Source organism: Cuculus canorus, chromosome 10, assembly GCF_017976375.1.
Source record: "Cuculus canorus isolate bCucCan1 chromosome 10, bCucCan1.pri, whole genome shotgun sequence".
NCBI classification, from domain to species: Eukaryota; Metazoa; Chordata; class Aves; order Cuculiformes; family Cuculidae; genus Cuculus; species Cuculus canorus.
In genome coordinates this window covers 10,459,313-10,529,469 of record NC_071410.1, presented here as the reverse complement: position 1 = coordinate 10,529,469, position 70,157 = coordinate 10,459,313, and the positions used below count along the sequence as shown (strand labels likewise).

At 51.9% G+C, this 70,157-nt stretch overlaps 2 protein-coding genes across 2 annotated transcripts in view; both read left to right on the top strand.

The window, feature by feature from the left end:
* Positions 1-21,138: 21,138 nt before the first annotated feature.
* On the top strand, positions 21,139-56,668 carry FRMPD3 (FERM and PDZ domain containing 3). Its single transcript, XM_054075621.1, is given in 16 exon segments — positions 21,139-21,282; positions 27,100-27,257; positions 27,480-27,582; positions 27,962-28,007; positions 29,265-29,369; positions 30,451-30,558; positions 31,085-31,216; positions 31,720-31,839; positions 31,973-32,109; positions 32,917-33,040; positions 33,726-33,815; positions 35,348-35,527; positions 46,604-46,748; positions 51,057-51,878; positions 52,684-53,240; positions 53,242-56,668. Coding segments are annotated over 15 exon segments (5,127 nt in total). The 5' UTR covers positions 21,139-21,282; positions 27,100-27,106; the 3' UTR covers positions 55,549-56,668.
* Positions 56,669-67,283: 10,615 nt separating this feature from the next.
* The window catches only part of PRPS1 (phosphoribosyl pyrophosphate synthetase 1), a 12,770-nt gene continuing 9,896 nt past the window's right edge, over positions 67,284-70,157 (top strand). Inside the window, exons 1-2 of the mRNA XM_054075632.1 lie at positions 67,284-67,367; positions 67,932-68,141. Coding sequence (XP_053931607.1) covers positions 67,360-67,367; positions 67,932-68,141 — 218 coding nt within the window. The 5' untranslated portion in view covers positions 67,284-67,359. The remainder of the gene's footprint in view (positions 67,368-67,931; positions 68,142-70,157) is intronic.

Sequence of the window (70,157 nt, the reverse complement as noted above, 5' to 3'; positions counted from 1 at the left end):
TTGCACATATTCACAGATGGACTTTTTCTTCCCAAAGGGTGCGTGGGTCCTCAGCTGTGTAAAAATCAGCATGTCTCTGCCTAGCCGTACCTTGTGATCTTTGCTGAGATTAAAGAGACCTGTGGGCTCTGGTCTCATGTCACAGAGGTGTTTGGTACTGGAGTTGCATCCCTGTTAGAAGACGGGTCCCTGTACAACCCTGTCCTGTTGTAGCCCAACAGATGGCTCAATCCATCCCTGGCCCAATCCATTTCTGCCTGCACAGCCTGAGCACGCAGGACTGATGCCCAGTGACGCTGGGAACACTTCTGAGCTACCTCGCTGTTCTCTCTCTCTCTTTAAATGAATCAGTAGCTGGCCTCAGCAGCCAGTCAATAGTGAGATTTATCTCTTAAATAGCATTATTGATTGCCCAGGAAGCCTGGTTTTGTATTGATAGATATGTACACATGCAGACAAGCCCCATGCCAGGTCCTGGGGGCGAAAGGCACAGTGTACTGTGCGGAGATGACCTGTTGCAGGTGGGGGCATTCGTATGTGTCCACATGAGAGAGATGCAGCTCCCCATCGGAAACCAAGGTGAGGCACTCCCAGGGCATTTGTGTATGAACCCTTTCGCATCCATGCAGCATTATTGTGCTGTCTTGACCACTCTTAAGCTTCTCCCCTTTTCTTCCTAATACGTGACGTTGCGATGCAAACACCTTTGCCAGCTTGCATTGCCTCTTTTTTTTTTGCAGGCAGGATGCTGTATCCTTCCTTAGGAGATATGCAGATGTCTGCCCACTAATCGTGTGGTCTCCTCAAAGGTCACTGACCCTGCCAGCATCCTTCACATGGGACACTTGCGGTCAAAGCACGAAACAAAGTGTCTTATAGCATTGCCTGGAGGGGCTGGTTGGAGAGGAGGATAGATGAGATGGACTAGACCTGTCCTGCCAGAGAGGGTTTTTCTTTGTGCCACTCTCTGGGCTGGCAGTGCGGGCTGTGAGCTGACGCGTGCAGGAAGTGCGGTGGGACCTGGCTCAGCTCCGAGCAGGTGGAGCTGTGGGAGTGTGACTGGGGAGATGGCTCACTGCCACGGCTGCTTGGGGAAAGGCAAAGTGTGCAGCAGCTCTCAAGCCGTCTCGTTCCAGGTAACAGGGAGTGGGTGGGGGAGGGCTCCCACGGGCTGTGGCATCTTCTCCGAGTTTGTCTCCTTGGGGCTTAGGATGGCTCTTGTCCCTCAGAGGCGGCAGAGTGCTTGCAGCAGCTGGAGTTGTAGTACTCCGCTCAAGGTCCCAGTTGCCTGGCTGCCTGCACCACACATGCCTTTGTAGTGCAGGCAGCACAGTGTGGAGGCAGCCCCTAATGCGAGGGGAGTGGGTGCTGGTAGCACTGTAGGAGAGGAGCCAAGCACTGGAGCTAAGTGTGAACCAAGCTGTTATCGTTTTAGTTTTGGGCAGCACCGCTGGACTCTCCCTGAAGCAGCTTTGAGTGCTGGGAGCTGAGCTGCTCGGTCCTCCAGGGTCGTGGAGCACAGCCAAGGTGCAGTGATGCTCGTGAGAGGAATTGCAAAACCTCTTGCCGGGTTTGCTGTAGCAAAGTTCAGGCTGTGGCCATTTTGCGTTGGTGCTGCAGAGCCCTGCTCCCAAGTTTTGACCAAGGCTGGAAGTCCTGTGGCTGCCACAGCAGCAAGCCTTGCTCGCCTCACCACGTGTACTAACTCACGCGCGCTCCATGCAGCATGACAGATCGTGGCCCCGTGTCCCATACCTTGTGTCCAGCCTTGCTTCAGACTGTGTTGCTTGATGCTCTGCTCTCTCCTGCAATAAGTAATGGCTGAGGAAAGTGTCAGCTGTGTCGACACAAGCAGCCAAAATAGCACAGATGATCCATAGGGTCCAAAGCTTGGTGGAGAGGGGCTTAGAAGACCTCTCTTTGTGTGTCACTGTATAGCTAATCAACAGGCATGGGGAGTTCTTGGGTGCTGCCATGCCTGTGTGTCTGTGCCTATATGTGTGTGTGTATGTACGTAGCACTAGAGCATCTTGCTACCGTTGGACCCTGTAAGCGTTTTTCCTGACAATGCCTGCCTGCGGCGAGCACCCGGTCGCCTGATCTTAGCAAGCCAATCTATGCAGGGATCTCGGGAAAGAACAGTTGGGGTTTTATGAAGCTGGCATAATTTACAGCTAAAATAGCACACCAGAAATATGTCCAATCCTGTCTCCTTTGTAATCTTGTTTTCATTTAAGCCTCCAGGGTAGTGATGGGGAGAGTAAGGAAAGCAAACTGCAAAGGGAGTTTATTACCCGTGCCAGCGAGATTCACGTGATGCTCTGTACAAAATGACCTCAATTTGCAGAGGTTAAAACTGGCTGTGGTGCTCCCCAGCTTGAAGGGGTGTCTCCTGCCTGTGCTGGGGGCCTTGGTTGCAAATCCTTTTGCAGACGGCTGCATGGTGTGCTTGGGACCATCCACACCATGGAGCCGTCCCAGTGCCTGCTCCCACAACCGGGCAGAAAGAGTGATGGTGATGCATCAGTGACCGTTGTGTTTGTGTTGACCTGATCTGCTCACCAGGAAAAAGGAATGAAATTATCTTGCTGCTGCCGCCTTTGCGGGTTGCATTTCTCTTTAGTTTTCAAACCACATATTGTCCCAGATCTCCTGCCAATAGCAGGGAGCGAACTGATAATGCAGCTGCTATTAATAAAGCAGCGTTGTTACATATTCATATCAATCAGAGTCTAATTCCATAATTTCTTTTTTTTTTAATAAGAAAAAAAGGCAGTGCTTCACCAGAGCGATGGAGGAAAGTGTCAGGTGGGATGGTTTTGGGGATGCATTTCACCAGCATGAAATGCATCCCCATTTCTTCTTCTTAGGGCTTCCTGCACTACCCTGGCCTTAAGGTCCTCGCCCATCTCCCCCTTGGCCTTCCTTCTCCCCACCAGCACTGAACTAAAAAGTGGGATCCCCCAGGCAGGTGCAGGATCCCCAGAGCACTCTCACCATGGGGAAACGGGAGTGGTGCGAGACGGGGGAGCGCTGAATTCAAGCGGGTGGATTGGCAGGAACGGCTCATCGCTCTTCTCCATTTTATATAGAAAATTTCACATATTATGTAAATTAAAAAGCAAAGTATGAAAAATCTGGGTATAAATCTGGGATGTATACATGTGTGTACAGCCATTAGAGAGGAAAGTATACAACAGAATCCTGGCCAGTGGATAAATATGCTTATGCTGCCATTCCTGCAATAAAATATGCTTTTTGTCATTGGTACAGTATTTAAAAAAAAAAAAAAAGTACTATCTTCTAAACCGTAGCAGCATTTTAAAGGAAGCCGTAAATTGGAAGAGATACCTAATTGTTCGTGGAGTATTACAAAGGTGTTGGTAAATGACTTTGCCACTCAGGCTGCACCAAGACTTGCCCATAAAGCAAAACCCTTTCTCTCATTTCTTAATGATTGAATTTGATGTCCAGATTTGGCCAAATAAATCTTGCAAGACCAAGCACATTTTCTGTGAACGCTGGTATGGAAACTTGCCCTTACCCTCTAGCCAGGAAGAAAACCAATTTTGAAACTCAGCTGTGGGATCTCCAAGTCCTCTGACAAGCCCTGCGGTCCTCAAGCCTTTCCTGGCTCCCATCTCTTCTCTACCTTCTCTAGGTCCCAGCACATGCCAGAGCATGGTTGTTCCGCCAGCTTCTCAGTGCTGGCAGCCCCGGGAAGCAGACTGGCGTTGAGCCTCCCTGAAAGAGGCTTTCGGTCGCTGCAGCAAATGGTTTCCAAGCAACTTGGAGGCTGTTGGTCTAACAGGACTCTTAGTAAAGGCACGTAATATTAACTGGAATTATTAAAAGGAGCAACACTAAAAAGGATGCTGGAAGGGCAGCCAGTGTGATGGAGCCAACATCCTTCTGCCATCACTCGTATCACAAGTGCTTTAACAAATTTGTGGGCACGTCTCATCTGAGACATACGAGAGGCCAGCACGACTGCAGGCAGCTCTTGTTCCCAGGCTGCTCCTACGAGTTCTGCAGGCGGGCTGCGTGCAGGGCCCTGCTGTCCTACCAGCTCTGGGACAGAGCATGCAAAAGATTTGCTCCTTGCCCCAAAGAACTTGTGTCTTGTGTCTCCATCCAGCTTTGGGACCTTTTTTGAGCAGATCTGTTCCCCAGCATTGCCCAGCTATTACATGTCCTACAGTGAGTGCTCTGCTTCTCTGGGAACAGGTGGGAGAAGGCCACTGGGTGGGTCAGGTGGGTGCATCTCTCTGTGCGGATATCCAGCCTCGGTCCATGCCCTGCCGGGTGTTTCTGCTCTGGAGGCTTAACTGCTGCTTTCAGGTCATATTTCCTTACTCTGACTCTCTTTATTTCCACTGCTTTGATACTACCTTGCATGCTGCACCTGCTTCTGATGCTCTCTGCAGCTACCTTTGAGCATCCTTTCCCCTTTCTTCATCTTTATTGCTGCTTGCTCCCATTGACTTTGGGCTGTACGGGGACACTTTACCCATGCAAAGACTGCAGACTGGTCAGTACTGAGAATTCCCACATAGTGCCGCGTTTGAGTGAAGAGAGCAGTGGAAAGGCACTGTCCGCAGGCACTTGGAGCAATCTGTCCCTCCACAGGAAGCAGTTTGGAGGTTGTTGCCTGCATTCCCGTACAAGCACGAGCTGGAAAGGCTTCTCCTGCTGCTGCCCACAGTCCCAGTAGGCTGCCATGGTGCTGGTGGGAGGTGGGCTGGGAGGTCGGCAGTAACGAGCTGCCATCAGCATTTACAACCAACCTATCTTGGCTGTCACATTGCTTCTCCCAGCTGCTGGGGTTGGACCAAGGTCTCACTGGGGAAGACTTGAGATGGTGTCTAGGTGGTATCTACCAGGGCTGGCTGCTCTCCATCCCCATGCAAGTTTCTCCCATCCCAGGGGCAAGTAGAGATCCCAGTGCTGCGTGCTAGTCAGGGACTGGGTGTGATCATATGACACTCCTTGTCATATGAGTGATGGGTGTTTCTACGTGGGCGGGCAGCAAAAATCCCCATACAACTCCAGAGGACCGTGTTGGTGCCTGGAAAAGTTTAGGTATAACCTAGGGGGATCTTCCTGCCTGGATGCCTGAGCTGTTTTTCCTGAGGGCAGTGAAAGTAGAGGCTGCAGTTAGTTGGCCTGGGGAGATGGGTGGTGTGGGCGCAGCTGAGGGGTTTGGCTGCCTGAGGAAAGCTCCTGTGGATTTGCAGTATGTTCATAGGAGGAGGCACAGCAGGATCTCCACCTTCGTCCCCATCAGCAAAAGTATGGGGAGGAGTGCTGGACTGTTTCCTTGTGGCCAGCTGGTGTCGATGCGAGAGGGCAACAGCATCAGCAGGGCCCTTTCCAGGTCTTCTGAGCTTGCAGGAGCATGAGCTGAGGGAGGAGAGAACCCACAGTGGAGCTCAACAGAATGTGAGCTCTGGTCCCCAAAGCTAAGCCCTTTCTTTGGCAGAGTGTGGCCGGGAGGTGACAGGCATCCAGGAACAATTCTGCCTTTTCTGCGCCAGAGGCTGGAGCTCTGATCCCACCAGACAGACCTGCACCTTCCTCCATAAGCCATCTCTGGTGTGAAGCCACACCGTGCCAGCGTGCCAGAGCAGTGCTCTGCTCTCACAGCACCAGCAACGCTGTGAGCAGATCTGCCACCCTCACTGCCTCCAGCCACCCACAGTTAGTGCGTTGAGGCTCCGTGTTAAGATAAAGGCTTGGCAAATCCTCAAGCCCATCCTTCGGTTTGGATGCAGGGATGCCACAGCAGTGGGGCTGGAGTGCTGGGGGTGGCCTAGTAGGGTTTCTGAGGGGAAGGAAGGTGGTGGAGCAGCTTGTGGGATGCTGAAGCAGGCAGGAGTGGAGTGCTGGGGAGGAGGGAGGAGAGACCAGGCACTAGCACCCAGTCACTTGATCTCCAGCATCGCTTAGCAGCCAAGGCCAGGCTTCTTCCACCTTAAGTGGGCAGAAACTGAGGTTAGTCCCAGGCTGACACGTCCACCAAGCCCTTTGCTCCCCCAGCAGAGCACAGGATGCTTAATTTTGGGGAAGAGTGAGAGAGTTAGAGCTAACTGAGAGAAGTCAGGAGCTGTATGGGTAACAGGTGGGATTACTGGTGTCACAGGGGATCTGCGCTGTTTGCTGTGGTTATAGCAGGAGGTATCTGGCTTTTCTCACTTTGTCCACAAATTAAACTTTCTGTCTCTCCTGAGGTAGTGTCAGCTCAGGGCGGGGGGAGTTAAGGAGGTGGTTTTTTGCTGAACAAAAGCAAATCAAACACGTAGGTTGCTGTGAGCAAATGCTGGCATTGCAGGAGTTCCAAGAGGCCAAAAAACAGCTTTCTGTGGTAGAAGAGAACTGTCTGAGGGCAAGGCAGGCTTGGGAATGGAGTGGGCAGCTGGGAAGGTGCTTGCAGAGCAGCTCATGGAGTAGATCTGTCTCCCCTGGGTATGGGAAGAAACTCCTTGGATTCTGGAAATACCACTGGGGCACTCAAATCCAGATGGATTTGAAGAGGCGGCTACTGTCATGGTCCAAGTGAGCGAAGTCCTGGTCCTCAGGCAGGCATTTCACCCTGGGAATGGAAAAGGTTCAGCTGACTTTGAAGCTCTTCCCTCTGGTGGTTTGGTCTTGGCTCTGTCCTGCTGTCTGAGCCCCCAGAGCTACCCCTGCAACAGGGCAGCAGCCGGAGGAGTTACATATGTCCTGAGCAAGCGATGCCACCAGTCTACCTTTGGCAACAGCTATGTGTGCAAGGGCTGCACCATGCTGTTCACAGCCAGGCTGTGCTGGAAGGGTGCCCAAAGAGGGGTTGTGACACGAGGAGGGAGGGCAGGGTCTTCCTGCAGGACTGGGAGCACAAAGGGCTGCCTCGCGGTGCAGGGTCTCATGCTGGGACAACCAAGCCGTCAGGAGCACAACTGGAGGACTGGCCATCTGCTGCAGTCCAACATCTCTTCTGGTGCTTCAGGGTGGGTGGAGCACCTCCAAGCACCCTGCAGCACTGGAGAAGATGCTTCAGTTTCTCTGGCCAGACAGTGCTGGCAATAGGAAGGGGTCACCGGTGCTGCTCACAGAGACACTCACACTGGGGACTTGCTCCTGCCGCTGGCTGCAGGGGAGGATGCTGGATTGCCCAACCAGCACAGCAGTGCCTGCACTGCTGCCATAAATCTGCCTGGCACTGGTGCGTGTGGATGATGCAAAGAGCATTCCCGCTGACTTATGGCTTCTCTGCTCCATGGGGATAGGAAATTGCCGGCAGAGTCAGCCGCGCGAAACTTGTACTGCGTCATGAGTTGTCCTTCCTCCCCGTGCAACATCAGTGCACTGCCAGGCATGGGAACATGGGCAAGGAGGGAACAGCGTGCCAGGAGCTCAGACTTGTGTGAGGGTCTGGTAACATAGTGAGAAGCAATTTTTGCCACTCAGGGCTGCTGCGTGGTTATGGCACAGCAGTATTGTATCAGCTGTCCCTGTTAGACCCACCTTACACCAGGGAAAACTGTAGTGGCCAGGCGTGACACAGTGCCACCAATGCTGTGCTGCCTGATAGCCCTTGTCTCACGAGTGTCACCCTCCATCCTTCCAAATCAGCACTTGATCCTTCCAAAGCTGCCTTGCTTGCAAGGCTGAGATGGTTGTCAGGGTCCTCCACCACCACTGAGGGTGGCACCATGCTCGTGGCGTGCTCTGCTCTCAGCGGTGGGGCAGTCCTCCTCACCCTTGTGGCTCTGGTACCAAATACACAGCCCACTCGAGGGCTTGGGCTTGCAAAACTGACCCACCATGGTGGTGGATGAGGCTGGAAGAAACCCAGAGCAGAAGAGTACAGCCAGGGCTGTGTAGCAGCAGGTGGCACACTGATCCCTGTTCCTCTCAAGCCATAACAGCAGCCCTTGGAACATCCTTGCCTCCATGCCAGGGAGCTTGTGCTGAGGAATGGCAGTCCCTGGCTGTTGAATCAAGACTCGCAGGTCCTCCCTTAGGCCTCCCCTAACCAGCCTCCTGCCTGCCATGGTGGCTGCTGCCCACCCTGAGTAGCCCACATAGGTTTTTTTGCCAACCCCATGGTCTTACTGCCTCTCCCAACACTTCTGCTCCAGATGAAGCTGGCTCTGGCCAGTCTGACCCACCACACTGCAGCCAAGAACAGCAACTGCCCAGGAGAGTGGGAAGCAGTGAGGTACCCTGCTCCATGCCCAGCTTGGGGCATCTCAGGAGCAACACCTTAACCTCTGTCTCCACATACTGGGTCTTAGTGGCCAAGTGCCTTCTCCATCTGTGCCTTGCTTTCCTCATTCTTCTATGAGGAGCAGTAGTAACAGCTCTGAAGTGCTTTGAGTGTAAAGAGAAATGCCAAGAGCTATCTCTGTCCCTGGTGTGATGGTCAGTGGGCTGTAGTGGCCTCCTAAAGCCCCTCTGCCAAAGGAGCCCCTTCTCTGCATCTCAGTGCTTCAAAGAGACTTGATGCAGCTCTTGGCTAAACGAATTTTCATTTTTTTTCTCTATGTTTTTTTTTCTTTCCTACTCAGCATTCAGGGAGCATTGTTTTGGTAACCAAGGTATTTGCATAATCTGTATTTTGTGGTAATTGCTCCCTTTCAGAAGAGGTGCTTATCATCCCATCCGTTTTTGGGGAGCTTGTGCTATCTTTGAGGCCAAGTGAGGGGATGGTCCCCAAAGGGGAGTGGCTGGGCTGCTGCCCGGTGGCTTGGGCGATGCCTCCCCCAGGGCAAGGAGGCTCAGGGGAGCCCTTCACTCACAGGCTTCTGTACCATCAGTGATCTCCTGCTGCAAGTCCCTTCCTCACCCCATGCCTCAGTTTTCCCTTATCCTCAAAGCCTCCAGGCTCAGAGGATATTCTCCTGCGATTTGCCTCTGTGCAGCAGGACACTGTCTCTGCAGAAGCTGCCTTCTCAGGGCTGGTGTCTCTCTCTCTCTGATGCTGTGGTGTGGAAACACTGGGAAACACTTTGCAGTGCTTTGGCAGCTGCCGGAGAAGCAGGGCAGAAGCATGGGGCTGTCACCCAGCTGTGGGAGACACCGCTCTATGGGAACACCCTGGCTTTCGGCCCTGTGGCACCTGGGCGAACGGAGGGTTTCGGGGGGCAAGTGGTGGCTGGTGGCTGGCGAGCCCGCGCGCTGCCCTCACCCGCCCAGCAGCGTGACTCACTCCCTGAGCGGCAGCTCCCACGCAGCAGCGTTTCCAAGAGACTGGGGAGATGTCTCCAAACGGCAACAGCTGAACGGAGAGCCCAGGTCCTTGTCCCAGGAGCCTGGGTAAGGCACGTGTGCTCCCCACCAAGGAGAACTGGGAAGCAGCCAGCTGGGAGCCAGGACCCCATGCCTGGAGTGGGAAACCAGGCAGCCTGCATTGGAGTGGAAAGTAGCAAAGCCTGGTCTTGCCCAGCGTTAGCAAAGGTTGGAAAGGCTGTGAGCAGGAGGCTGCTTGCTGGCTGGGATGTGGCAGCCAGCAAGGGAAATGCCCAACTCTGAGGGCTCAACCATCCACAGCCCCGGAGAAGGAGAGGCAGGCAGCCAGCTCTCTGCAGGATTGCAAGCTGGCTCTCAGGTTTGCTGCCCATTAAGCACAGGGAAGCAGAACCTGTTCTGGTCTTGAATTATTTCTGTGTCCTGCTCTTGCAAAGCCTTTATGTGCTGTCTGCTGGTCCTGGAATGTCTGTGGGTCTGGGACAGGCAGCAATGCAGAAACCAACCTGGCCAGCTGTGCAGAGGTTAAACCATCCCTCTGCTGTCTGACTGCAAGGAAAAAACAGCGCGTCCTCTTCCAGGCGCCCAGGCAGCGTTGATGGTGCCTGACCTGACTGCTAAGCAGGGGCTGAGGTTTCTCGCAGCACTGATCTCGGTGCGTGCCGAGCTGCACCGTCCCCCATTCCTTCTCTGTGTCTGTGTCTGTCGCTGCTCCCCTGTGCCGGTATCACTCCCAGCAGGGCTCTGCCATGCAAACTCAGCTGCTCCTTATAATCTGCTCTATCCTCCAGACCTTGCTTCTGCTCTACCATCCGCCAGATAGTGGAGGCTGCTCCTGCTCAGACACCGATAGTCCCTGCAGCTGCAATAAGTCTTGGTTTATCTGTGTAAAATCTCATGTCATTTATCTTCCTAAAGGCTGGCAGGTAATTCAGTAATTACCATCCTTCCTACAGTGCTGGCCTTTCCTCACTCCCTGCTACTTTGATATCCTCTTCAGGTTTAATCCCTCAGGAGTTTACATTGTCATTGCAATCCACAAGGAACAGTGCTGCTAAATCCAGATCCCAGTGCCAGCCACTCTTGGAATTCCTTGACTTCCTTTCTCATTAGCAGGACACGCGGGTAACAACCCCTCATGGCTCCTCTCCTGGTCCTTCTCCCTGTGGAAGTGCTCCAGGTGCACAGCCTGGCTGAGCGGGGCAACGGGGATTGGCTGTGGAGGGGTCGGTGCCCTCTCCTCCTGGCAGCTCTCCCCTGGCCCCAGTGCCTGGCCCTGCCAGAGGGTCCCCCCCATCCACAGGAAGCCAAATCCGAGGCTGGGTGAGCCTGGGACGCTGCAGCAGTGTTTGTCCCACACCCTGCAGACCCTCCAGCTTTGATTCCTTCCAGTGCAAGGTGAGTACACCCAATACCTTGCCTCAGAGACCCCATGGGTCCCAGGGAGCCCATGGAGGTTCCTCTCTACAGCCCCCTGGGAGGCAGCTTGTTACCATCGCATGAGCAGGATAGGGGTTGGGACATGGGCAGCGAGAGGCTGTGCTGGCAGCATCTCCCAGGCTGTGGGCTCTTGCTGGCAGAGGATCTTTTCTTCAGGTTAGACAGGATGCTTTGAAGTAATTCGGTGCTCAGTTGGTTTTGTGCTTTGCTGCTTTTTTTTTTTTTTCCCCTCCCTTTAATGGGAATTGTATTCCGTGCGCAGAGCAGCTGGTAATTCTCCTCCTGGCTGCTACCGCGTCACCTCCGAGCAGCTCTCATGAGACTCCTCTTTTTGCTGGCTCTACAGAGAACTTGAGCAGAAGAGCCTTGGTTCCGCTCCTGCTGTAGCTCTACTGATTAGAAAGACTTTTCTGAGAAGGTGTTAGGTACCTGGTCCAGCCTAGGGTGGGGATACAGAGAAAAGAGCTTGCAAGCAGGATCCCCACCCCATTAGCTGCAGTCATCAACCTGGGGGGCTGTATGATTGCAGGCAGTGTAGCACAGCGTGTGCTTCACTGATGCTTAACAGGAATAAAATACTGATTTTTTTTTTAAGAAAAAAGTTTCTTTCCTCAGTCAAACTCCTCTGGTCCCACAGGGGACCTGGGCCTGAGCTGTGGAAGGGAAGAAATTATTCCCTGAAAAATTGGGGCTGTCCAGAGCTGTGGGTTCCTCCAGGCCAGGAGAAAGACCTCATGGCTATGGGAGAGAAGTTAGATGCTCTCAGCTGCCAACCCTTGGCCCTGTAAGGGCAGGATGCCGTGGTTTGCTTTGTCTCAGCTCTTCAAAGGAGATCTCCTTATGGAAGTGCCTTTCCTTGCTACCCGTTCATGCAGGTCAAGATCCAAGTTCAGTAGTGACACTGATACTAATAACTTGCCTGTGTTTACCTGCCCCCAGCAATGAGGTGTCAGCAGGGATGCTGGTGTGTGTGAGCTGCTGCATGGGGGGGGTACCGGACCAGTAAAACAAGGCTGGGTGGGTGGTCAGGAGGAATCATGCTGGCACCTATCCGGAGAGCTGGTGGCACGTGAGAAAGGTCCGTCTCCCAGGCTGTTTTGAGACGACAGCATGTCATCATTCGCTCCTTCGCCTGGCACTTGTTCAACAGAGGAGGGATGTGGAAATGCCTTGAACTTCACATGTGCTAACCACAGGTCCTGCAGGCTTCTGTGCTGAGAAGGTGGCAGTTTGTTACCCGGGCTTCAATGCAGGCTGCTTCCCCAGGAATCACTCTGCTTGGCATGAAGAGCAAAGACCAAGTATAACACCTGTGTGTCTCCCAGCCCCTGTGTGATCTGGCTGCAGAGCCCGGCTCCTGTCTGCCTGTGAAGGAGCTGGGCCAGATAACTCTCCAATCTCCCAGTCCTGCACAGGGTGTAAGTGATGTCCCCAGCCACAGCTCCAAGAAGACTTAGAAGCATCTTTCAGTCAATAACGCTGCATTTCTGCCTCAGTGGCCCTAGGTGTTATTTGGAAACTGTCCCAAGACCCAGAGCCTTTCATTGGCTGTAAGCTCCAACATACCTTGACCCCTGCGTCTGCAGCAGCAGGACTGGCAGGGCTGCAAGAAGGTGACCAAAGACTTAAGAGCATCTCATCTCTGTCCTGCAAATTCGTGGTACCACCTGCCACTACTGAAAGCCCTGCTGCGTAATCCATCTCCAGTGTGCAAACGAGCTGTCGGGGAACCATGCCTCGGGGAGATTTGCTCCTCTTTCCTCTGCCGTGAATGCTGGCTCCTGGATTTGCAGGTGCTCTAGGCCAGAGGGTTATGTCTCCTTTTTAATTGCAATGAGGATAATTGATTTTGTGGTAAAGCATAACCACAGGAAGCCTGTGAGCATCCTTCCTCCCATCCAGCAGTCAGGTGTGACCAGAGGCTCCTCCGTGGCTCAGAGGAGCTGGCTAGCTGAGTCTCCAGAGGGTGCCAGAGCACGCCAGTGTGTTCAGCTAGGAAAGAGGTCTGTGCTAGCCACCTTTCCCTGGAGCCAGACAGGCTGCCTGCTCCCCTCCAACCTTTCCCCTGCTTGCAGAGGGACTATTACTATGCCTGGCTGTTAGGCAGGGGGAGAAGTTGGTTTGTATGTATTTAGCACCAAAACAGTGGGCCTGGAGCCCAGCTCCTCTTTCCTGAGGTCTTGCATGCATCTCCTTCCCAGGGTGCCTCTGCAGATGGCTTTCTGAGTTGGAAGAGTCGGGAGGGCTGTGACTGGCCTTCTTCCACAATGCCTTTTGGGCTGGTGGCTTTTCTTTCACTCATCATAGTGGCCTTCCTTCCACCCATCCTGGTGGCCTCCCATCCTTCATGCTTCACTGCTTAGGGCTGTTATGAAAAACATTCCCTTCCCATGAGGGCTTGGCTGCTGCTGCCGTCATTGCTGAACCCCGGGGCTGGAGCTGAAACCCCAACTTATCTCTTGCCGCTCCTTGTCTTGGGAGACCCTTAGGCTTCCCACATGGATATTCATCCTAGCTCCAGGACAGAACTTGTAGTTCCTGTCTCCTTGTGACAGCGAGTGGCTGGCAGCCAGGAGGGTTTGAAGACCAACTGGCTCATCTGCTGAGAGCATTTGATTGTTGTTGTTATAATTTTGGTTACCTTTTTTATAGGCTAGCAGGATTTTAATTTGGACGGTGAAGTAGGAAGTGGCAGAAGCTGTGCCTGGAGTTCGCCAAGGAGGCAGCAGGGGCTGGTGGTTCCTTGTCCACATCTCTGAGAGGTTTGATGCTCTCATCCAAACAAGGAGTGTCAGGGAGAGGCGTTCCTGGCCTGGCCTTGTGGGACTGCAGCTTCTCCTTGTGTTATCCATAGCCCGGCTGGTGCCCAAACAGCCCATGATGCTTAACCCTGGCCTCACAGCTGCCCAGAGCTGGTCACTGCCCCAGAGCAGCAGGAGGAGGGAGAGGTGGCAGGCTCCCAAGGCCAGGCTTCAGCTCACCCTCCTGCTTCTTGTGACTCAGGACAAACAAAATTATACGATGTGTTCCCGCTAGCAGCTATGAATTGTCATTCACCAAAAGTGCCAAGGGGACAGCTGTGGAGACGACAGGCAGTGTTTTTCCTTGCAGATGAGGAGCAGCATAGGTCCCGGCTCTGTGAGGCTTTCCAGATGATAACGCAGCTGGTGTGAACGGGCATGGCAGTTTAGGGAGCTGCTGCTGCCAGGCCAGGCTGTGCTGCCTCTGCTTCGAGGCTTGACCACTGCCTGGCAGCGGGATCGACCTGTCACAAAACGAGTTTGTTTAAATCCACCTTTGGTGAAAGCAAAGTAGGAGTGCTGTAGGCAGATGTGTGTAATTCATGCTGCAGCAGTTTAGGGGTAAAGACAGGGGTAGAGAGCATGTGGCAAGAGAGGGGAGAGGTCTGGGAATCAGGGCTGCATCCCAGAGCACTCAGCCAAACTCATCAAGGTGTCTTGCCCCATCCTGAGATCTCAGTGCCAGCACCACCTTCCCCACTGAGGACATGCTTCTGGAGGACTGTTGCAGTGTGGGTGGCCCGGGGCCATCACACGGGACCTCCATCTCTCCACCTGCCCTACCCACAACCCCATCCCCCTGCTCCCCATGCCAGCCACGGCTCCTGGTGGCAGCGAGTTGGTTGTTTCAGCCTGGTCTGTCATGGTTTGCAAAGTCCATAGGCAGCAGACCATGGGTGTCCTGCTGCAGAAGAGAGGATGCAAGGGGCCAGGTGACAAAAGCAGTGGTCAGTGCCCCTTGGCTGGAGGTGTCACACGTACTGGGGACGCTGGGTGCTGCTGTGTATCAGGGGTGCCGCAGCCCTGTGGTGGTGGTGCGAGTTGCAAGGCGCCGTGTGGTAATGTGTTACAGCTAATGCTATGTGACAGTTTGACAGGTCCTCCCAGGACAGCCGTAGCTGACATGCCATCGTCAGAGCTGTCACTCTTTGGCTTCCGCACTACAGCACTTATTGTAAAAAGGCAGCGTGGGCAACTCTTTCCCCCAGTGTTTATGGAGTGAGAAAGACTGTGGCTTTATCTGCATGTCCTCAGGAGGATGCTCAGCCCTGTGTTAATTGGCACTGGGCTGTATCCGCGAGAGAAACGGAGCTGGCTGAGGGGAGAGCAGGGAGGAGGGGAGTCTAACATCTCACTGGTCTGATGAGCTGATGCTGAGCACCTCTCTTAGAAGATTCGGGGCACTGGCAGGAGCCAAGGATTGTCGTGCCCCGCTCTGAGGCTCAGCCCAGCCCCAGTAAGGGGCTTTGCAAACACACAGGTGGGGATGGCATCGGCTCTTTAGGGCTGGGGTAGCGACTGACCCCTGCCAGGCTCAGAGATTACTTTGAGGAAGGAAGGGGCTAGAGATGCTGACATGGGGCTCATCCAGAGAAGGTGCTTGAGGCAGCTTCTGCCCAGCCTCACAGTTAAACCTAGAGCTGGATGTAGAGTTTCAGGTGTAAAATGCAGGAGCAGAAGGACACATTGTTGCCTTCCCCAGCCCCCTGAAGTTGACCCAGGATATAAGCAGTGTCCTGTATGGACCACTGTCCCTTGGCATGAGCTCTGGAGCACAAGGTGCCATCACAGACCACCCAGAGGGGTGCTTGCAGTCCCATGCCTTCCACTTCTCTGCTCCACCAGGTGTTCTTGATGCTCTCCGAGAGCATTGAGTCTCCCAGTGCTCAAACCTTTTCGCTGTCAAAGAGAAACAAACTGGGAACATGCACGGCGAAGCAGAATTACCGGCATGTCTGGAGAGGCAGGGAGCTGGAACAAGGCAGGCTCTGACAGCTGCTTTCAGGTCTGCGAGAGACCGAGCAATGTGTCAGCCATGCTCGTCCTGCAGAGCATCAACCCCTGTTTTACGCAGCTGCTTTTCTGTCCACGTCTCGGGAGCTGCCTGGCTTTACCTGTCCTGGCTGTGAAATGCATGTGGAGTGGGCACAGGGACAGCAGGCGTGAGCTACTGCCTGTGGGACAGTAGCTGAGCGATGGGAACACGCTGGTCCCCGCAGCAGGGATGGGAAGCAGCATGCGTTTGGAGGCTGAGTCATGTTGAGGATTGTGTCTTTTTCATTGTTAAGAGTTCCAGATACAATATTCACTCAGCAGAAATTAGCTCGTCATTCACCTTTCCCCACTTGTCTGTCTGTCTATCCTCGCCTCCCAGCTCCTTCATACAGCAGCAGAGTAGCATCTGTAGGGGGGGAAAAAAGTCTCTGCCTGGAAGATTTGGGTTGCTCTGCAGGGCTGTAAGGTCAGAAAAGCAAAAGCAAAAGCTGGTGCTTGCTATGCAGAGCACGGAGCTCGTGTGCCAGGCAAGCAGGTACTTACTCAGCTGTAGCTGCGAGGGCTGGCTCTGCACTGGGGTGGGGGCTTGTATACATCGGAGAGGGAGAAAGGATGCTACCAGGACCAGAAGGGGATGGTAGGCAAGCAAGGGAGATCAAGACACGCTGAGCTCCTGGGTGGGACTTGCTGTCGCCCATGCTGGCCAGCCAGGTGGTCAGAGCTGTGGAGATGTACAGGGCACCCACACTGCTCTGTCCCCCCTCTCTGAGTTGTCTTTGCTCAGCTGCTCCGTGCCTAGGTTATTTTAGCTTCGATTCAGCTCCAAAATTGCCTTGGCTGAAACTCTGTCTCTATTGTTTTCAGTCTGCAGGAGCATCATTGAACGTGTCAAAAAGATAAATTGGAGAAAAGGATAGAGGGAAAAAAAAAAAAAAAAGAAGAAGAGAGCAGTGCGGTTGGTGGGGAGAGCTGTGCCGGTTGTGATCTCCCAGGGCAGCCGGCTGCTTCAAGAGCACACTCCTTTCCCAGAGCCACCTCCTTGCCCTGCTCCCTCCCCACAGCCATGTCCTTTTTTCTGCACAGCTGAAACTCCCTTGCGGACATCTCCCTTTCCTTCTGTCAGAGGGATTTTTCCCTCAGGAAAACTCATTTAGGCTTAGGATCTGCCCTGCGTGAGCCTAGGGTGGGAGCACCGGGAGCACAGCCTCCAAGACCTGCTCTGGCTGGGGCTGAGACACCGCATCCAGCCTGGTGGATAGTGAGGTGAAGCTCCTGCAAATCACCCGGGAGCACCATAGCAAGCTCTGGAGATGAACAGGGAAGCAGTAGAAGGGAGTGAGACAAACCCAAACAGGACAGACAATGAGAGGGGTCCTGGGCAGGGGCTTAGAACAGACCTGTGTGCCTTCCCAGGGTTTCCCTTGCTGGTGAGTTTGTGCACATCTTGGAGTACAACATACTAAAATGCCTCATCAAGGGTCCATGGAGCTGGGGAAGGTCTGTGCAGCACAAACCCAGCCTGCATGGCTTGGCTTGAGCTCAGCCCAGGCTCCTTACGGAGTTCAGGGCATCCCTGTCCCAACTATTTGAAGCGGGTTTGGGCTTCTGTACCCTTGGAAGGATCAGTCCTGAAGGATGAGGTTTGGGGGTTATCAGTCAGTGCTGGAAGACATGGCACCATCCAAGGGCTCCTGGAGCCAGCACTGCGGGTGCGGCATTGAGCAGCTCGGGGCAGGTCGCTGTCATAACACCTTCACCATTGCTAATGCAATCAGCCTCCTCCAGGACACAGCTATCAGGGGAATCACTGTCCAAGGGCTCATTAACTGCCAGGCAGAGAACAGGCTTGCTCCCAGGGGGATCAGGAGGGTTAAATCCTGCCAAGGTGCCTGGCTTCCGGGAAGGATGCTCGTGGTGAGTTATGGGAGGTTGAAGAGGCGGTTGTTACTGCTGCTGGGATGCTGGGGCAAATAAATAGCCTATTAAATAAAATGTCATCCAGAAATGGATGAGAACTGGCATTGCTTTTTCAGCTTGCACTTTACAAAATGAATCTCCTTGTGCGTGGTTGATTTGCATATTCAAAATAGGCCACAGCTAAGGGGCTCTCCTTCTGAACCCACTGACACCAAGAGCTAAATTGTGTACATTCAGTTACCCAAACACTCCTCTAAATTCCTGGAATGGTCTAAAGACATAATCCATCGCCAGAGGAGATGGGTTTTTCGGAGCCTAAGCCCCTTTGTTTCTGGAAACAACATCAACTCACACGTGAGAAATGAAGCCAAGAAATTGCCAGCAAGCACTAAGCTGGATCCCGTGCCAGGGCAGGTGAAACCATTCCCTGCCTCAGTTGCCTTTTCCACCTGAAATAGGGAAGATTGATTTGTGTGAAAACTTCAGGAAGCAAATACTGAGTGAATCCCATTAAATAAGGCTGGTTTTAAATAGAAACTGATTTGCACAGGGTGATCAAGCTAATTACTACAGCAGGAACTCAGAAAATCATCAGATTCATATGCAGCAGGAGTGCTGAGGTCTGCTGCTATGAAGCTCAGTGTGTAGATGCCTGAAAGCATTACTGTGCCAGCAGCAGCAGCCGCACCAGCAGTTCCGTCGGGAGCCGTGCACAGGATGTGGCCGGCGTTTTGTCTCCATTTGAGGTGGTCACTGCTCACTTGCCAGCAGCATCCTGAGCTGTCGCTCCCTTTCATCTGACAGGGGAGGCAAACGCATGACGTTGATAATTTATATATCATTTAATCTACTTTACAAATCTATCAGGATGTTTCTCTGCATTACCAGTGCTTTCCAAGTGCCTTGGTGTGTGCGGAGCACAGTGGCCCCGCAGAGCAGCACCTGTTGGCACAGGCAGACCAAGCCGCTAGCAGCGGGAGGCACTGCCACGGCACGTGGGTAATGAGCATGTCACTCTTGCTGGTAGTTTGGTCCCACTTGGAATGCCAGGGACCACAAGGCTGCACTGACATCTGTGCTCCTTCTTCTGCCACAAACAGGTAAGTGTGACCTTCAGCGCTGCCTGGAAGCCCTGGCAGAGCACAGGGACCGTGTCCCAGTGGGCAAGCAGTCTGGTGGGTGATCAGCAGGGATTTGTGCCATGGGCAGGCAGTAGCTCTTGGGTGGCATTTGGCCTGGTGGAAAGGAGGTCGCTTGGGTGTTCCAGCACCCCAGGTGCTTGCATGGGGGACCATGCGCACCTCCACGACACAGGGACTCCAGGTGCCTGCATTCCACAGGGAAGCGTGCTTGTGTGCATCCCAGGAGACCCTGGAGTACGTGTCAGGTCGTGCCACCACAGGAGCATCTCGCCATCCCTGTGCCATTTCCCCAGGCAAGCACCTTCAGGTGACTCGAGGGCGAGGAGGCGTACGGCTGGTGAGACGTGCATATCTTCTGTCGACAAACAGAGAGACGCTGTCTCCCGAGGCTGCTGGTTTGGTGCAACATTTGTACACAGACGTGTAGAAAACGGCGTGGGCAGGTGTGCCTCTAAATATAGATCTGGCTACCTGGGAAGCAAACTGCACTCGCAAGTCCACTCACTACAGCTCCTCGCCCTGTGCCCCCCCAGAGTGAGCTGGCACAGGCAGCAGAGCTCGGAACAGGTTATAAAGAGATTATAAAGAAGTATAAATTAAGCCTCTGCTAGAAATGCCGGCAGCCCCAGGCTCAAAGCATCGAGCTCAAAGGCTCCCCCTGCTCCTTTGCTTTTTCTTTATTTAATGGGTTTGCCTTTATCCAGCGCCAGCTTTACTAAGCCTTAGAGCATGGAAAGGGCTCCCAGAAAAGGCAGGGGTCGGGGGGGACCAGTGGTGCTGTGTTTGTCACCTCTCATAAGTAGGTTCCTATGTAGCTGTGGTTGAGATTGCTGACAGTATGCTTGATGGGACAGTCTCCGCTGCCACGCAGACAAGCTCATGGGCCAACACTGTCATGGCTTGGGGGACCCTCTTTCCAATGTTGTGTTGCTAGAAATGCTCCAGGGTTTGCCACCTCTATGTCAAGGTGGGCTCTCACATTGGGCAGGCTGGCAGGGCAGAACTGTGGATCACTGGATCACACTGGGAGGTGCTGGGTGAGTTCTGGGTCCAACCCACACTCCCTCTCCACCCCAAGGACTGTCATGCAGCCATCTGGGCCGAGGATGTTGCTGTTGCTTCTGCAGCCTTTCCTTCTCCATTGGCATCCCTTCCCTCAGCCCTGTCCCTGCTCTGCTCTGTGCTGCGTGGAGATAGCAGTCCTGAAAACCTTCAGCAAATCATCAGCTGAGCAAATTGCTCTCTGTAAATCCAAAGTGAAAGTCCTGGGTTTCATGAGGGCCCAAAGGAAAGTGCTTGATTGGATTTTCAAGCCTCTTTCTGCGGCACTGGGAGAGAGGCTGACAGCCTCTCTGAATCTTCTTCAGTGTCTGGGAGGGGACACAGACTCTGCGCTGGGGCACAGACAGCTGGGGCTGACACCCAGCACCCGGCATAAGCCCCCTCCTCCCCACGAGGCCAAGACTGTTTGTCTCCAGTAGCACCAGAAAGCAAAATAAATACTACACAAAAGTCTCCCAGGTTAAAATCAGGCAATGCTAAGGAGCTAAGTGGTTCATCAGCAGCAATAACTGAGCAGCAGAGAGTGACCAGACTGTGGTGGGGAACTGGTGCCACTCCAAGCCCCCATCACGCAGCTGAAGTGTCACACAAATAAGGAAGAAAAGTGCTGCAAATTCTATTCCATCACTCCTTATCTCTGATTAATCCTCTTATGTTCATCTCATTCTACCCAGTGTTGACTGTCTTGTTTACTGTATTTCTACAGTCTTCACAGAGATAAAAATCCCTCCGAGTCTGTAACGTCTTCGCCAGCCTTTCCCTGGCTTGACGAGGGGCTCCTGCCTGCTGACACCAGAGGAGCACCGCAGAGGAGGGGACCAAGGTAACATGCCCGTGGTCACTGCAGCAGACAGTAGCATAGGAGGAGCTGGAAGCCAGTTTGTCCCAGGCCTTGGATTAGTGCCCAGCTGCTTGGGCATCCCTGAAGGGAAAGAAAAATACCCTAAAATTTGTCCCATGTTGTGGCTTTGCAGCCCATGCTCAGGACATGTGCTCAATGCACTAGAGGGGAGATGGGATTTCCTCTTGCCATCCCTCTCTCGTCACGGGAAGATTTGTTAGAGCCCTGTGAACGAAGCCCTGGCTGTCCCAAGTCCCTCTCCTCTGGCTCAGGCTCTTTGGCTCAGCTCGGCTTTGCCAGCAGCTCCAGGGCAGTGGCTCCTCTGCCTGCTGCTGGGTGAGGCAGGAGCATGAGCCTTCTGGACCCAACTCTGTTGCTAAAGCATTTTGCTTTGATCCTCTTCTCAGCAAGATTCTTTTCCAGCTGAGGAGAACAAAAATCCCTTAAACAGCCAAAAATCGTAGGGAAAATTGGAGGAGAAAATGGTGGGAGCCTCTAGGTAAAAACAATTCACATTTTGAGAACCGTGTCTGTAGCGGTGTGGAAACCCACACAAACGAGGCAGCTCGCTGTCTCTGAGGGGCTTTCAGACAGGTTGCACAGCACCCCAGCCTGTCCCCGGTTTCTGTGGGCACGGTCTGGTTCTGTGTGCGGACACCTTGGAGACCTTCATCATCTCTCACTCAGCACCCTTTGCTCCTGCAGGTACCCAATGCCCCGCAGCACCACTGCTGAGCGCCTGCTCTGGAGCCCCGCTGCCTCCTGAAGGCTTGGACACGTGCAAACGGGGTCTCATCACTGCAACGTTCACACACACCTCGGGGAACCTATGCCAGCAGCCTGACACGTGCAGGTGGGTACGTGCCTCATTGGCATGTGGAAGAGGCAGGCTCGGGTCCTCTCTCCCACTGTGTGTAGAGAGAGAGAGGGCTCGTCCCAGTCAGGCTTTCCTTGGTGTAAATTCTCCCAGGCTTTGGCAAACTATAGCATGGGAACTTTGGAGACCTCTGGCTTTAGTATAATTAGAAATTGCTTTTCAAACCCAGTTGAATTTACAGCCTCCCCAGCACCCTGCGGTGAGCTCCAGGCATTAATTGGCTCTTGGGTGTCAAAGTCCTGCCTTTTAAATGACTTAAACCTTCTTTCTCTTGTGTCCTCCCATTCCACGTGGTGCTGGCTCCCTGCCCCAAGTCAGGCTGGTATTAGGGGCCCCATTACAGTCCCTTGTCCTCTTCTCCTTTCCAGGCTGGAGAGCCCAGGTCTAAGATGGGGAAGATGATGTTTGTGAGTGTTTGCCTGTGGAAGGTGTGATCCAAGCTAAGGTTTCAGATTCCCAGTGATGCTTCTGGCCATGTCTCACAGAGCTTGTTTCAGGACAGTTTCTCCCAGTGCAGAAGCTATTTCTTCTGTTGACCTGAGTGTGTCTGGAGGTTGGGGTGCAGGGTCTTTGCTAGCCATGCTCACACTATATTTTCTGTTAACAAGCAGCGTTACTTTGGGAACTGCCCTTCTCACCCCCCAAGATGCAGCACTAAATGCCAGGTCAGATAGGTTCCCACTCCCTGCCAGGGGGCGCTGAGCCCCTCTCTGTCCCCCTCTGCCAACCCCCAGGGTATCACAAGTCCTGGGATTTCCACCTCCTCCCATCCCTCCTTGTCCCTCTGCCTGGTTTATCTCTAGCTGAGATGCTAGGATCATTTTAAAAGCTGCAGGCTGAGCAGCAGAGAGCTGCGGCTGCTGCCCCGAGCCAGGCTGCGGCTGCTTTATTATTTACAGCTGCTTTTGGCTGCTCACTGACTACTCCATCAGCTCAGCTCCAACTGTGCTGAGGGATACTTGCTCACCGTCTGCTTCTTCCTGCACTGAAAGCCCAAAGTATTTTTGCCCTCAAACGGCTGCCATCTGACCTCTGTGCCAGAGCGTACCTGGTGTGCCCGCCAGCTCAGGACAGATCCAGCGCCAGCAAGTCTGACCCTTGCTGATCCATTTGAAGAGCTCTGTTGATTTTCAATTGCTTTCCAATATTGACAGCAAATCTGAGCTGGAGCACATTGGTTAAAGTCCTGGGCCATATGGCAAAGCCATCAACAAACTGCAGTTCTCCAGGCTGAGTCTGTGAAGGACTCCAGCCATGAAAGCCTGGATCATTCTGCTGCCTTTAGCATCAGTCTCAGCCAGGCTGACAACCCTCTGTCCAGCCCTCCTCACTTCAGCCAGCTGTTAGCTGCTGCCAAAGCAAGGGCAGCCAATACCAGGCCATCAAACATCACCTCCACGTGCATTGCATATCTGAGCAGCTTCACAGTGGTCTGGAGGCACAGCGTCTGTTTGCCCTTGCAGGGGATATCTGGTATGTTAACATGGTCCAGACGGCATTTTCCAAGGTTACCAGATGCTTGCTGGGTGCAGATGTGCAGGGCTGATGGAGCAGAGACGCACATCACAGTGGATCCCATGGTGGACAACTCTGCCCACTCTGCTCTTTTCTCCACTATTGTTTCACATGTGCCCTGGCAGCCCTGCAGGCTCCATCTGCGATGGAAACCAGTATGCAAGGCAGGAACTGCCATATGCTCCTCATAAAAACACTTCTTGGCCCATTCCCCAGCATTTCCTGCCTCTGCCACACGTGCTCAGGATCCCACATGCCTCGCAAGCCACTCACCAACTGCAGCCCAGCAGATGGAAGAGCCAGGCCTGCTTTTGCAGCAGGAGAAACAGGAATCCACAAGCTCTGCTTGTTCTTGGGGTGTTCATGGCAGCAGGGGAGAGGGGGGAGAGCTGGCACCCACCCCTGCTGCACCACGTGTGCAAAGTGGCCCTCCACAAAAGGCTTGAGACCTTTTCATACCCACTCCTCATTCTGGGGCTCAGCTGTAAGCACTTCTTCAGCTGCTGAAAGCGTTTCCACCCGGTGCCATGCTGTTTAAAGGCAGTTAGAAATGGTGCAGGTGTCCTGGGTAGATGAAGACCATCCCTTGTCCTGGGCAGGTGGTATTGGTTTGTTCTGGTGGCTTTTTCCACTGGCGGAGATGGTCAGTCAGCACTAAAAGCTAAGGGAGAAAACCCGTCCTGAGAGATGGCAGAGATTTATTGCAGCAGGAAATTAAAAATGTGTGCATCAGCTTTTGGAGTAACACATGCTCTGCCTTTATCTGTCTGGGGGAGAAGGAGGGCTCTGGATTCAGCCCTGCTCTGTAGTGAGGAGCTGTGAAGGTGCTCAGGAAGCAGAGTCCCTTGGTGGTGTATCATGATGGAGAGTGACCAGACAGAGCTGATGTCTCTCTTATCTTGGGCAGCAGAGCATGACCGGGTTGATGTCGGAGCTCTGAGCACAGAAGATAAGTGTCCAAACCCCAGGAGAGGAGATATCTCCATGCTGTGTTGGTCGAGAAACTGCAAAGAGCCAGGTTAGGAGCAGACATCCTCCCACAGGGGCTTGTCTGTGGTGGTCTTCTGCTGCTCATAGGCACTGGGGGTGGTCTCCTGGTGAGTCCTTTTACCTTGTGCTTAGCTGTTTTCCAATGTCCTTGTGTCTTGGTGGCATTGTGCCACGGCAGTCCCTGGGCATGCGAGGGGATGTGGTGCAGCCTCTTGGGCTGGGGGTGGGCAGCAGGCAGGCAGGGACATAGGCAGGGTGGGGACATGGGCATGAATGGCCATCTGCTTCCTGTGGTGGGATGGGGTTGGCACTGGTCTGTGCCCACCAAGGCAGCTGGCAAGTGTTTGTGAAGCAGCGTGGCCCAGATCACTGGCCACTGAGCCCGAGATGGAGCTGTGCTTGGTTGCTGCTGATGGGGCAGAGATGCTGGGCTCCAAGGGTTGGTTTATAACCCAGTTGCCTGCTATGAGAGTGAGGCCAAGAAATTTGCTTCACAGTGCATTTCTTTGTGTGGGAATTCAAAGAAGAAACACAAAAACCAGGCTTCAGGAAAGTGATGGCACCTGCAGTCCTGGGGTGCAGCCAAGCTGTGATTACCAGTGTTAAGAATTCCATTACCTGCTGCTGCAGGTGGTTTTCTCCAACCTCTTGCTCTGGTCCAGGGCAAGCACATGTCATCCTGAGCCTAGCATGGGAGAACTGCCACAGGAAAGACAGTCAGAGCCCCAGTCCGGAGAATTCACATTGTACCTACTGCTGAGCACATTACTTTTTCTCCAGGAGTGGATAAGTCCTGCTTATGAGGACACTGGTCCTCTTTTATTTAATTTCCTGGTAATGCGTCTGCAGCGTAAAAGTCTTATCAGGAGAGGAGCAGCTTAAGAGCCTGGTAAAGGAGTTTTATTGTTGGAATCCAGCTCTTTATTCCCCTCTTCCCTTTAACGCTGGATGACAGACTGATTATGGCTGCAATGAGGTGCTCTTCTTTTTTCCCCTTTGTCCGTTTAAGCTGCAAAGATTCCCATAGTAACTTCTCCGATGGTAATTCAGCAGCATGAGAGGTCATTCAGTCATCAGAGGGTCCTGGCTTGACTGCGGGCTCTCTGGGAAGGAGCAGGGATGAGACCTACTCAAATTGCACACAGGAGGACAGATCTGGGAACACAACAGCTTTAACTGGGCAGCTGTAGTTTGGGACTTGTCATCCATGTGGCTGTGACTTCAGGAGCAAACCCCTGCCACAGTTTTCCCAGAGCAGTCATGCTGAGCCCAGTCACATGTCTGAAGCATCCCAGTGCTTTGAGCCTTGCACTTCATCCTCACGTTCATGCACTGCGGGGACTTCTTGGGTGGAGGGGCTGGTCTTGCTATGAATTGTCAGAGGGGAACGAAAGGTGGGGATCTTTCCTGGGAATGCAGCAGCTCAGCGGCTCTGCTGTCTCTTGGCAGCCAGTTCCATCTCTGCAAGCAGCAAGTACTCTCCCTGGCCATTCCAGGCGTGCAGCGATGCAGCACTACATTCAGTCCCCTTTTCAGCTGCAGACAATAGCATTGGATAACGTTCATTTGAGAAAATTGGTTGAATCGTGTGGTTTGTTGTTTTTTTTTTTTTGTAGTTGTTGCTGTTGTTCTTTTAAATACTCATGGGAGTAGCAGAGCAGCTAATGAGGCGGCGTGTAGCCAGCCGCAGGGGAGACAATCTCTCATGTGCTTCCCTGCAGCTGCACTCTTGTGGCAGTGGAGCCAGCCCTGCATCCACAGCTGCGGGAGCTGCACCCCTGCTGGGGCCACTAATGGGTGCAGGACTCCCCTCAAACCTCACAAGGTGCCGCACCTTTCTGCTCCATAGCATTTCTTCTCTCTGGGTCTCAGTGTTTTCTTCTCCAGCTATGTGTTGGTGCATGAGGGAGGGGAAAGCCACAAGCACCCATCTAGCTGGGCATCTGGGATGGGTCAGGTGGACCCGGTGGTGGCGGCATCCCATCACCACAGAGTGCAGCTCATCCGCAGCCAGCACAGTATCCCTGACTCTGGGTGGAGGTGTCTGGAGCCCCTCCTGGCGCCCAGGGGAGATGAAGTAGAAGAGACAGGGCCAGATCCTGCTGCATGAAAGGGTGTTGAGGTGGGTCACCTGGAGATCAGGACCAGCACAGGGCTGTTGCTCCTGGCAGCGATGTGCTCAAGCCTGAAGCTGCACATGTGCTGGCACAGAGCTGCAAAAAGCTCCTGTCCTCTTTCAGCCTCGCGTGCCATCCCTCTTCACTCTGCAGCGGGTGCCAACATGCGGTGCTGGGAGCGGCCGGGGGCTGTCAGAAATGCAGACAGATTGCATTAGATGGATGACGCGCCAAATACTAATAAAGAGACGGAACAATTGATGTGTTGCCTAAAGGCCAGGAAGGATCTTTTTTAAGCAGGCTAAATAGTCGGGACAGGAACAAGCAATAAGCAGTACTGAAACAGCAGCGCGTTCATGACTTTGTTTTTCTGGTCAGAGCCATGCACGTTGCCATCTGTGCTGTGCTCTGCTGCCATCCTGATGGTGCTGGGATTGCTCCCTGATAGCAGGCTCAGCCCTGCTGAGCAGCCCGGAGCCATGGCTGGGATGTCAAGGGCAGGTTTGGCATAACCTTGCCCTGGGCTGGGTCTTTCTGGCTTCTGGCTGTCAGTGCTTCAAGGAGTCCCGGGGCTGGTGGCAGAGACTCAGTGTCAGTGCCAGCAACCATAGCTGAGCCTGTCTTAATCCCACTTTTTAGACTGCCTGAACTTGTTTCCACTTCTCTCTGATGTTGTGCAGCTGTGTTGTACATGGCATGAAAAAACCAACCCTTAAGCTTGCTCTTAAACCTCTGCAGATCGGGCAGAGAGATGACCCTCTGGCCATCCCAAGGCTATCGTCTCCTCTGAATCTCATGGTGGTGGCATCCTTCAAGTAAAGGCCAGAGTCACACGGCAGGTTTATCCCTCACAGGTCTTCCCATCTAATGAAGTGAGATACCGGTACAGTGAGATGCTAGGAGAGGACGGCATGATTCACCCATGGAGGGTATCTCCATGAATGTTCCCCTTTGCGTGGCAAGGGCAGGCACTGAGCAGCACTGCTCTGCGAGGGAGAACAGTGGAAGGGCTGTGGATGTTGCACCAAACTGCTGGGACCCACAGTGCCGGCAGCAACGCTGGAGGAAGTTGGAGTGGGGCTGCCCTCCAGGTCACGGAGGCCTTGGGGTGAGCAAGAAGGGCTGCTGTGATGGAGTGCATTACAGCCTGGCCCTCTGCTCTGCAGTGCAGCCATGTGATGCTGGAAGAGCGCGGTGGCGATGATATGGAATGTGGGCAGCTGCCTTCGGACACGCTCCGACAGGTGACGGTCCAGCGCCACCCCCACTACGGATTCGGCTTCGTGGCCGGCAGCGAGAGGCCAGTGGTGGTGCGCTCAGTGGCAGCAGGTAGGGAGGTGGTCTCTGGACATGGCTGTAGGGTGCCAGGAAGCGCAGCGGCACCTTCCCCTGGGCTCCTGTCCTCTCCTGTCCTCTCTGGTGGGCCTGCGGGGTGCCCTCCACAGCCACATACATGGGCAAACGCTTTGGAGGTGCTTGGGACCCTCCTGCTTCCCCCCCACCCCACAGCCCTGGGATGCCTGGGCTGGCCCTGACCCTCTGTCCTGGCAGGCGGCCCCTCTGAGGATAAACTCCTGCCAGGAGACCAGATCTTGGCCATCAACGATGAGGATGTGAGTGAAGCCCCCAGAGAGAGATTCATCGAGCTCGTCAGGTAAGGACAACTCTCATCTCTCGTCACATCCAGGGAGGGGGCTCTTGTCAGGCTGCTGTGCCCCAGCTGGAGCCTTGAGGTGTTGATGCACATCCCCAGGCTCCACTGTCACCTGTGGTTACTGCTGGAATGGGGAAGCCTCAACCTGAGCAGGTGAAGTTTCTTGGAGCAAGTGCTGTACCCGTTCCTGGCTGGCCAAGGGATGTGTAGCACTGGGAGAGCACCCACAGCTGTTACCAAGCACCCAAAAGAGCCCATGAACGTCCTGGCCATCAACAGACTGGAGAGGGTGGGATGTGTTCTCTCAAAAGCCAAATGTACGTTTTGAGGTCCACCACTATGAGGTCCCATCCACCTTCATTTCTCCTTTCTGTCACAGGAAGGCCAAGGACTTCATCATCCTCACGGTCCTGCACACCCACCAGGTGAGATCAGCAGGGCTACAGCCAGCCCCAGGCAAGCCAGGACAGGGGTTAAAAGCCCATTGGGAGACTGAAGTGGGGTCCCTGGAGGCCCCAGGGGACCACTCCAGCAGCTCAGCTGAGGTGTTGGAATGGTGTCCCGCTACCCCAAGGCTCTTCCAAGCTGTCAGATTTGAGAGCTGCCACAGGCTCGCAGGGTCAGTATGGGCAAACAGCCATCTTCTTGTCCTTATCACTGCCTCCTCGTGGGAGGGAGGGAGGGAGGGAGGGAGGAAAATGTCCCCAAATCCATACAGTTTGCTGAGGGTGCCAGGTGTGTCTGATGAAGTCACCTGTCATGCCAAAGGCAGCAGGGAGGGATGTGCCATTGTTGTTCCTGGTAGGCTCAGCCAGGGAGTGCCCGGGGAGATGGGAATGCTGGGCTGTGGGCCCCAAGCAGTGCAGCTGGCGGTGGTGCTGGCACCAGGTGGTGATGGTGCACTGGGGCTCAGCACCTGGTGGCACTGGAGCAGGTGGAACTGTGGTGGCAAGACAGTGGCAAGGCATCATTTCTGCTCTACTGAGACCTTTGATGTCAGTGAAGGTGATAAATATGAGAGTTCTTCTCTGCTTCTCTCAGGGAAGGAGATGCCACTGCCCAGCACAGTTCCATCAGGAGTAGGGCATATGCTCAGCTCCAAAAAGGCTTTTTTTCTCCTGTCCTGGTTGGCCACCAGCCAGGAGAAGCTGCTCAACTGACACCAGCACCCTCAGACGCTCAGAGCTCTGCCTCTGTGCTGGAGCGTGTGCAGGCAGGGGCTCCCTGGTGCCCGGCACTGCCACTAGAATGTCACGCAGGGCTGCCTGAGGTCCTGCCATCTCCCAGCCACCTGGCTCCTCTTCACAGCTGCAGACCCCAATGGAGGGGCTCATCTCTCCCATCAGAACCAGTGCTGCTGCCTCTGAGCAAGCCCTGGCTTGTGTCTGCTGGTGCTCAGCCTGCACAGGGGTGCCAGGCACATGTGCCCGCTGGCGGTGCAGCCTTCCCCATCACACTGAGGGTATTGGTGTGACTTGAAGGGGCTGCTGCTCATCATTCCAACCCTGCCTGCAGTGCTGTATGACCACCGCAAAGGTGACTCGCTTCTCACCCCCTCTTTCATGCCTACTCCCCATCATCATGCTGGCTTCAGAGAGGCTTCCTCTAGGCCCCGTGTCTGGCTTTCCCCACACCATGGCCCCCAGGGCAGGCAGGTGATTTACGCGGTGCTCTCTTTCCAGTCTCCCAAATCTGCTTTCATCAGCGCAGCCAAGAAGGCGAAGCTAAGGTCCAACCCGGCGAAGGTTCGATTTTCAGAGCAGGTGACAGTCGGTGAGACAGACCCAGTAAGTTCTGCCCTGCCTTCCTCTGTGATTCACCCCCTTGAGCCATCCCCAGTGCCGAGGCACCCAAGGTGGCCAAAGGCTGCAGGGCTTCTCTCCCCTGATTTGGGCTCCACAGGTGAGGGCAGCCCTCTGACCTGGGCAGCCCCTCACGGCAGATGCTCTTGGGTGCACTAAGGGTGTTGGTTCAGTGCTGGGGGAGCATGTTGTCGTCCTCTCCGGTCTCTCCATCTGGATGGAGCCCCAGAAACTGTGCTTGGAAACCTGGTCCCACTTGAGTCCCCCAGAGCACCCAGGTCTGGCACCTGGGCAGTGCCAGTGCCTGCCCTAAGGAAGGTCTGTGGCTTCCAACCTGGTGCCAGTGGCTTCGCAGGAGCACCAGTGCATGGGACAGGGTGACTAGGGCACTGCTTCGTGACAGTAGAAGCTGTTATGCTGCAGTAGCGTTCCAGCCCAGTGCCATTATCTCTTAATTGCAGAAAGGTTTTATTAAGCAGCAGACAAAAAAAAAAAAAAAAAACACCAAAAACAAAACTGAAAAAAAAGCTTGTAAAGCGCTTCTAGCAAATTCTATTTTTAAGCAAAATCAATTAAGTAATTATCTGATTTAAACGCTTCTTGCTAAATAAAATCAGCCTTCACCCAACTTCCCGCACAGGGCATGTGTGAGGTTGAGGTGGGTTAGGCTTGGGTTACGGGTCAGGAAAAGGGGGATCAGCTCTGAGCCATCCCAGCCATCGCCTCCCCTCTGGGACACCAGCTGGGGAGTGGGACAGGCTGGAAGGCACAGGCATGGCTCTGCCGTTTGCTGGACAGAGTGAGATGTTCTGTTCCAGCTGCAGCTGCTGGGAGCTGGGGAAGTGAATTTGTCAGGCAGCTCTGAATTGCTCTAGCTCTGCGCATCTCAATGCTTCAGCAGAGACACTGGATTTTCAAGGGAAATACGCCTCTTGGTGCATAAGCCCAGGGAAGTGGAGGATGACCGTAACTGCTCCATCACTGACATTCTCTCTCTCTACCCTTCCTCCGTCTCTCCGTGCCCCTCATCCTGCTCGCCTCCCTTGTTGCCGGTCCCGTGTGCCAGGACATGTTGAAGAAAGAAGCTCTCCTCCTCATTCCGAATGTGCTGAAGGTTTTCCTGGAGAATGGGCAAATCAAATCCTTCACATTCGATGGCCGAACCACCGTGAAGGTGGGTCCCTCCGCTTCCCTCACGGCACTGTGATGCTTCTCTTCTCCCGCCCGATCCATTTTTCCTTGTCTCCTGCTTCCTTGCACAAACGACGCAGCAGCGCTTGGCTGGCTGCAGACTGCCACTGCGTGATAGATAGACCCTCCGCCTCGCCGGGCCACACATTTTGCAGCTGCCAGGGATGGGGTTTTGCTCTCTTTCTCCCACTCCACTTTCCTCCTTGCTGTGAGCCTGCTTTCCAGCCAGGGTGAAAGCTCTTGCAAGTTGCCCTGCCAAGGGCCAGATCCCTGCAGCCCCCTCAAAATCACCATGGTGTTACCCAAGGTGCTGGGGGGTCTGACTGCAAGGTGATTTTGCCCAGCAGTGGCTGGATAACATACCACAGACCCTTTCAGCACAGCAGGGCCTCATCCTGCACTGCCGTACCCCCAAGTGCCAGGCGGGAGGCGGCCTTTCAGTGGGGACCATCTGCCACCCTGAGAGGGAGTCAGCGCCTCACACCCAAGCCTATCCATGCCATTTGCAGGACGTGATGGTGACACTGCAGGATCGCCTGTCTCTGAGGCACATCGAGCACTTTGCCCTAGTCCTGGAGTATTCCAGCCCAGAACGGAGCCACCGGTTCCTGTTGCTTCAGGACAAGCAGCCGCTGGCCCACGTAAGCTGCTGGGTGTGGGAGGGCATTGGGGTGGCAGGGGCACCCCTCCCACCAGCATGGGGCTTGGTCGGGGTTGTGCCATGGGGTGGCGTAGCCTCTGCTTGGCTCTCGCATGGTCTCAGGGGTGCAAAGAGGGAGACAATCGGGGTTTTTCCTGTCCCACCCTGACAACAGTGTGGAAATGCTCTGTGCTGCAGCTTAGGCAGGTGCAGACAGCATTCCTCAACATCCTGTCTGGGAGAGCCAGGAGGCTGATGCTGCACCAGGACCAGGGATAAAATGGGGATCATAGAGGAAGCATTAGCCTTGGTGTCACAAAGCACTGCAGCGCCAGGCAAAGCTGTCACTCCAAGGAAGGCTTGGCTGTTGCTGGATGAAATGATCAGGTGGTGTATGGAGAAGAGAAATCAAATTCTCCTCCTGGGAGGAGGAAAGGGGGTCTCTTGCTCTGCAGGCAAGCATACAGCTCCTGGGCTCACTGCTTTCCTCTGCTCCTGCCACAGGTTGTGCAGAGGACACACTACCACGGCATGAGATGCCTCTTCCGTGTGAGCTTCTTCCCCAAGGACCCAGTGGAGCTGCTGCGCCGGGATCCTGCAGCATTCGAGTACCTGTACATCCAGGTAGGGAACTCACCACTAGGAACTGGGAGCTGATGGTGCTTGTGGCCCACGTGTCTCCCCAGGCATCCCTTCCTCAGGTGGCAGGTGCCCTGTCCCCATAGCTGTCTGAGGACACCTCTCCTCCCTCCTGCAGAGCCGCAATGATGTGATCAGAGAGCGCTTCGGCACAGACCCCAAGCCAGAGATGCTGCTGGGGCTGGCTGCCCTCCACATCTACATCACCGTCTCGGCCACCCGTCCCAGCCAGAAGGTCTCCCTCAAGAACGTGGAGTGAGTCCTCCTCCCTCTCTCATGCTGCCTTGTAGTCCTCCTCTGAGTCCCCTCCCTGTGCTCCTGCTCACAGCCCCTACATCACTCAGCTGCTCCCAGCCACGTTTTGGGGTGCTGAGTGTGAGATGCCCTGGGAGCCCCCCTGGAGCTGGCAAGAGTGGCAGGCAGCCTCTGGTCCCACTACGGCGCTGTGTAAGACCCCTGCATGCTGACATCCAGCCATGCACAGCAGCCTTCCTGGGGCTGGCAGGGACATTTGTTGCAAGCCCAGGATCATTTCCATGGGAACCTGGGCTGATTTTCCACCTGGCATCCCAGGCAAGGGGAAGGCACTGTGCCTGCATAATCTCAGCCCATCACCAATTCGTGCAGCCCTGCCTCCTGCAGCTCTCGGCGGTCTTCAGCCCATAGAGAGTCTGTCCGTGCAGGCTGGTCTTGCTCAGTGTGCACAGGGAGGAAGAGGGGAGCTGGCATCCCAGGAGGATCCCAAAAGAGGTTTGGAGATTTTCCCAGCATCCATTAAACTTAGATGAAGGTGAGCAGGAGCTGGCTCATCTGCAGAGCCTGGCACCACCGCTTTCCCCAGCTCAATACTGGTGGCTGTGACACCATCCCGGGGTTCCATCCCCTTGGGGACCCAGTCTGGGGGCTGTGCTGCTGCAGCTGAGATCGAAGAAGTGCTGGTGCAGCTCCAGCTCCCTCTGATGGCAAGAGAATGCTCTCGGGCATCATCCCAGGTTTCTGGCCTTCTGTGCCCATCAACGGGGTCTCTGGCCTGGCAGCTCAGGCAAGCTTCTCTCTCCACAGGAAGGAGTGGGGCCTGGAGCCCTTCTTGCCCCCCTCACTCCTGCAGCTCATCAAAGAGAAGAGCCTCCGGAAATCCCTCTCACAGCAGCTCAAAGCCCACCAGAACCAACCTGGTGGCACCAAGGTGAGCCCAACCTGCAGAGTCACAGTTCAGGGCTGATGGGTGGCAGTGTGCCCTCTGCCCCAGCCATCCTGTTGTCCCTGGCTCAGGGACTCCTGCTTAAGTCCTCTTGGATGGTTGATAAATCCCAGGGTGACAGCCAGGCAGCCACTCCCTCTCCTGAATCCACTTCCAAGAGCTGATCTGGATTTCGGGGACTGCAGTGAGGATCAGTGGGGTGAGATCAGCTGAGAGCCAGATCTCAGCTTGACCAAAGCAGCACACATCAGTTAAGCCTGTGTTTATTATTATCTCTGCTTCTGGGCTTGGAAAGCTCTAGACGAGGCTGCTGAGGTACTGTCTCGGTCCCTGCAGCTGTCAGAGCTCCCCAGGGGTCCCTCAGGAGAGTTATAAGTCTCAGGGGGGATTATACACCCCCCAAGGGGATTATGCATCAAGCGTCTGGGCTGCTCCCTGGCAGTGCCTCTGCTCTGAGTTACCTCCTAGCATCTACCTAGGATGACAGGGGACTGAAGACCCTCTCCACCCCATGTCAATCCCTCAGGCTCACTTCTAGCACAGCCCACGCCCTGAGTTGCATGTCAACACACTGCGCATCCCTATTCAGGAGCTGCCGAGTTTGTGCCGGCCTTTTGCATTTCTCTGCCCCTGTGCTGGTGGTGATTAACCATGTGATGTGTTTTGTCAGGTCTCCACGGCGCAGGCAAAGCTGCAGTACCTGAGGATCCTGAACGAGCTGCCCACCTTTGCTGGAGTCCTCTTCAACACAGTGGGACTGGTACGGTAATTCAGAATGAGCTGGGAAGTGCTTGGCACTGGTCCTGAGTGTGCACTGGAGGGGAGAGCTGGGGCAGATGTGGCTCCCACAGAAATTGCATCCCTTGGTCTCTTGCTCTGCCCTGCTGGAGTCCAAGTCCATCTAGAAAAGCCTTCAGAGCCTCTCTGCTGATAGTAGGTCTGATCTTCAGCTTTGCAGGGTCAGGGTTGGCTCTGTTCTTGCCAGCCTTTTGGGCAACCAGATGACCTGCTTAAAGAATTTGGAGTAGTTTCAGACACATGGTTAAAGCTCAGCCCTGCCCTGGCAGCATCCTGCCGCCTGTCTTGGAAGAGGGCCACCCTTGGCAAAGGCCACCATGTTTCCCACTTGTCCACTCAGAGAATAGCCTGGCTGGCCTTACCATCTCCATCAGCAGTCCAGCCTGACCGCTGCTTGGCAGCTCTCAGGAAGCTGCCACCACCACATCCCACTTCTCCCTCATCTCCATTAGAGGCATCCCCACCCCTCACCCAAGCCACCTCGCTTTCTCCATGACAGGAGGAAAGTCACCAAGCCAAACAGCACAACAGTGGACCCGCTAAGGCTCCCCACTGCCTGGCTCACCTCTCCATCCCTCTTGCTTCACCTCCCATCCACAGTTCTCCATGTAAGTGATGCCCCTCTGCCATCCTTCCCTTTACCCCAGTCAAGGTCTCAGCACTTCCCTGGCTTCCCTTGCTTTGCGCCCTGGGTTCCATCTCTTGCAGCCTTTGATGTGCTCTGGTTCCACCATACCTCAGAGCTCCACACCTCGCAGCTCAAAGGGCTGCCTGTAGGAAAGCGATGAAGGCAGAACCAGATGGTGTCTGGTGGGTGCCTTGGCTGAGCAGTCACAGCCTGTCTCTGATACCGCTTAGCTGTGCAGCATTGGGCAACTTGCCTCTGGTGTGGGTGTCCTGCCCTTTTTTCATCTCTGACCCGAAAGCAATTGACTGTGAGCCAGCCTAGGAGTTGAAACACATATAAGTCGTAAAACATTATCTCTTGTTGTCTTCTGCCCTGGTCTATCCAGCTCCTCTTCACCTCCAGGTGTGGCTTGAAGCGTCCTTCCTGGGAAGACCAGGGCAAGAAAGATCTCTTTTTTCATTCAAGGCTTCAGTCTTTTTTCTTTCCTAAAATGCGTTCACTCCTTTCTCTGCTTCCTTCCCTCAGAGGCAATGTCAGATCAGGCAGATTTGTAACACGCTTTTACTTTTCTGTAGTGACACCAGCAGGTCTGAATATTTCATGTGGACCATCAGTTCAGTGCTTCATTTTTAAATAGCCTTGGCATCCTGCACACCATTCCCAGGTTTGTAGAGAGGCTCAAAGAGGTGGGGTTCATGGCACCGGCTTCACCTGCTGCTCTGTAAAAGCCACCCAGCACCCATCTGAGCTGCCGACATCTAGGCTTGGCTCCATGGAGAGGGCCATGTGCAAGCCGTGCAGACCCAAGGTGTCTTTATTCACCCTGTCCATCTGTCTCTCTTTCTCCATGTGCTCATGCAACCAAGGATGAGAAGCAACCAGCCACCACGCTTCTGGTGGGACCCCGGCACGGCATCAGCCACGTCATCGACCTGAAGACCAACCTCACAACTGTGCTGTCAGAGTTCAGCAAGGTCAGCAAGATACAGCTCTTCAGGGAGAACCATGGGGTGGCCCGGGTGGAGACGAGCATACTGGATGCCAAGGTAGGCACAGGTGCTGTGGAGTTGGGCATTGGGAAGAGCAGGGAGTGTGGAGGCCATGGTTTGGGGTTCAGTGCTCACCTTTGAAGGGATTTAGGACACAAGTGCATGTTGTATATCTGCTTGGGGATTTCTGGGGACTCAAAAGCCCGTTTCACTTTAAAGTCACAGGGTACGTGGTCTGCGGTGTTTCTCTTGCCTGTTGGGCTCCTTGTGCCGTAGAGGCAGGGACTGACACCAAGGGTGTGTGGTGCAGGCATGATGACATTTTTGCTGTAACCCAAAGCACCTACCCAGCGGTTCAAGCAAGGTCCCCGAGGCAGACAGGGATGACACAGGCCAGACAGGTAGCAAGGCGCTTTGGAGGCAGGACACCTCTTCACCTCCGCTCAGGGCTGGAGAGGAGGCATCCGTGGCCATACCTGGGCTGGATGCAGGGACTAGAGGGGACTGATGGGGTTTCATGCATTAGCAGCACTTGTGGAACTTGTCAAGCCACATAGGATTGTTGAGTGAACTCTAAATGATGGGATGGGGTGTCAGAGTGCAAGAAGACATCACTGGGCATCACTACGCATGGGTGTCACTGGCTCCAGTAACCACCTCAGAGGTATCTCGCCAGCTACCTCCACTATCGTTCCCATCAGCACACATAGCAGACTTTCCACTCCTCAGCGTACATGCCCTCCTGGGCCCTGTGCATTATAACCCTGCCAGAGCTGTTGCATGGTGCAGAGCTGGTTCTGGCAGTCCATCCCTGTGGTCTGGCTCCACCAACCCTCCTCACAGTCTTCTGGGTCCCACACCCTTCAGAAGGACTGTCAGCAGTATGGTAAAAGCTATACTGACTTCTTTGATGTCTGGTCCAGCAGCCACAAGCTCCTAAGGAGATCTTCCACTGGCCTTTGCTCAGTTTTTAATAAGCTAGGACACATCTCCAGCAGACTCGCAGCAGGTACCCATGTGCCTGCTTCAGGACATCCTCAGTTTCACTGCCTCCCTGCACCCAGCTCTTCCTGCCCCATGGGGAAAGATGGAGATGAGAGACAGCGATCTGACAGATAAATGCTAAGCCTCATCCTCTCCTCTTCTCCCACCTTGAATTCAACAGGACAGAGTTAGGATCAAGTTTGGGCTAAATTAGACAGGAGCAGTGCTTGGCAGAGTCTGTCTCGTGCCATGACATCTGACGCAGTGGAGCTGTGACCGCTGTGGGCGTGGAAGTGGTGCTGCACAGCAGACAGGGTGTATCTGCATAAGCCCTCTGAGCCTTTGGCCACAGGTCAGTTTTGCTGCCCCTACAGTCATCCTTCCCCCTGCCACCAGGCTGATGAAGCTGAGCTGCTTTTCTGATTGCCTCCACATTTCCTTGTCTGCTGAGGGCTCTCTAAACCTCAGCCTTCTCTGCAGCCCTTTCCTTGTGCTCTCTATTTCAGCCGTAGCCTCATAGATGTAATCATGGTGGATTTGTTTAGGACTCTCCTGCTGCCTTCTCTCCTGGTGGGTTTTAGTACTTTCTCTCACCAAGCTCATTAATTCCTCCAAGTCTGTTTTCCTGCTGCCACTGTGTCTGGTCCAGAGGCTCAGCTGAACTGCGTTAGCACCCCGGTCGCTTCTACCAGAGCTTATCCTTATCCCCTCTGCTTTAACTGTCCCCTCTAATAGCCTCATCACTGAAGCCCTTTTTTGTCAGTTGTAATTCAATAGGTATTTGTCAACTGTAGTATTCCCTCTTCTGCATCCTACTGAGGGCAGTCATCACCCAGGTGAAGTCCTGGTATCCTGCTGTGCCTGTCCATACCCTTCAAAACCTTAAGCCTCCCTCCCTGCAGCCTGGGCAGGTGGAATCCCTCCCTGCCTAGTCAGTCCCTCTGGCTGCTGAGGCCGTGCAGGAATGCACCGAGTCTCCTCCTTACTGCTTACAGAGCAGGTGTAACCAAGAGATATCATCTGCACCCTTCTGCTTCTTCCTGGTGCTCATGTCCTTCAGATATGTGTGGATAAATCGTTATTTTAATACATTATAATAGGCTGGTCAAGACCTCATGATTGATTGCTCATGGTTCACTGCAAGTGCTTGCAGCACAGCGTATTCCCGCTGTCACATAGCTCCATGGCCATCTTGCCATGTGCAGGGGGATGTGTGGTTAGCTCTGCTCCAGGAGCACATCAGGCTCACAGTGGGGTGCACAGTCCCCTCTGGTGCCACTATCCCCTCCCTGGCATGGGAGAGGGCAGTCATTCCCCTAGCGCAGTCCAGTGAGACTGACTGCAGGAGCAGCAGATGTGCTGGAGGCTGAGGTGATGCTGACATCCATCTGCTATAAATTAGGTGGCAATTCCCACACAGCTTCTCCACAGATCCTGCAGTGCCGCTCCCTTCAGCCATGCTCTGCAGCAGGAATTACCTCTGTAACACCCTTTCCTGCTGTAAGAGCTCCCATGTCCCCTCTACCCAGCCTCCCAGCAGCTGGAGAAAAGGCAGCTCATGTACAACTTCCCGGGAGCACGTGTACATACACAGCAGCGTTATCTCCCTGAGCAATTCCAGGCAGTTGTGTACAGCCACCAAAAGCCCCCTCTCCTCTGGGGTGGAGGAAGCATCCCATTTGTGAATCTCAGCAGGCTCGAAAGCACCTCGCCAGTGCAGAGGCTGCTGTTATCTGTCTTCATTTAACTGTTATCCGAAGGGCGTCATTTTAAAGCTGGAGTGTGTGCTCCAAAACAAGGTATACGCTGATCCTACGCAGGACAGCAATGGATGAGGCAAGCTAAGAAAAGCAGGCAAAAAGATCATTACCTTGCAGTGCTAACCTGCTTTCTGCAATTATTCTGTTGCACTGAACATGTCGGCTAAAACACTGGGCTGCAAATTAATCTGTTTCCACTGTGAATCATAAACCATTAGAGGGCTTTGCTCAGAGTAGTGTCCTGACTGCTCTGGGACATGCACTCAAATCCGTATCACCCCTGGAAGCCGGTCAGAGCCCTGTGCATCGCAGGGCAGGTTGGGGTCCTTGTACCTTGCCTGGTGCTGCGTTGCGGGATGCTGGTGCTGTGGCAGCTCCGGTGCATCTCCCAGGTAACGGCAGGGATGCGGATGAGCCAGCCTGGATGGGTGGGGTGGTGGCAGCCTGTCGCAGCTGCTCGCTGGGTTACTGTGGAAACGGCAGATGTTCAGTGACAGTTACGGGATTTGTGCCGAAAGGCCATTTTGAATTTCTAAGCGCCATTTATTGATGCTGTGTAGTGGATTCTAAGGGTTAAGAAAAGGGGTCAGGTCACAGGGCAGTCATCAGCCAAGAGGTCTGTACATCCCAGCCAGCACTGCGTAAACATCCTTCCCTGCTGCTTGCCTGTGACCACGGCCCAGACATACCTGCCAGGAAGCAACTGGGGGAGATTTTCAGGTAACAAACAGACTTGAGGAGATCATGAACCATTTGTATTTAATTCAAAAGGAGAAGAAATGGTGTTTGTCTTATAAATTATTCACTGGGTAGTTAATTGGTTTGGTTTGGAGCTTTTCCATCCTGGGCTTCAGTTTCTGTTTACAACAGCCCATTTTGGGATAAAGCAGGTGCCTCTGCTTTGTTTTTGTTAGCTGTTGGCTACTGTGAGGGTGGCAAGTGGGGAGCAAATGCTGGCAGGACCCTTCACAGAGAAGTTACACAGCCTTAGGATGGAGGAACAAAAGCCTCCAGGCCTCTGCTACTGGGTCCAAGAAGGATTTTTATTCCCTACAATGTCCGAGGGAGCTGCCAGGAGCAGAGGAGCAGGTTTCCCCTAAAAAGCCACAGAGGTAGCAGGGCAGGATTGCTTGGGAATGCTGAGCAAGTGCACGTGGCTGGGGGTAAGACGGTGCTTCCCTGGCTGTGCTGCAGAGCGATATGAGCATTTTGCAGGGTTGTGTGGTCATTCCTACCTGGCAAAGTCCCCCTCACTGCTGGGGCAGTCACCTCTCCACTCTTTCTCCTGTGCTCCAGACTTGCCGGTGTTTGAGCATTGATTCTTGAGCTCATAGTTTTGCTGGGAACAGTGTTGGAACATGTTGTCTCCTGTGATCTTTATGCATTAAAAGAAGCTTGTCTTGGTGGTCTGAGGGCCCTGCAGGCCTGCATCTCCCAGGGTCTTCCCCTCCAGCTGCCCAGCAGCACCGGGACCAGCATTTGAGAGCAGTCAGTGCTCCTGAGCCAGCTCAGGTTTGAGGTTCCAGGCATGCATCTCCCCTCCTCCTCAGCTCAGGACTGCAAAGTCCACTTCTACCTCCCAGCATCCCGGCAAGCGCAGTGTCAGCATCTCCTGCCCAGCATCAAGGCAAGCCCAGGAGCACTGATGGGATGCAGTGGAGGCAGAGAGGCTGCTGCTCACCACATTCACCTGAGCTCCACTCTGCAGGAGGTATGGGGGTTGCTGCTTGGCTCCATGGGCACATTGCAGCCAGCTCCTGACGTCCAGCCAAGTGGATCCACCAGGCTGCAACTCTGGCTGTGTGGCCCCACGCTCTTGTAGAAGCAAAAGTTTTGTTCTTACTGAAGTGCCTTTTTAAACGGAGCATTTCTCCTTTCTGATCTACACCTCTACAGGCCACTGGCCTTTTTATTTTTATTGTATTAACAGTCTTGACATTGGCAAAAAAAGCTGCCGAATCTCTCTGAATGGGAATGAAAGTGGAACGCTCAGGGGGCAGCTAGATCACCGGAGCCTGGGCAAGCGTCTGCAATTTAACAAAGAAGCAGTCCCAGGCTGCACCTCGTCCCCGTGCAGGGCACGGGGGCAGCAGCCCACAGCAGCTGGCCACTCACCAAGCACAATTCAATCAAAGGCATTGGGATAATTGACTTCATGTCTCCCAGCAGGGCTTGCAGCCAGCCGGCACTTTAGTTGAGACCAAGATTCGACAGAGGAAAACAAAGGAAAAATTAATAGAGAAAGGTCCCCGGCTGCTGCTGTGCCTGGAATTTGGCTATTGATGTCGGTGTCCCAGGGGCCCTGGCGTGCTTCCAGCTGCCTTAGAAATAAAAAGCTGCTGTGAATGGCCATGGCCTTCTTCTCTCCTCCTGGAAGGAGCTGAGTCCTGCGTGCCGGCCACCCTTCCCGCTCCTTGGTGATGGGATGGTGACCCCTCTGCCTTCAAGCCCTCCCTGCTGGAGCCAGTGGCAGCGAGCGCCAGTAGGGTGGCAGCCAGCCTTGAGCCCAGTGGTGCTGCCCTGGGCTGAGCATGGCAGGGCACATGCTACGCGTGCCGAGGTTGTTGCCGTATATGCATTTGCCAAATTGTAGGCTGAAAATGGTGGGGAGCCCCATCAGACTGACAGGGGCAGGTGAGGCCAGCGTTACTCCCGCTTGTGCAAGCAATGACTGAAGCCCATCAGATTTCTCCTACATGGAGAGCGAGGCTTTGGAGTGATGATGGATCTGAAGGTTCTGCTTCCCTAAGCTGAATTCATCTTTATTTGCATTGAGCCATTCTGAACCACTGTCATCTCATGGGAGAGAGGGAGGGATTGAGATTTCCTTTGGCTCAGTACCTGGGGTGGGAGGCGCAGATGCACATTCTCCCTCTCGCAGAGCCTTTCTAGCAGGATGTAAAGCAAAGCGCATATCAGTGTGTGATGCCAACCCCAACACCACCCATCGTGCTGCCCGCGGGCACCTGGGATGGGAACCAGCCAGAGACACAAGCGTCAGACAACATGTGGAGAGAATGTGTTTCCAAGCCTGCAAAGCCAAATTTGATTTGTTTATTAGAAAAAAAAAAAAAAAAAAGAAAAAAAGAAACAAGCAGATCTTGGGCATCCAGTGCTGTGGGCGTGAGCATAGCCTGATGGTGCCGCAACCTTCGGAGTTCTGAAAACTTCATTCAACAAATAGGAAATGGAGAGGATGCCAAAAGCGCCGTCAGGCTCTGATTATTATGAATTCCAGAGGGAAGAACATGAGCCGTTTGAGTATCCATGGGCGGGGGAGATGAAAGCCGGGCAGCAGCATGATAAGAAGGTGTAGGCTGGACCTGTGCGCTCCTCTGGACACAGCACCAGCATTGAAGTGGAGAGGAGACACCTCCAGGTTTGCAGTCTGTAGAAGTACCTCTCCATCCACTGACATTTTGTGGGACCATGCAGGGAGCAGGGAGGTTGTTCACCCAGCAGAGGTAGCAGCTGCTCAAACCCTAAGGAAGGAGAAACTACAGAAACTTGAAGATCTGCTGCTAACAAAGGCAGGAGGTTTATTGATCAACAAATGGGAAATAATGGTCCTAATCACAAGCAGCCTGGTATTGATAGATCTGAGTTAATAATGCTTAAAGGGAGGGAAGGAAAGGTCAATGTACGAGTGAAAAATTGACTGCTGTCTCGTTAGGCCTGGATGCCTATATTATCAACTATAAATTTGGCAGTGCACCTCAGGTAAACGAGGGAACATAATTTATGTAAATTCATCTCCCACCTTTCTACTGCATTACATTAAAGGAAGCAGGGTAAGACCCAAAGTACATGATAAAGGGTGAGATTAAAAGGAGATGCACATAAGCTCAAGGGTTATAGCATGCATAGATCAAGTCATAAATTAATTTAAATATGAGGACTGTTAAGATCCTCTAGCATAACCCATGCCATAAAATTTCCTCCAGACGTTCTTCTGTGAAACCTTAACCTTTGTCTGAACAAGTGAATATCCTCCAGAAGGACATTGAGGTTTGATTTAAAGGTAGGGCATAATAGGAAAAGCACTATATCCTTAATAAGCTAATGGAAAACTTATCTCTTATATCCAGTATAAACGTATTTTGTTTTACTTTCCGGAGAGACTGGTTGCCAAGCAGGAAACTTTGAGTGAAAAAACATCCTTTTCTCATTAGGACTAGAAAATCTAGAAAAACAGTATAAGTGGGAGATCAGAACATCAATAATTCCAGGCTAGTGTTACGCATTTAGATGTAGAAAGAGCATTCTCTTTAAAACTTGCTTTTCATGTTGGCGTATTACAGGTCAGAGGTGAACCTTTACCTGTGCATCCCGCTGGAAATCTGGTGTTTGGCACTTGTAAAGCAGTAAGATTTCCCTGTAAGTTTACATCTGTGTAAAAACAGCTTTCATCCTAAAGGTGCTGCTGCCCTGACAAAACTCAGGCAGGTATTTTCGCTCTGGCATCTCAGGGAAGCAGAAGCCTTGGGGCCACTGAGGTATGAGCTCCCACTGCTGTCACAGTGAGGAGGAGGAAGAGGAAAGGCTGTTTGGCATGAGATACACCATCAGTGCCTGGCAGGAGGATAATCAAAGGGTTAAATTAGTTAATAACTCATTCCTTATCTGTGATTAACACCATCTCCTAATTAAGAGCTGGGAAAGAGGTACTGCATTTTATGGCCACTTCCAAAAAAATCGGTGCCAATGGGGCAGGGAGCAGGTCTTAGAGGAACAACAGCTTTGATTCTCCTGCATCGTTCCCTGCCTTCCTGCTGCTCACAGAAGTTTCTCTGCTCTACTGCACCACTGGGTTTAGAAAAACTTACGAAGATTCATACTCTTTCAGGCTGCTGCGTTTTTATCAGGTCTGGTTGAGACTGAATACTGAGTTAAAAATATTGCAGGAGGAGGCAGGGATGTTCCATGAGCCTCAGCCCCTTGATAACCCAGTCAGTGCCAAGTACAGGCATGAGCCCTCACTGCTCCTTGCAGGACATTTCCAAAGGGAAGGTGATCAGGATTGCTTCAAGACATGGGTATCGCGAGGAAGCCCAAAGCACAGATTACAGTTCTGTGGTTTTGTTACTTAGAGCAGCTCCCTGCAAAGCTGCACTGAATTTACCATCTAAATAAAATCCTTAGCAACCTTAGTTGGAAATTTTTCATGCGGCTGTTCAGAAGGACAACCTTTACTCAGATCTCCTGTGCCTGGCTGTCTCCACGAGATGTCACTCGCCTTGCCTGCGTGGAACGGGGTGACCAAGATGATCGCTGATGTCTAAAAATAACATCTCTGTTAGCTGTCATCCCTGACACCTCCTCTTTGTAGCCTGATTTCCCAAGAAAACACGGCCACTGCAATCGTGTTGCCTCTTGACTTCACAAATCACTTTCAAATTTGTTGGCCACTTTCAGGGAGATGTGGCAGCAGTGTGGAAGTCTGGAAGGCAGCTGAGCTGCTGCAATCTTAGCAAAATTACCTAAGTGGGTGAAAGAGATTCACTCTTGTAACCCTATGTGGGCAAGGGCTACAGCCAGACCTTTGCTAGTGACCAGCAGAGAAGACACCAAGGTCAGGGGAGACACACAGCCTGACTGCAGCAGCTTTGCTCACATTGGGTATCTTTTCAAACAGCCAATAATCCATCAGCAGGACGCAGAGCCCCTGCAGTGCAGGCTCCCAGGCCATGGGAAGCTCACTGGAGCACTGCCGGCAGCACGAGTGGACCGCTTCAAGCTGCCCTTGAAGTGATTTAATCCCTAATAACAATGTTTGAACACTTGACAATTAGAGAAGTCATCTCACGCTGCTGCTTGCCAAGATGTGAGTCTAATTGTTTCTAAGACCCCTCGCTAAGCTGCAATGCTAATCAGTATTAAGATTTCTCCTTTTCAGAGCGGAGTTCTGCAATTAGCCCCAGCATACCACACACTCATTGCTGTAAGCTGGTCTGGAGGATGGGCTTGCTTGGACACCTGGCAGGGAGCTTGCAGCATCTTGGTGCGTTTCATGTGTTTTATTTGTAGAAAAGAAACAGCAGTGTGGATCAGTCCTGTCTCCCTTCAAGGAGGTCTGATCCAGGGGCTGCTTCTTGCCAGCAAGAGCCTACATCCCATCTCTGGATGGGTGGGAGCATCCTGAAGCAGAGGAATCTGAGCAAAGATGAAAATCGAGCTGGGTCTCAGAAGCACTGGTACCCACCTGGGATCCCAGGACTGCATCAGTGAGTGCTGACAGGGAGGCAGGGAAGGTCCATGACTCTGTGGCACTCACTTTTGGTGTCCTCAGGAGCTATCTGTGAATATCTGGTATGTGACTTCCAAATGGTGGAAACTATCCCCCTAATTTTCCTTTTGAAAGGGAATTCTCGGCACATCTTGGCCTCTTCATCTAACCTCCCAGTAATGGATACTCATCAGCCATTGCCTCCATCCCCTCGGTGTTTGCTTCCTTTCTTGTTGCTAGCACTCAAACCATCGCTGCTGCATAACAGACAGGGGGAAAATGCGCAAACGTCTCTTTATTCAACAGACGGCTTGAAAACCCGAAGAAGGCTTAACCCTATGTAGAAGTCACTCGCTTTAAGTATAGTTTTATACAGTGGAACTGGAACACATGGTTTCCTTTCATCACTTATGTCAAGACTGGAGCTGGGCTAGGAGGTGTTACCCCTCCTCACTGCTGCATGCCTGCCTTCTTCAAGCTACGTGGAGAATCTCTTCTCTCCTTTCTCTCTGTCTTGATGCTTTCCCTTTGATTTGTGTCATCTCAGGTTTATTTTCTATGATGCAGAAAAAGCCTTGTCAAACAGGAGTAGAGCCTTTCAGCAGAGCGCGTTGGCTTGTCGGGTTATTTCCACGTCAGGTTATATCTTTTCCTTTCTCTTCCTGCACAGCATCCAAAGAGGGAACTTCTTTACCCTGACTCTAGGAGGAATCAGCCCCTGCCAGGGACTGGCATGGCTCAGGGATCACATGTAGACGCTGCTCAGGGTGATAGCTTCACACCCAGGTTTATAGCATTGTGTGGTCCAGAGCATGATGTGCTGTAAGGCCAAGTCTTCCTTTGCCTGAGTTGGCTTGGTGGCTTAAAAAAGGAAGTGTTGGGCAGAGCACAGAACTGGCCAATGGGTATCAGGAACCTCCTGTGGTTATAAAACAAGAATACCAAAATAGTTTTAATGCTTTTCACACTGCATAGGCTTAAGTATTTTTTTAAAATGGGCTTGGTTTGCCCTGGATGTCATAAACAAGTCCTGAGTCCTGCAGGGCTGCCGGTGTGCAAGAGACCCCCCATGGCAGGATGGGCAGCCAGAGCCACAGCAGTAGCGAAACATCTCCCACTTGCCTCAGATAAGCCCTGTACCTGGGTACAAAGATCCGTTAGGTAGGAGTGCTTTGTGCAAGGTGTAAATGACGGTTAGAGCTGCCATCCAATAACTTCATTGAAGGCACTTTCCATTTTTTTTCCATCTCATGGGTCCACCTCGAGCGGTGCTGGGGGCTCAGACCAAGGGTGGGCTGTTTGACCGAGCTGTGCTGCTCAGCTGCAGGCTGCTCTGCCCAGCCACGTCCCAGCAGTGCATGAACCTCACCAGGCAGGTAAGAGCAGATTCCAGCCTGACAGCTTCCCCAGGCCAGCTAACCACCTCCCTGGGACAGACTGGGAGTCAGGGAACCACAGTATCTGCTGCTAGATTGTGCAGTGGGTTATATGTGGCCCACAGTTCGTGTCTGATTTTTAATTCTCTTTAAAGCAAAGACCTTTTTTAGTGTGTGAATAAATGCTCTCCTAAAAGAGGAGACACCATCTGGTCCTAAGCACAAATTTAATTTTCCATGGAGTTAGATTTAAATAAGATCCACAGGCTGAGAATGGTGGTTGGGGGAGCCCGTAATGGGGCTTTGCCCCTTCTGCGTCTTGCTGGAAGCAGATGTCTTAATTTATGGGAGGCTGCAATGAAACAGGGTTGGTGGCTGGTGGAGACTCCACAAAATCGCTGAGCTCCCCAGGGCCTAATGGTTAAAGTAGTTCTTGCAGGTAGGCTAAAAGCATTGACATGAAGACAGATGATCAGGAGACTGTTGCAGGGGGGCCCTGCCATGCACAGCCTGTGCCCTGCAAGGCTCCACCTTCTTCATCATCCTTAGGGGAGGCAGTAGGCAGGAATTACAGCTGCAGCGAGGTGCTTTTTTGTGCATAGTGATTTGCTGGGTGATCTGAAGCAAGGACACGCACCTGGATGTTTTTTCCTGTGTGGGAGCTACAAGTGCCAGCCAGCTCACCAGTTACAGCAGTGCAAGGCCCGGGTGCAATTCCTTTGCAGTGTTGTTCCCTTGTCAGCTGAGCTGTGTGGCCCTCACATGCTTTGCCTTTCTTGCTTTCCAGCCACTGGTGTTGCTCATGGAGTGGCCTGAAGCCACCAACTTCGCCTGCCTTATTGCAGGCTACTGCCGTCTCCTGGTGGACTCCAAGAAGATGATATTCTCCAGGGCCCCCACCCAACCGCCCCCACCTCAGATTATCAAGGCAGGTATGTTTCAGCCTCTGCTTTCTGTGTGAGCTCCTTCCCCAGCTCCCCCCTCCTCCTCCACGCAGGGCTCTGCAGCATTAGAAAGGAGAAGGGTTCCTCTGGTATCTCCCACCTGCTCCCATTCCCCCTGCAGAACCAGCAGACCCTCTTTTAACCAGGAAACAAGAAGCCAGGAGAGAAGTCCTCATCTTGGAAAAGTTCTGACGTGTGGTATGAGCTTGGGCCCTAAACGTTCTCTGCAAGTGTTCTTCTGGCAGCTCCTACAGCAGATCCGGGAGGTGTCATTTCAAAAGACCTGTCATGCTGCCAGCTGAATGCTGGGTCCTCGCAGAACAGCCTGTGCATTGCTGCAGGGATGCAGCACACGCTTCTTGGCTGGCATCCCAGCTCTGAAGACCAACATGAGTACATGCACTCAGCCAGAAACTGTGAGCCTGCTGTCTTTGGACACTGCTGCCTTCATCAGTGGAGGTCTGGGCTGCATGGGCTGCTCTGCAAGCACTGCTGCTATTCTGCTTTCTTAAATCAGGAAGGAAATGTTGATGTCTCAGTTTTTCAGGTGCCCAGACTGATGCAGGAAGCAGACAGCTGGTCTAGGAGAACAGAAAATTTAGACTGGTCCCACCAGGCACCAATGCTCTGTTCCTTGAGGATGGATTGCAGGGGTCAGTCGACTTCAAAATTATCAGTGATTCCCAAGAGTGATTTCAAACAAGAGCAAATCCTGAGTCACAGGCAGGTATTCTATGCAGGTGTTTACACTGTTTTATGTAGGGAAATATAAACTATAGGATCGGTGGCTGGAGATGGGCAAAATACCAACCCAGCTGATTCCGGAAGGTTTTCCTCAGACCTCTTGAGTGATGCTGCGACTCTGGAGAGCTGTGGCAAATCTTTACTTTAGCTGGCAGCGTCAAAACTGCTTCCTTAAGATGGGACTAGGTGGGAGGAGTGCCAAGAGCTAGCAGGGTCCTTGGGAAAGGACTCAGTGCCTCTGAGGTCTAAGGAAGATGCCCAGACACAGCCTTAGCATACGTGGGAGGACACATTCACTGGAGGCATCAGAAAAGCATCTACAGCAACCTCAGTGAATCCAAGGAAAGACCTGACAGGTGATGTTGGTGTAAGTATTCAAGCATGGTTTTCTTTCTTTCCTCCACCTGTGCCCCTTAAGGACAACTGTCACTGTGGTCTGTGCTCTGGGTGCTCTCCAGAAACACACTTAGTCACATTTTGCTATGAGTGGAGGGTGTTTCCAATTAAACTGGCCATAATTAGGGCAGTCCTTTCTCTGGGTCATGTCACCCTGAGATGGGCTACAGGAACACATGGGGCACGTGGCTGTGGGGAGTCAGAGGAATGCAGTGGGAAGTGGAGAGCATCCCAGAACATCCCCAAGGGCTCAGAGGGAGGCTGGCAGTGCCACAGCTACTGGTTGCTCTGGTGATATCTTACTATGTGCAAGCGGTACTTTTCCACACTCTAACAACAGTGATAATACCAGGATTTTTCCTTGGGGAGATTGTTTTGGTCCAAACCTATGCTAAAAGATAGAGCAGATCTTGCCCTTTTCTTGACAATCACAAGAAAACAATGTCACTCCGCAGGGGTCTGGAGTGAGTGTGAGGGGAAGTCACAGTGTGGGTAGGACAGCAATGGAGCAAGGTATCCATGGTCCTCATACCAAAGAGCCTTCTCTGAATGGCCTGGTCTGTCCTCAGGGGTGCAATGAAAATCTCTCTGACCAGTGGAATGGAAGTTTCTCCACAGACCCCGTACACTCGGCTCAGCTGCTCAAGCATCCTTCAGAAGGAGAGAATTTAGCGTGCATTGAGAAAACAAAGTCTGCTTACAGTTCTGGTCTCACTGTGGCTGCAGGCTGAGCTGTCAGGAGCCAGGCAGATCACAGGGAGCAGGGACAGCTGATCATTAGCACATCTCTGCAGGAACAATAAGAAAGCCCCATTGGGATGAATCAAGTTAGCCCAGGCTTTGACTTTCTAGGCTGCAGGCGGGCTCTGCCAGAATCTAAATGTAAAATCAAGCCATAGCCTGTGTTTTTTGCCTAGAAGAGGAGCACATCCATCTTCCCTGAGGCCCATTAAACCCCCCTGCTGAACTGCAGACATTTTTAGAAATGCACGCTCTGTCCGGATGCTGTCAGTTAGATCCGTCTCTCCACATTTCCCTGTGGAGCCCTATGCCAGATCCTCATCCTCCACTGGAAGGGTTGTGCCATGCTGCAATTCACCTGCTTGCCCTTTCCTCTCCTCACTCCCACCAGCAACCATCATCCACCAGGCAACTCCATGCCCTTGGTTGCTCTCTCAGCTCTTTGTCAGGACCTTCTCCTCCGGAGCATCCAGCAGCTGGATTATGGATATTAGGGGTTTGGCCTCATTCAGCAACAGGCCCTGGCTCGGCACGAGCAGCCAGCGAGGCTGTCCAAGTAGGGCAGGCTGCTAGCATGACCCATCAGGGAAGCCTCTGCTGTTGTCCATGCCACTCGACCGCAGCCCAGTGCTAAATGTACATCCCCAGCTGCGACAGCCTTGTGTTCGCTCATACAGCTGGCATTTCTGTATTCCAGTATGTCCATAAATGAGAGAGATATTGTTTTGGTTGGGATTTTAGCATTGCAGGTGATGAACAATATAATAGAAACATGTGTTTGGGGACACAAATTGTCCAATTTGTTGCACTAATGAATTTAATTAGGATTTATTTGATTTAATTTATACTTGGTAAGGCAGAGCCTACAGCCCCCTGGCAGCCGTTCTCAGCGCAGCTGCACAATACAACCTGTAATGCAGACAGATGCCCCTCCTGAGGGCTGGACCACCGGCCAGAAGTTCAAGCAATATTTCAGCCATTTGCCTCACACAAGGTAGAAGGGGAGGCTGTGGTAAGGAAATGCTTAACAGTAGGAGCAGAGGGCTCTTTCCGAGCTAGCCTGATCTGATAGCTGTGAGCCAGACAGAAACGATGCACGGACCCTGGGAGGCCAAGGGACTGGGAGGGGGTATGTTGCTTAAAGTCAGCCAAGATGAGTTGAAAGTCTCCCTGAAAGGCAATATTACACTACATTTAGCAATCTGCTGGGGAAAACTGCTTGATCTGGCCGATGTTATGCAAAAACGGTGACAGCAATTCCTTCTTACTGCATAGCGCGTGAACTGGCAGACAAAGGCTGAAGGTCCTTGTTTGTGCATGCAGCCAAGCTGCTCCCAGTGCTCTGAAGATGGTTGGTGGCTTGGTGATGCAGCACTCACAGCCCCATGTCTCAGTGCCTGCTGTGCTGGCCAGCCCTCCTCCGGTTCTGCCCAGCTCTGCCTCACAGCAGCCTCCCAGGATCTTGATTCCTCTCCCTGCTGCTATCACATAGCCCAGAAACAAGACATTTTCCCAGGTAGCCAATGTGGATAGAGTCCAGCCCAGAGCAGTAAGAAAGCTGAGACATTTAGAAAACAGACCTGTCAGGAAAGGTTAAAGGAATTTGCTGTGGTTAGTCTAGAAAAGAGATGGGTGGGGAAGTGGAGAGGGAGGAACAAGATGATATTTCTGATGTCTCAAGGTTGTTTCTAAAAGGGCACTGATGAGTTGTGTTGCTGGTCCATGGTGTCATTGATCTAATTCCCCACAAAAAAAACAGCTTTCCATACTTTCTTATCTTAAATGTCATAATATTTAACTTCATAAAATTCATACAATTAAGTTCTGTAGCATGTAATCATTTTGGATTCAGTGGAGCAAACAACAGGAGGAGGTGGTCTGTTCTGTCAGTGTGTCACAGGGCTTTTGCTGGCTGGAGCTCAACTGCTTCTAACTCCTGTCCAGCCACCCTCTAGTCTCTTCTGGCCACACCTAAGGACCTCACTGAAATGCTGTTGACAGCTGTCTGTTAATGGTAGTCCAGATTTTATTGATTTAGGAAAAAAAGGCCTGTCGGCTTCTTCAATAACACATGGGCATAGGCTCTGAGCAACCTGATCCCGTTGAAGACGTTCCTGCTGACCCCATTAGGGTAGGACTAAATGGCTTTTAAATGTGCTTTCCAATGCATATCATTCTATGATCTGTGTGTGCAGGACATTTCTTCCTGCACTCAGTATTGGCAGATAGGTTGTAGAAGATGGTTTTTCAAAAGACCAGCCAGGGAATACACATGTTCCACTGCATTCTGGCACACCAAGGGCTGCAGGGTAGAGACCACATGGATGCTTCTCCAGGGTGACCAGGAGCTTCCTCATGCTATTTTCCCTTCTCCTGCGTGCTGCTGCTAATGTGCCTGTTCTGGTTTTGGTTTAGATTATATCAACGCACACAACATCCACCGGCCTCCTGCGGCAGGGCACACGGGAAAGAAAGACAGCGGGTTGGTGGGTGGCTCTGGCACCAGCACCAGAGCAGCTGGGGCTTCAGCCACCAGGGCTTCGGACTCAGAGCTTATCAGCTTTTGCTACCTGCATATGCGAGAGCAGAGGAAGGAAAGAGAAAGTAGGACGGATATCAATGAAAACTTGATATTTTTTGAGGAAACTCGTCCCAGGACCAAATCCGATCCCACTTCCAAAAGCTCTGGACAAGGCTACAATGGGACAGGTAATGACTATGACCTGGATGGCCTTGACCAAGACAGGCACGCGAGCAGGGCCAGGGCACACACCATAGACACCCACCTGCGGAGCGACGCCTCGCACTTCTACTGTGAATCCTGCCAAGCCAAAATCAAGAGCCGCCTGGCTTCATGCAAGGGGGGCAAGCCTGGCAGCACCCGGGACAACATGGTGGACTTGATGTCTCTTCCCCCGCCTGGGAGCGATGAGGAAGAAGATGAGACAACATCTCTGCTCCCTGCTATCGCTGCCCCTCCTCCTGGCTTCCGAGATAACAGCTCAGATGAAGATGACCCAAAGCGCCGGGCGGCTGCCCAAAGCCAGGAGCAGGGACGGCACCTCTGTGGCATCCTCTATGATGAGATCCCTGTGACACTAATAGACAACGTGCAACCACGGACAGTCCGAGATCATGCCCAGGAGCTGGATGATGCCCTGGTGTCCACTCTGCAGGCACTGGAAGCCCTGGCTGCTTCAGAGGACTGTCCACATCCCCCACCACAGCAGACAGCAGGTATTTCAGTGGCTGCAATTTTCTTTTTCCCCCTATAGACTTTCTTTCCTATGGTATATCCTTCGCTTTAGTCTCCTTCTCACATCCTCTATGTGATTGTGGAGCAGCTTCTATAATACTAAAAACTAAGTTGTGGCAACAGGCTCTAGTGAGAGCAGCCACGCTGCAGCTCAGATGATTTCTAAGAAGCTGAGGAGGGATTCCTCCCTGACAGTGGCTGAAGGAACCTCTTGGTTATCCTGTATCTGCCATGGTCTGCGTGCCGTGATGCTGTGGTGAGGCACTAACAAAGCAGTACCGTGAGCATGAGTTCCTCCCTGGTGTGACCCCACTCAGCTGGTACTTTCGGTCCTCAGTCTTCACAGGTTCCCACTCAGGCTTTGTAACGTGTGACCCCTTCACAGGGCAAACCTGCTGTCAGTTGGGTGTCTCTGGGACCAGCGTGCTGGCAGCACAGTCCTTTGTCCTCTACCTACCTTTGTTGCCCTACTTACTATGATAGCAGAGCTGTTGCCTGACTTTCTTTATTCATTCAGACAAGTCCCTGTATCTGCTATCACTAACACTGGAAATCTTCCCAAGACCTTTTCCTAGGCCAGGAGGTCTTGCTGAATTGATCTAGCAAGCCAGCTCAGTGCTGACAAGTGACGTCTCTTAAAAACATAAACCCTTAGTTGCAGGAAGTCACTAAAGTTCCTCCAATGACATGATGTGTCCTGCATTCCTGGCAACCTCCTGCCCCTCTCCTCCACCCAGCAGTGTGGTGTAAGTGTTGTTGTGGGGTTTTCCTTGTGTCCTTTCTCAGGTCTTATTGTCTTGGCTGCCATCACTCCTGAATCATCCTTGGATTCTGGCCATGAAACCAATTCTTCAGAGCTAACTGATGTCTCAGAAATGGTGTCTGCTATGAAGCAGCATCAGAATGCAGCCTACTTCCTTGCTCAACACATCAACAAAGAAAACTTCCTGGCCAGAAAGGACTTGCCTTTCCGAATCCAGAGCTGTGCTGCCCAGGCTGTTCTCACCTCACCCTACCCCCTCAGCCACCAGGAGCAGAGCCCTTCAGTGAAGCCAACTTTCTCTCACCAAAGCCCCAACCTTACCAACTGCAAGAGCAAACAAGAGCAGCAGCACGCTGAGCGGAGCTACACCTTGGCTGTCCAGCCGGTGCTAACCCCCCAGCTTAATGATCAGAACAGGGAGGCTCTGGTGCCAGGCGCTGAGTGCAAAGGCGCAGGCTACACAAAACCTGCCTTTGAGGTATCTCTGCAGACTACAGCAGCCCCAAGCAGGGAGCAGGCACAGGATCTGCAAGAGAAGACCCCCAAAGAGGTCCAGCCAAGTTCCAAGCTCCTCCTGGATCAAAAAAACCGGTCTAACTCCAGCCATCATTTCAGCTGCTCTGCAGCAAGTGGCAAATGCAAAAGGCTCTGCTCCCCAAGTGGCAGCAGCCTCAAAGGAAGAACAGAATGTGAATGGTACCAGCAGCTGCGCACCAGCCAGCAGCAAGCCTTTGAAACTTAAAGGAGGTCCACAAACTGCAGAGACATTATGCAACTGTCAGCAGCAGCAGCAACTCTCTCCACAGCAGCACTGTGAAGTTTCTCCAAGTCCTAAAGAAGCTCATGGCAGTAAGGCTGAAGCTTTCCACCTCACCTCAGCAGGTGAAGAAATGATGCCCGGTAAGACTTTTGCCTCTAAAAGCTACCAGCAAAAAGTGAGTAGAGATGGTCCAGTAAAAACCACAAGTGGAGAGCCAGGTCAGAAGGCAGGTGGGGAAGGCACAAGCCTTGTCTTTCAGAAACACACAACTCCTTCAAACCAAGGACAGAAAATACAACAGGAAAGTTCAGCCAAAAGTTTAAAAGCTGAGAGTAGCAATTTGCACTCTCCATCACCTGGTAGCAGTTTCAGGAGCACTAGCGAGGAACCCAAAGGGCCAATCCAGCTGGTGCCCAGGTCTGAGAGCCTGCAGATCAGCACTGTGCCTTCCAAAAAAGTAGAAAAGGTCCTGGAGGTGACCCAACAAGATCCTGATGTCCCGGCTAAACCCAAAGCTCCAAAAGCTCCCTTCAGGTTGAGGAACCTGTTCTCTGCAACATTTCCAACCCGGATGAAGAAGGAGACAGACGAGCGACAGGCCCAGCTGCAGAAAGTGAAGCAGTATGAGCTGGAATTCCTTGAAGAGCTACTCAAGCCAAAGAGCAAAGGTGACCTCCCACCACAGGAGTACCTGCACCCTCCTGCCCCTGGGCGCTGCAGCTGCCAGCTAAGGAGCAGTCCTGTGCAAAAAGTCCCAGGGATGTCCAGGGAGCAAAGGCGCAGCTGCGACTGCAAACGGATTTGCAGGGGGGTGAGGCCACCCCCTAACCAGTTGGTGATGCCAGAACTAGAAAGGCGAGGGACTGATAAAGTTACTGATGACCAGAAGCAGGCAGAAGCCATTAGGTTGACAAGCATGAGCAGCCCTTCCAAAGGCAAACGGATACGATCCACAAGCTTAGAGTCCAGAGACTACCGATCCGATCCAGAGAACGGCATGTCCTGTCTGACAACATGCACTTCCCGAGGTGAGTGCATGGGTGCTCCACACTACAGGAAGCTCTTGCGTCGCTACAGTGTCAGTGAAATAGATAAGACTGATGGGACATCTCTGTCCTCTGACATCTACCAGAGCATCTATACAACCCAGCAGAAAGGCCCTCAGAAAGAGCCTGAGCCCAGCATCCTTTGTCCTGTTCTGAAGAACAAAATCCAGGAAGCCTCTGGAGTGGCTGAGCCCTCCTATGTCCAGATAGCACAGGAGAAAAAGAACCAGAAGGGTTCAGCAGTTTTCTCTGTCCAGGAGGAGATGTATCCAAGTCCTGCTGAGCTGCAGGATGAAGACATGGAGGATGAGAACTGCTGCTCCATCCGGTACTGCTTCTACTATAGGAAATGTGATGTTGCAGATGATGGGAGCGAGAAGGATGAGCTGTCCTATTCCATCCCCATGCAGATACTCCCAGGAATGAAGCTGGACAATCAGATGGTTCCAGTCATGAGCAGGACTCTTCAGGTCCTAGATGCAACAGCCTGCAGCAGTCCCAATGACAGTCAGACCCAGGAAATAGATTTAAGGACCTCCAGTTTTGAGGGGAGCTTAGCAAAGATCAACACCCTTCGAGGACATGCCTACAGCTTTCCCAATGGGTTTCTGCAAGTGCAGCTGGACACCAATGAGCTCCTGACCATACTGAGGCAGTGTGTGGTGAGCCCTGATGTCCAGGACTGCAAACCCTACATCTCCCAGCTGGCTGAATACAAGCAGGAGCTTGCCCTCAAGTTCAAGGAGTTTCGGGCATCCTGCCGCCGTGTGGCAGCTGTTGACAAGAGTCCTACCCACATGCTCTCCGCCATCACGAGCAGCTTCCAGGTGCTAAGCAGCCTCATTGAGACATTCGTGAGGCTGGTGTATGTTGTGCGCTCGGAGTCCCAGCGCCAAGAGCTGCTGTCGAAGGTGGAGGAAGTGGTGAGAAACTACACTTTCCTCCTGAAGGCTGCAGAAGAGTCCACAGCCAGAATGCTGAGCCACCAGCAGACGGTGGAGCAGCTTGCCCGCCAGTCAGCCACAGTTGCCACTGTCATGAGCACGCTTACACGCTCCCTAAAGACGTTGATCAATAAGTAAGCCAGCTAAGAAATCCAACAAGCCAGCGTGTGCCGGGCCATGTGCTGGTGGTTCTCAAATCACATAGGTCTGGTGAGGATGCGCACCTACAGGCCTACATCTACTGGGGTTTGCGGTAGCCAAGACACTCTTTATTCTCTGCAGTATGGATTGATGTGTTGGTGGTGGTTTTGAAGGGTAAATTCATGTCCTGTCACAAGCTGTGCAGCCAGCTCATCAGGAGTCTCAAGCAGCTGCTCTGCTTGCTCTCCCATGCTGGCTTGTTGGTGATGGTACTTGGGGGGGAGCACAGTCACCCAATCTCCACGCTAGTTTGGTTTCACGTGGCTCTGGGCCTCACTTGTGCAAAGACATTTGTCATGGTACATGGTGGGCCAGTGAGTTAGCAAAAACTGAGCTGAGATCTCCTGGCTTCACTTGGGCAGTTTGGAGCCAAACCAGTGTCTTGCCACGTAAACAGCTCTTCTGCCTCCAGGGTCTTCCTGGCCAACAAATGCAACATAATTATCAGCAACGGCGTGCAAGTCCCTGCCGCGATGCTAGGGCCTGGGAAGTAGTCCTAGCATGGGCAGGACACTATAATCCTCGGGATGAGCTATGTCACCCTAGCAGGCTCTACTCTCACAGCTTAGGCACCAGTGCCCTAGTCCTGAGAACAGGTACTATATGTGCAAAAGGCAAGGGCGCAATGTGTGCCAGTAGGGAGGATCCAGGGAAGTACAGGCCTGTCAGTCTGGCCTCTGTGCCAGGGAAGGTTATGGAATAGATCATTTTGAGTGCCAGCAGATGGCACATGCAGGACAACCAGGTGATCACGCCTAGTGAAGCTTGGGTTTATGAAAGGCAGGTCCTGCTTGACTGACCTGATCTCCTTCTATGACCAGGTGACTTGCATAATGGATGAGGGAAAGGCTGTGGCTGTTGTCTACCTAGACTTCAGTAAAGCCTTTGACACCGTCTCCCACAGCATTCTCCTGGCTGCTCCTGGCTTAGGCAGGTGCACTCTTCTTTGGGTAAAAAAAAATGGCTGGGCAGCCTGACCCAGAGAGTTGTGGAGTTAAATCCAGTTGGCAGCTCGTCACAAGTGGTGTCCCCCAGGGCTCAGTGCTGGAGCCTGTTAACTTTATCAATGATCTGGGCAAGGGGATCGACTGCACCCTTACTAACTTCGCAGATGACACCAAAGCTGGCAGGAGTGCTCATCTGCTTGAGGGAAGGAAGGAGGGATCTTGACAGGCTGGATCAATGGATCAACACCAACTGTATTGGGTTCAGCAAGGCCAGGCCCTGCACGTGGGTCACAACAACCCCATGCAACACTACAGGCTTGGGTAAGTGTGGCTGGGGAGCTGCCTGGCAGCAAAGGACCTGGGGTGTTGTTTGATAGGGGCTGAACATGAGGGAGCAGTAGGCCCAGGTGGCCAAGAAGGCCAACAGCATCCTGGTTTGTATCAGAAATAGTGTGGCCAGTAGGATCAGACTGTCCCCCTGTACTCTGCATTGGTGAGGCCATACCTCAAATACTGTGCTCAGTTTTGGGCCCCTCACTACAAGAAGGACAGTGAGGGGCTTGAGAGTGTCCAGAAAAGGGCAACAAAGCTGGTGAAGGGTCTGGAGTACAAGAGGAGCAGCTGAGGGAACTGGGGTTGTTTAGCCTGGAGAAAAGAAGGCTGAGGGGAGACCTTGTCACTCTCCACAACTACCTGAAAGGAGGTTGTAGCAAAGTGGGTGTTGGTCTTTTCTCCCAAGCAACAAGTGATAGGACAAGAGGAAACAGCTTCAAGTTGTGCCAGGGAAGGTTTAGATTGGATATTGGGAAAAAATTCTTCACAGAAAGGGTTGTCAGGAATTAGAACAGGCTGCCAGGAACGCGGTTGAGTCACTGTACCTGGAGGTATTTAAAAGACGTGTAGATGCGGTGCTTAGGAAAATGGTTTAGTATTAAGAGTTGGCAATGTTAGGTTAACCGTTGGGACTCGATGACCTTAACGGTCTTTACCAGCCTAAATGATTTTTTGATCCTACGATTCTCTGTTCCCCTTCCTCTGCTGCATGGTCGTGTCCACACTAGACCCTGCAAGGAACCCAGAATGATCTTTGACCATTGCAAGCCAGAAGCTGGGCTAACAGCTGCGAGGAGACCTCTTTGACACTGTTCTTCAGAGGTCAGGTCTGTGCCTCCAAGACTCAGCCCAAACCCTCTCCTATTTCCTTTCACCATGCCCATTAGAGAGGAGCCCCAGAATGTCTTAGTCTGTGAACCACAGCTTGCCCATGAGCCAGGCACCGCTACTGCTGTGGGCCAAAGGAGCTGCCCTCCTTGCTAGGGCACTGGTGTCCTTCTCCTGTCTCCACTGGACTGAATGCTATAAGAAGCGTTATTTAGTACTGCGTGATAGATATTTATTTGGGGTTTTGGATTGTTTATTTCTTCACTTCCAAGTGGATGGTAAAATTATTCCTAATTGCTCCCCTTCGCACCCTGAGGTTCCCCGCCTCCTCCCAGTCTAGCTTCCAGACCTAATCAATCAGGCCACCTTAACTGGTGCTTCACTGCAGTCACCCACCTTCCAAAACAGAGCGAGGAGAAAAATGCAAGGTTACATATTGCATTGCCCTTATCCTTCCACCCACCACACTTCACGTGTGCACAGGGAGAGTAGGTCCTGCTGGGGTCCCTGCGCCTCTCCCCATTGCACCCACCTCCAGCTGGAAAAGGAGATCATGGCATGGGCCTCATGGCAAAATGAGTGAGACCGGTTGTCAAACCCAGCCAGCTTGCCCCAGCTCTTGGGGATGATCAGGGATCTCCATATGACCAATCGCTTCCCATGTCTATTATTTTTTTTATGAATACGCACATTCAAAATCTCTTGTTCTTCCATAGGAGTTATGGAAATGCACAATGTGCTTTTAACATGCGCATCCTCTAATGAGTGCAATAACCTTCCCTGGCCCATGGCTGTCCCGGACTTTGGCCATTGCTGCCAGCAAGGCAGAGAGGATCCTGCTGTTGGGGCAGCCTCCTGCTTTCAAGAACGATGTAGCAAATATACAATGGAAAAGCCAATTCAGATTTCAGTCCATGGTGGGCAAAGGCTGTTATAAAGCTGAAGGCCAACAGGGAGCTGTGGTTTTCTTTTCCCCGTGAATTATCTATTACGAAACTCTTTGAGTTTCTTTGAGCTCCCCGTTATGCCTATATCGTTCCTACATAAATCTATCAGTCTAATACAGAGGAAAATTTTTTTATTGTCTGTATATAGTATATATAAATAAAAAAAAATATAAATTATATATATATATACACAAATTTATGTCTTGTTTTACAAACAAGAAAGATTAAATATATTAATCTTAATATCCAAGCTAGCATTTGTGTCTTTTTTTTAAGAACTTTGTGGAAATGTGGCTATTCTTAGCTATACAAACAGTGTTCATAAGCAAAACACCCTTTTTTTGTTGCTATAGAAATGCATGTATCTCCATTCTGGAAGGGCACAACTTAAGGACTCCACAACATCACTGGACTCCACAGCAGTTAAGCATGAAGAAGCCATGAAGCAGCAAAAACGCAGGTTTGAAATGAACTGTTTGGCTTGGCACAGTTTTGTATTGTTAATGGGCATTTTGGCTTAATTCCCCTCCAGTGGCATCACCTCTTCACCACTGGTGCTGGGTACCGTAGCTGCGATGGGTAAAGTGTGACCCTCCTGGTGCCCACAGGACACCCTCCTGCCCCGAAGTAGAGGAGAGCCAGGATGTACTTTAACCCCTGGCTCTGCCTGTTATCAAACTCCTATCTGATCCCTTTCAGATGAGCCAAACTAAGCACCCACTGCCCAGCTCCAGTGGGTGTTTTCAGCCAAGTTGCAGCCTCTGCTTGGCACTTGCTCTCTTGCCTGGGAGGAGGTGACAGCGTGCGACCTGCCATCGGTAGCCTGATGGTTCTGCTGCCCTGCGGAACTGCTCTGGTGTGTCTGCAGGGGAAAGCCCAGCAAAAGCATAATGTCAGACCCGGTGAGAAATCTGAGCAAGACAAACGGTTTCCTAGTTACTGATGACATTTCCAATATCCCATTCCCTCTGACAACATGTTTTGCCTGGCAGAGTGAACTGCTCTCCATTTATCAGGGAGGAAGGCATTGATGTGTGCCCTCTGTGAGCCCCAAAGCCTCCAGGAACTGTAAAAGCCAAGTCTGATAAAGATCCAACACAAAAAAACTTAGGAATTGGGTCATTCTCTATACGGGGGCTGAAAGTGTTGTCTAAAGCAATGCAGCAGCCGTCAAGACTCACACATGTTCTCTGTGCCTCCAGGCTGAGAGGGTTAGGGTTAATCACACCATTTCCCATGCTGAACTAACTAACGATGATTGACACTGAATGGGATGAAACCCATCTATTTATAAAGCTAGACCAAAAAAATGGAAAAGCCAAGAGGTTTTCTAACAACCCCCAGAGCCCGAAAATATTGTTGACAGCAGGCAGTATAATGAGCATTTTCAGAGTTGATGCTTAGTACCATCTACTGGACAATAAGCACCGTGCCAGAAAGGAATTATTTCTGCACAGCACACTCATTGGTACAATGGTGGCAATAAATGCTCCAAGATCAGTCAGATGTCCTTGTGTGAAAGGAGGAGCTATGCTGGTACGTACCGGAGAAGGATGATCAGGCTCTGACGTTATCATTGCCGTATTAGGTGCTGTCCCTGTGGCCTCACTCTGTTGGGCACTCTTAAAGAAAATTATTCTAGTAAAATGCTCCAGTTAATATTTCTGAATCACAGATTTTTCAGAAAACTGCAGTTACACACCACAGAGAATTAAATGTCTTTTTTTTTTTTTTCCCAAATCTGGTGCCCATTTCACTGTTCCTTTAGTTTGCCTGTAGACTGAACCTTCTTATTTAGCATCAGCATCTCTTCAGATCAAAGCCCTTGGACCCCTAGCAAGTTAAAGGAAAGTATATGGTTATCGGAAAAGGACAATGTTGTTTTGCAGGCGTGTGTGCATACAGATAGAAGAATTTTTCTCCATCCCCTCCCACGAGAGCAATCTGCCTGAGCGCAGCAGGTTGTGTTCATCTGCCCTTTAGCACCCTCTCAGAATGATGCCAGTGGTAACTGCCCTTCTCATTCTGCCTTCACCCTGTGGTTTTTGCTGTTGCATTCCAGCTGGTGCAGATTTTCTTCAGAGCCTTCACAACTCTGATGAGCACTGCTCAGCCACAACATGCATTTGTGACCATCTGATGACATTGCACTCCCAACAGTCTGCTCCCTCCTTTAATCTTGTCTAAATTATATGCACGCCCAAGGAGTCCTCAGCAGGGATCTATCAGTGACAACCATCACTGGTCACTCCAATCCACATGACAAAACTAGAAGACCTGGCTTTCAGGGGTTAAAGTTAAAGCAGGAGCTGGAAAACTAGCAGACCTCAAGCAGTAATCCCAAGATAGGTTTGGATAAAAGTGCTTGTGTCTCTGTGGACTTTGCTGGTCGTTGTCAGCTGGAGACAACAACTGGGCACGGCGGTTTAAAGCACTTTGAACTCTAATCCCTGCAGCGTAGCAACCACATTCTCCTACTGGGATTTCCTTCCTCTCCAAGGTCCTGGCAAGACTACACAGGAATCACTGCAGCCCCAGTTACAACAGTGTGGCAAGCTGAATAGCTGGGACCCATTTCTGTTTTCATCATGCCCAAGGGAGCTGACAGTGAAACAGAAATGTGTAATGTCTAAATTTTATCCTCATTTAAAGCACAGTGTCTGGAATCCTGTGTAAAGCATCCTAACAAATTCTTCACGTAGGCAGACAAGGTTGAGCTGGCTGGATCACCCATGGCTTTAACTGGACATGGGAAAAGTCTGTCAGGGAAGTCAGAAATCTCAGCTTTTTATATCACCCAACCTTATTTAGTACATATGAAAACAGTCTGTACACATCACAGTAAACTTTTCCAAAGGTTTTTCTGTCAGGCTATGTAATTCCATGTAATGACGTGAGAAGATGAGGAACCTGCCCATAACTTATCCCATTGCAGCCACTGTACAACCTTCCAGCCCAGCTGAGATGGTGTACCCTAGATACAGAGTGAACAGTGTGGGTGTTTTCCCACTGGACTGGAAAGAATTATATAACTGGACTATGAAGAATTAAAAAGCAAACACACTGTGTTCTAAGTGCAGAAATCCCAGTGCTGTCTCTCTGACTTTTATTGCACATCCCAAGGGCTGAGGACAGAGATGAAAGGGCTGGGGACATCCATTGGGTCTACACACACAGTCCAAGACACTTTAAAATGCTCCAATAGATCCCACTTTTGAAAAGCACCTTGCAAATACTTCTGAATCTGATGAATATTCACGTCTTGCTAGAGCAACAGGACTCGTCCTCATAATTTTAACTGGGGTCTTTAGAAAGGCACAGTAACAATGCTGAGTAGAAATATCAAGAACATGGGTCAAGATCCTTAAAAAAAAAACCTTTTCATCCCTATGTCCATACTGTTTCTAGTGGACATCTGAAGATACCATTTATTTCCCTAAGTTTTCTCCTTTTCCTGTGTGCTTCTTCCTTGTGGGTGTGCTCTGGTTCAGCTACATCCTGTGTAACTTTGGTAGTATTTACAGTGTTACGAGTGAGCTTCACTCCCAAATACAATCCATTGGACCCAGGGGGATACTTGTGATAAAGTGATATTCTCTGCAAAGGGAAGAATAGGGGGTTCTTGTGGAATCAGTAAAAATTGAAATGAAGACAGTTCTTACCACATCCACGTGGCTTCAAGTAGCAGAGAGAGGATTTATTTAAAAATAATCACTGCAATACAAATGAGAGAGGCAGAGAAGCAGGCAGAAAGTGAATAGCCAATAGAACTGCTCCCAGGAGTGATGGTTGGTACTTCTGCTCCCACACAGAAAGGCCTCAGGTCTCTCAACGTTGAGGGAGAGTCAGGAGAAGGAGGTGAAATCCAGAAGGACCTAACACTGGAGCCCTTCTCAGCCTCCCACTCCTCTTAGGCCTTAAATTTTTTTTCAGCCACTACTTTCCTTTCCTTTGCGTGGCAAAGATCAACATCCTTCAAGGACATGCCTGCAGCTGATGGGTTTCTGCAAGTGCAGCTGGACACCAATGAGCTCCTGACCATCCTGACGCAGTGTGTGGTGAGCCCTGATGTCCAGGACTGCAAACCCTACATCTCCCAGCTGGCTGAACACAAGCAAGATTTCACCTTCAAGGAGCTTCAGGCATCCTGCCACCGCATGGCAACCGTTGACAAGAGTCCTACCCACATGCTCTCCACCATCACGCAGATTCCTGGTGCCAAGCAGAGTCATTTAGATGTCTGTGAGGCTGTGTAAGTCACATGCTTGGAGTCTCAGCACCTAGAGCAGCTGACTCCTTTTTGGCCTCCTCTCCTTTTCAGCCCTTACTTTTCCTCGACCTCTACATCCCTTTTTGGCCTCCCATTGCTCGCCAGTCTCGCACCATGTTCTATCCTCCCACCTCTTTTTGTACTCCTACTCCCTTTTGTCCTCACAGTCCTTTTCTGGCATCCACTTTTCTTTCAGTCTCCCTACGTTTTTCAGTCTCAACTTTTTTTCTCAGCCTGTGTTTTCCTATTCATCCTCCACCTTTTCTCTGCCTCTTCTTTCCACCTCCCACTCATTTTTTGGTTTCCACTATTTTTCTGGCTTCTACTTTTCTTTCAGCCACCAATGCAACGGGCAGAGCCTTGCACTATTCCTATCAAGTGCCATTCATTAACAGAACCAGTTGGGCTGGGAGGCAATGCAGTCACAGGCAACGGAAAGAAAAAACAATCATCAGCCACAGGTTTTCCACCTGAAAAGTGGCTGGTGGTAATTGAGTGACAGTCGCATGCAGGAATGTGCCAAGGGCTACTTGTCTTGATTTACATCACCATGGAATTTGATAGAGCTAATTTGCTGCTTAAAACTTCCTGGAAAATATATTCTCTGGCCATGAAACGCAAAGGTATTTCTGATTGCATCACCATAGAATCAAGTAAATGAAAAGGGGGGGGGGAGGTGCGCCATTCATGTGCCCTCAGGTTCTCTTTAGTCAGACAATAATTTACTTCACAATTTCCAAAACATGAGGCAATGCAGCAGCTCAGGCTAAGAGCTTGTTCTTTCTGCCACCAAAACCAACTCATGCTTGTCTACATTGTAAACCACAGGAAAATGAAATAAAATCCTTGATTGGAAGTAGATAATTCAATTTATTATATTTTGCTTTCAGAATGAAGCAAGCCAACTGGAATTATGTGCTTTAGTTCTGAAAAAGAGTGTCCACACAAGAGTTGAGCTACTCCAATGTTCTTCCACATCCAAACTTCTCTTAGGCTGTGATTCTTTTCCCCAGCGTCCTTTGACAGACAACCTGACTGGCAGGCCAATGTTTCTCCCACACAGTCTCTCCCTTCATCCCCTGTAGGCCAAGAACCAGATAAACATCTCCCTCTTCAAGGCTGGTTCTTCTTGTCCCTTCTCTTCAGTTGATGGCAATGCAAGCTGCTAATAGCCAAGCTACAGCTGAGGAGCCTCAAGAGCAAGCTTTTTGGCTTTGTTTAGCTAAGACTTTGATGTGTTAAGAGCCTCTCCTAAATGAAATCTCTGAGATTATCCTGTTGTAAGAGCTTTGCTAGAGATAGTGATAAAGAGTTAAGGTAGGTGGACTTTAGTCCTCATAACCAGAGTGCTAACATACAAAGACATGCTGGTAGCTGAAACATGGAAGGGTAGCACGGACTTTTCTTAGATGGCTCTTGTGGCCATTTAACCCTGCTGTGAGCCGCGCAAGGCAGCAAGAAGATGCAAGGCCAGAAAGACTATGAGTGGCCACAGCACCCAGCCCCTGGCTCTTTTTTCCTTGAATGAGAAGAAGGTGGCATCCACCAACAGCTTTGAAAGATCTTCCCTCCTGGGGGCAGCTTCCATCAGCTCAGCAGGGCTCCAGAAAGCATGCTTGCCCTCTCGCTCAGAAAGGCAAAATAACTATTTGATTTTACACAGGAAAAGGTTGTCAGTCCCTGGTTTACAGTTGATTTAAGGACCTAATTTCAGGTTTTGTCAGATCTTTCACTCCTGCAAATTCCATCTCCTTGATCTCAGGAAGAAGTTGATAGACATGCTAACTCAAAAGTCCCGTGCAGGGGGCATGGAAGCCCATGGAGGAAGCCAATAAAATTGCTAGATTTTTTCAGGTGTCCTCCAGATAAAAGGACAGGATTGGGAATGGTTACAGCCACGTGAATTTTGTGCAAGAATATGGCTGCTAGAAATTTGGGAGGTATCCACAAATTCTATCACCTGAAACACCAGGCTGCCAACTGACAATGAAGTTTGCTTCTGTGTTATTATCTTAAGATGAGCAACATTTAGCAACAAATTAGAAGGGAACGGCTGTATTCTTCCTTTCCTATCCCTAGGATTTACGTGTGTCATAGCATTTCACACGCTGCTACAGTTACACCAAAAAAAAATCAAGATTACCATATATTGATATTCTAATTCCTATCAGTGCTGCGTACGGGAATTAATATGTTTTAATCCAGATGAATTTCAAATGTAGTTACACTGTACAAAGGGTTATACAAAACCTCCTCAAAGTATGATTTTGTAATCATTAATTTGCTGGCCTTTGAGGACAGTGACAGCAGCATTTTGGGGCAAGATAGCCGCAAGATGAAATAAAAAAATGTGGCCAGCCTCTGCAAATTTTGGACTATTTCTTCTGGCTGAATTCTCAAGGACTCAAAGCAAGAACTTATTGATGCCAAATTAATTGCAGAAGTTTGTTATCTATGAGACAGTCAAGTAAAATGAGTAGGAATTACACAACTGCATGCAAATTCTGAAGAAGCTGTTTGTGGCTTATTTTGTATATTTTAAAACCTTTAAACAATGCTCATCCTTGCAAAAGCTAAATTAATCTACAGAATGTAATCACATAAAGGCTGAAAGTTCACAGGAGACTAATTGCAGAATTAAGTACAAAGCCTTGATTATAAATGTAAAAAAACTCTCAGAAATTAAATTAAACGGCCTGTTATAATAGTACCCACATGGATTTTAACAATGATCAAGTAAACAGAAAAAAACCCTCTGTACTTGTAATTCAGAATATCTACCACAATTATGACTCTTTAATCTCAAAACGTGGCCAACGGCTATTTCCAACAGAAAAGTAAATAGCAAAAAGTATTGCTGCAATTTCTGAGAACAAGTGTGAAAGATGTTGATTACAGCTATCATTGTATTTTTCTCATGGAGTTTATGGTGAGACCAGTCGCAGTAGCTATATATCCAAGAAGCCAATGCCTCTTCACACATAAAACCCGCTACCGTTTTTCCCTAGGATGAGTGGAAATGGCCTTGAGTTGCACCAGAGGAGGTTATATTGGATATTGGGAATTTTTTTTTTTTTACTGAAAGAGTGGTGAAGCACTGGCATAGGCTGCCAGTGAAGTGGTGGAGTCGCCATCCCTGGAGGTGCTCAAAAAACATGTAGCTGGGCACTTCAGGACAAAGTTTAGTAGGCATGATGGTGGGCTGGTGGTTGGACTGGATGATCTTGGAGATCTTTTCCAACCTTAATGACTCTATGATTTTACTTTTGCAACAGGATCAATTTGTAAGTCAGCCAAAGGAAAAGAGACTGAGCACAGCATACTTGAAGGAAAGGGCAAAGAAAATCAACCATTGGGTTTTCGTGGGACTGGAAGTTTGCAAGACAAAAAAAAGCAAAAGGTTTATCTTCAAGTGAAGAAGATAAGCTCTATCCTTTGATAATTAAGAACTGGCTCCAACTTGATAATGTGAACCTATGGCCTCAGTCGAGAGCAGACACCAATGACCAGGGGTCACAGGGCTCCTCTTTCCCTGCTGTCCCACCCCCTGCACACCCATGCCCACCCCATCCCTGGAAGTGTTCAGGGACAGGCTGGATGGGTCTCCAGAAGCCTGGTCTGTGGAAGGTATGCATACTCATGGTAGGGGGGTGTAACTGGATGGGCTTTAAAGGTCCCTTCCAACCCAAACCATTATATGATTCTATGATCCCATTTGTGCTCGAAAAGCTGAGCTCTCCTGATAGAAGTAGTTACTTCTACAAAAAGTGGAGTAGTTTCATTTAAGCTAAAGCAGTTTAGTTTCATCTGAGCAATGATGTTCTTTGAAAGTTAGACAGCATGTCCCTCTTGACAGAGAGTTTTCTTTCCAAGTGTTTCTCCAGACACCGCTCATGTTTGGAGCTGATAGTGCCTTGTGCTCAGTGTGATCCGAGCTGAGCAGGTGTCTCCCCTGCAATCCCCTCTGTCTGCAGTCTCTCCCCATCCCAAACGCAAGGTCAGGCAGAGCTGGAGCCAAAGCTCCGAATTAGCAAGAGTTTGGACTGTTGTGATGTTCATAATAACATTAAACTTAGGAAAGTCATAGAATGTGCATAAGATTTCTGGGAAAATATATCCATATACATGCGAGTGGGGAATCCATTCTGTGCCAGCTCTGGTCTGGCTGCACACAGCGACAGAGATCACTGCCTCGTGTCGCCCAGGCTGCTTGCTTTCCAGAACTCCAAACGGAGTCGCAGAGAGTTCATTTGCCGGTATTTTCGGTGTCACTCCCAAGGAGATCCCACTCGCTGCGGGTGCTCGGGCAGGGGGGGCAGCGGGGGGGGGGGAAGGCCGGCCCGCCCAACGCCACGAGCGGCGCAGCAGCGGGACACGGGCCCGCGGCCCGGCCAGCGCCCCGGTGCCGGTGGAGAAAGGCGCCATGCTGAGGTAACGCCCGTTGCGTTGGGGTTGGGAGGAACGCGGCCTCAGCGCCCCGCGCGGGGAAAGGGAACGTTTTTCTCGCCCCTGAGGGAGAGGGAGGCCATCATGGCCGCTGGAGGATTGGGGGGGGGCGAGGGGGAAGGAAGGAGAGCTGCCAATCACGTGACCGTGTCTGTTTTCCCCGAGGTCACGTGCGACAGGGCCGGCCCTATCCTGACCAATCGCAGGCCAGGTAGCCGGAAGGTGGCCAATCGCAGCGCCGCTCCCGCCCTACGTCCCGCCCCCTACAGGGGATAGCCCCGCCCGCGTACCAGGGGCCGTTGTTTCAGAGGTGGGCAGGGCAGCGGGGGAGCCCGCCGGGCCACGCCCACCGCCCTTTGGCGCCATTGGCTGGCGCGCAGGCTCCGCCCTGCCCCCTCCGGCAGCGCGGCCAATAGAAGGCGCGCGGGGGGCGGGGCCGCGGGAGCGGGGGGAGCATAAAGGGAGCGCGCGGCGGGCGGGAAAGGGCAAGATGGCGGAGTAGGTGCACGTCGGCGTGGCCTTCGCTCACTGTGCCGCGTCCCCGCGCAGGAGGCGGCCGTGTCTCCGTGCGGCAGCCGGTGCCGTCGCGAGGCAGAGCGCGGAGGAGGAGGAGGGCGCCGCTGCCGCAGCCGCCGTCATGCCCAACATTAAGATCTTCAGCGGCAGCTCGCACCAGGACCTGTCCCAGAAGATCGCCGACCGCCTCGGCCTGGAGCTGGGCAAGGTGGTCACGAAGAAGTTCAGCAACCAGGAGACATGGTGAGGCGGGGGCGGGGACGCACTACAGCTCCCGGCAGGACGCGGGGCGCCGCAGCGGCCGGGTGAATGCAGAGCCCGCGCGGGGGCTGCTGGGAGTTGTAGTCGAGGGCGGGAGATAGGGGCGCGGGGCCTTAGGGACGTGAGGGCTGATGGGAATTGTAGTCCAGCGCTGGGGAGGGGGCACGGGGGAGCCTTGTCTTGCGCGGGGGCTGCTGGGAGTTGTAGTCTGGAGTAGGAGTAGGGGATCCGTGGGCTGCTGGGACTTGTAGTCCGAGGCGCGAGGTCTCGGGCGGGCCCGGCCCGGGGGGGAGCGCGTCTCGATGGAGGCTCCGCTCGGGGACCTCAGCCGAGAGCGATGGGCTCCCCCCCGGGCCGGAGACCCCTGCGGGCAGCCCCCGGGCATGGCCGAGTCTCTTGTGGTGACCTTTCAGACCCCCGTGTCCAGCCCCGCTCTGTGGGGCTCGGGGCTGCCACGCGTGGGGGACGGGGTTTGTGTCACCCGGGCGCTCTGACAGGTTGGAGGGGCTGCGTTCGCCGGCTGAACCGTGTTCCCATCACCCCAAAAGCTGGGAGGTGATGGGAATGTGCTGACTGGCCTCTTGCACGCGTAGTCGAGGCTGTAATGACTGGAGGCTGATGTAGCTGATGTCTTTAAACTGCTCTGGAGAGCATTAAAGGTATTGATAATACCTTTTAATATTGATTCAGGAAAGATCAGAGGCTGATGCCACTATGTGGCCCATGATGTAGCTGCAGTCATGCAGTCTCTTTTCTCTCCAAGCTCTGAGTCCTAAAATTTGTCTTGTTTTCTGTCTCTGTGCTGTGTAAGACTTGCTGCCATCCCAGCTGAAGAATCTAAAAGATAGGAGAGCCTAAAAATTTTTCAGAGCTTCTACAGCTTTGTTTAGAGAAGCACACTAAGCGTGTTTTCACCACACAGTGTCATATGAAGAACCTTGGGTGATTGCTTCAGCCTATTCCTTTCTTCTATAGACGGTGATTTCTTTTTTTAAGGAGAATCCAGGATGTACATGTGGTGTAGAATGCTGTGTTTCTGTTGCATGAGTATCCATTGCAATCGGAAACTTCAGAGGCAGTGCAGAGGGTTGTAGAGGACAGTCGTCAAAATTCTGTTTGATTTACAGCTGTTGCCATTGCACAGTTTCCATTGCTCTTTAACTGCTCTTATCCATCCAGTTGGCTAGCGAGCAGGTCCTTACGTCAGCAGGTAACGTGACTTCAACCTAATAGACATCTTATTTGCCCTAATAAACTGATAGCAGATTCTTCCCAGAAAAAGATTGTTCTAACAGAATAGTTCAGTGATACCTTTTGTGCAATAAATACCTTGATTCAGCTTACTGTTAGGCTGTTTTTAAACGCAATTGGAGATGGCACTCATGCTAACTGCTGTAAATTCAGACACTTACCTAGTGGAAAGTTCTCCTGCTGGCTGAAATTCTTCATGAGACATTAATGCTCGCTGTAAGTCAGTGTGCAGTAAGATGACAGCAGCTTGCTGAGCTACAAGACTAAAAATATGTTGTGGTCATCAGAAACACAAAGAGGGGAGGAAGATCAGAGAATGAAGTATTAAAATTTGAAATCTACCCTAAAGTGTCTTGTAAATGAAGCCATTAGGAGTGGGTTGGGTGATTGTGTCTGAATTTCGATGTGGCAGCAGTAGGTGAGCACTTCCAGTGCAAGAGGAAAAACTGTGGAAGAGCTTTGTCTCACCAGACTGACTTCTGGTTACCTCCAAATCTGTGGCTGGCTTCTCCAAACTGAAATGCTGCAAGTACTTAGTAATTAATTCATTCCTACAAAAGGCCTAATGCAATGTTGTGCTGTAAGAAACCTCAAACTAGTGCTTTCGTTCCAACTCTGCGTTTGGTGCAGGTGTCTTGATATGCGCGCTGAAGCTGGCAATTTGCTGCTGGCAAACAGGACCTTTGGCTTGTGTTCAGTCCCTTCATCAGCAGGGATTAGTGTGCATTACATAGAGGAGGAAATTAA